Source organism: Brassica napus, chromosome C4, assembly GCF_020379485.1.
Source record: "Brassica napus cultivar Da-Ae chromosome C4, Da-Ae, whole genome shotgun sequence".
NCBI lineage: Eukaryota > Viridiplantae > Streptophyta > Magnoliopsida > Brassicales > Brassicaceae > Brassica > Brassica napus.
Genome location: NC_063447.1, coordinates 14237007 through 14308931, shown reverse-complemented (window position 1 = coordinate 14308931; position 71925 = coordinate 14237007). Strand labels below are relative to the sequence as shown.

The following is a 71925-nucleotide window of genomic DNA, read 5'->3' as shown; positions in this document are numbered from 1 at the left end:
AAGGGGGTGTTTCTATCAATTTATAAATCTAGAGACCCTTTTATGCCAAACAGCTTTTGCCAAACGACATGGTAATGCGAATACGAGACCAAACTATTAAAATCAAACGTATTGTATGTCATATGATTTATGTATATTAATTCATGAACATTTAGGGATCTGATATTAATGTTTTATTGGGTTATATTTAGGGTTGATTGGATTAAGTAAATTATTATATAATTTTTAAATGGTTAAGCATTAGAGATGTTTTGTAGAATATAACAGTATTGAAAAGGCATGGACATTTAGATATTCGGTTTGGGTTGGACCTGATTGGATACGGATCTATCGAGTAAATGAATTTTATATCCAATAGATATTAAGTAATTTCAGGTTTGAGTTTTGTGTAGGATACAACCAGTTCCAGTTCAGTTCCGAGTATCCGTTTAATATGTTAATCATATATATATTTACAATATGAAAAAATTATATGTAAATCAAAGTGGTCCAGTGGTAACGTAGTTGCGATAATGTCAATTTTATAACTATTTAATATTGTAATCTTATATATATATACAACTTTTAAGAGCTTATGAGTAAATTGAAGTGGTCCAATGTAACACACTCGCTTTTTTGCCTATTCAACCATGGTTCAAATAGTGGTGATGACATTTTTCTAATATTTTGGATTTTAAGCTATGTATTTTGGTTTAATAGCGGTTGAATCGGGTACCTGGTCGGATTTTCGATATGACCAGAAACCAAACCGATACACACGAGTACGAGCTATAAAATACGTCGGATAAAAATCATAACCAAAACTGAATCAAAACACACGAGTTTGATTCCGGCTTTTATACTTACTAGTAGTTTTTCCGCGCTACGCGCGGAATGTCGGTTAATTAATCATTTAATTATTTATATTGTAAGTTCTGGTATTAGATATGATTCCATTTCTACACACTCAACGTTTTATCAGTTGTGCTTCTCTAATTTTACTTGTTTTAGTTAAGTATTTTGTTAATATTTATTTTCATATTAAAGATTTATTTTTATATTATATGTGAATCATTATTCGGTAGTTACTCTTATTTATTTTTCATGACATCCGTCAATTGAATTTTTAAAAATATTTAAATTTAGTTTCGTTGAGTCATGTTAAATTTGGTAATAAGGTTTTTAAAATAGTTTAATATGGTTAAGCTCTATTTTTTCTTATTTTCACGGGTCAAATTTTTAATATACTTTATATGCTTTTTCAAATTGTTTTATATTGCGTCTCTCTTGTTTTCGTGCTATACTAATGATAGATTATTTTTAAAAAAGTAAAAAAAAAATTTCTAACTTTAGCAATCTCTTGCTTAATGTGCTACTACTTTCGATTTTCTAATTCCCAGATTTGTAATTTGAGTAAGGAGAAAGACTTGTGGTTGTTATGGCTTGCAAACGTATAAAACAAAACATTAAAGAAACAAAAAAATTAAAGACTCATTCCAATAATGCCCTTTTACAAAAAAAAGATTCATTCCAATATGTTAGGAAATTATTTGTGATTTTTTTATTGGTGGGTTATATAAATAACCAAATTTAAAGGTCTGTTTTTAGTTTTAGGTTGTTTTTCTATATGAATTTCAGGGGTACTTTTTTGGTGTCATACAAACAACTAACTTTTTCATCTTCTTTTTGTTTTCTCGTTTGATCTGAAAATCAAAAACCCTGTCAACAAATTGATGTTTTTATTTTGTTGTTTCCAGAGTTGATTAATTATTAAGATCTCATTCTTACAACAGAGAATGAGGATCCTATACAATCACTTAGAAACAGAGATGAGTTTTAAATCAAGGTGGTATTACTGTTATCCTAAACAAAGACTTCACCAAACCCACATATGATTGCATAACCCTCATTATCAACAAAGTGATAGTAAAGAAAAATAATGTTAATACATGAATGATAAACAAAGCTTTAGTGAGTCTGAAAGTTAAGCACTTAGCGAGTCATTTCTTTTTCTTACTACAGCAAGGCAATAGCTGACTCCTAATTTAAGCTGATGGAAAGTTTCTTGCCTAACAAAATTCCAAAAAGATGAGTAGAAAATTTTGAGTCTCATAACTATTAATTAGAAAAGTTACTACAAATCTTATACAATAAATGAGACTTTAGTTTCTCCTTATGAAGCCACATCATCTAGGAGGGGTGGGCATTTCACGACATGTGTCGCCACACCAAACATCCTTGCGATTTTGGACTGACGCTTCTCTTATTTCTCTAACATGATTTAGACTTTTTAAAAATTATAGAGATGGCCCAAACGTTCCCTTTAGTACCCGATGCTAGCCTAATTTAAAGAATGTGATATGGGCTTCTATTACAATAGATAAATTTGGCCCAGACATTGTAGAAGCACTCGCCTTTTATTAAAACGAAAAGTTATGATTATTCTATACCTCTGTTTTCGAGCTGTTCCTCAGCCTTTTATTTTTTAGATAATACATTTGTTTAAGTCTTTCTTTATCAATAAATATATTACAACCAAATGAAGGCAAAATCACACATAAAATATAACAGGTATAATGATCACAAAAATAATATCACTTTCTTTCAAGAAATTTTCATTTTCAAATTTATAAGCATCTTTAATTTACTAATACCATAAAATGAATTGTAAATTCATTTAAGAATACAAAAATGCAAAACAAATAAGCCTTCTTCTATTTATTGTTAAAATCTAACATTACAATTATATGAGAACGAAAATTTCACATCCAAACAAACAAAAACAACCCAACAAAATTATTGAGTCGTTACTGAACAATTCACCATAACTTATTGAAAACAATCATTTTTAGTAATCTAATAGCTCATTAAAATTGTATCATAAAAATTAAATAAAAAGTCAAATGTAACATCAATTAGACAAAACAGCTTCCACAAAATTAATAAATTAACTATGCACATAGTATATTAGCCTTCAACCCGTAACAAACATAATAATACAATTCATCCACCATATTCGAAAACCAGTAAAGGAAAAAAAAGAAAACAAAATGGGATCAGTGAATTCAGAAAACAATTATAACTCAGATGAAAGTATTGGTAGCTGTGAAGGAAACTCCTCACACACAGACCCAACCATCTATTTCAGGAACCTCGACCTCCAATATTTTGTAGAAGAGCCACTCACTATGCTAAATAGTTACAAAATTTTAAAGAATGAATTTTTGGCTACTGGCCATCCAAGGGATCACTACATCTAGGGGTTACTTCAATACTTCCAGCACCGCAAATCTATCGAAAGACTCAACCATCTTCGTCAATCTGCAGATGGAAACTTTGACAACGGTACATATATTTATGGTATATTAATGTTGTGCAGAGGCGATTTCGGTGAGGAAAAAAAGTACCTCGATAAGTTAACCTGGAAAACTAATCAAGTCAGAACTGTGCAATGTTTGACCATGATTAAGAATTCACTAAAAGAAATCAGAGTCATTTTGAAGACAAAATATTTAACAAATACAGCCATAATGGAACCCCTAACTGATTGCCACAATCATGACATGGACAGCGCATGCGAAGATTGTTATTTCTTTAAGAAGATGAATGAATTTGTTGACTACATTAGCACAAAAAAACAGTAAACAAACACATGAATTTACATGTTTCTTTTGAAACATTAACTTTACTTAACCTTTTACATTATTCTATATTTACTTTTGTGCAGCTTGGAACATTGACTTTAGTTAATCTTTTACATTGTACTACATTTACTTTTGTCCAGCTATCAACTATATATTATATCCTTATTATACTAATCTATGAAATCACTTACGGTACTCCTCTTTCGCCTAATCAGATAAAAAATAAAGTAACACAATACTGACAATAACCCCTGTCAAATGGATTAAATGGACCAATTTTAACTTATTAGAAAACAAAATATACAAAGAACAAAAGATCCAAACCCGGCGCGTAGCGCCGGTATACCCCTAGTGATAAATAAAATAGACAACATATCTGATTTGTTTCCCATGCGAACTACAACATATACAATATCTATCTTCGTATACTCCCATTTCTTTATGCTTAAACTACATTAGAAAACATACAACTCAGCTCTGAAAATGACAGTTATGAGAAAAACTATGGTAAAGTTAGAGCATTGGTTCACCTGATCGATACGCTATTCTGCGATCACATCATTACAGCCGGCGTCTTCTAGAATCGACACTGAAGATTTTTTCACCGGGATTAGAGTTTGAAAAAAGGTTTTTACAGACACAGAAACATATATCATTGACAAAGAACAAACCATCACATATGCTTGAACGTCATGGAAGGTACTATGAAAACTCAGGAGATGGATTTTCTTGCACCAACAGTAGTCGCTGATGGGCACTTTTCCAACTGGTTTGAGCTATTTGAAGAAAGTCATGAACAAACTACCAACTGGTTTGTACTGTCTCGAGTTAAGGATTCACTGATAAACTACCAACAGGAGAAATTGAGATAAAGCTTAGATACTTAAATGTGAAGGGTGGTGTCACATCTGTGAATGACGTCTAGGGTAATGTTTTTTGGTGCAAGACGCTTCTCCTGCAAAAGAAAACAAACAACTCTTCTTTCAGTTGCAACACAAAACTCATCTCACGTTTGTTACACGTCTTTATTTTCTTTAACACTTACAATTTCAGACAGCAGTTGTGACTCCGTGAACTAAATCAGTTCCAAACATTCACAAAGCTTGAAAATTCTTGCTTAGGAGGTCTAAGACCCCTTTCACTTTTTTCTTTCGCTTCCTCTTCCTCCTTAGATACCTCTCTGTTTCGCCGTCGAACGACTCCTGTCACTTTAGCTTCCTACTCCACTCATCGAAAAGAACCAGTAACTAATATAAAAAGATAACGATAACTACCCAAACTCAGTGAAATATCTTTTCAAAGCTAAAAAAAAACACACACACGATGTAAGAGCTTATCCACTGAAACTTTGGAAAATTTGAAGAATGGAGATAGTAACTTACATGAAAACGCCAGCAGAATAGAAGGGATTGATTGATCAACTTGAACATAGGAGCTTCAGACCGAAGCTTGTTGTTAGTTTCCTGATCGAAGAGAACCATGCTGTTCACCTTATGTCGAATCAAGAAATGAAAAGAGCAAAGTAAGCGAAAGAAAATCTGATTCAAGGGAAGATAAGATTTGATAGGAGATTACCTTCTTCTGTGTTCCACCTCCGGATTTGGCGAGGTTTAGAGGATGGTAGTGGGGCCTTTTATTTCTTTGGTGTCTGGACTCAGCAAGAGAAACCATTATCTTACAGAGCTTTCTTCGTATACTTTCTCTTCTGTTGGTGCAAGAAAATTCATGGATTATTAGTATGGGAACCTTGGACAGCAGGAATGAAGTAAAAATCATTCTCGGACTCGTCAACTCATCTTCAAGCTAGAAGGTGAAAATGGGTGAAATTAATACTGTTCTAGCTATAAGAATTGGTCAAAATGGGTGCACTCAACACCAATATAAATATTCACCGTAATCAACTTACATATTTCGCTGCAGGCGGCTGAGCAACTGATATGAGATATGGTTTTGGAGTTAGATTACGGTCTTAATGATTTCCTTTTAGCGTTAGATTAAGAGTTTGGTGTTTTTTTCCTTTTTAGTTAAGTTACTTTTCCTTTTTAATTTAGGTTATGATCTCTTGTAGCGTAACCTATATAATAGTTTCTTATGAATAATAAAGATTCAACTTCCAACAATTAACCTTAATCTCCAAGAGAGCTTAGGGTTAAAGGAAGCTTAGCTACTTCTTCTTAACGTTAAAAGACGGCACCGGTTACGAGATCGCAGTCGGCTCATATCAATTTGGTATCAGAGCCAAACGATTCCATGGAGGCCAAGGTCAACAATATACTAGCACAATTGGCGGCTCTAATGAAGGAGGTTCGATCGACGAAAGCGAAAGTTTACGAACATGATAAGCTGCTTGAGAAACTTGCGGTAGAACCAAGACGTGCACTTGCCACCAAGGGGAACACCGCAGACACAGACCATGAGCAGAGATCAGCCGTCAAATTCTCGTCTGAGGAATTAACAGACGACAAGGTGATGAGTGGGTTTAAAGGCAAAGGGGTCACTGTGCAAAACACAGGGGTTGGAACCAGCTCTGGGAAAAATCTGCAGGCAATTGGTGAAAATATAGTGAGAGACGAGCATCCATATGGGTTTTCCGGGGGTCCGTGGCCAAACCAAGCTGTAGGAAGAGAACGAGGGAATAGGAGAAAAGATGGAGGAGGAGACTGGAATGTCAGACCAATTGGAGTGGCACCACACGACTCTCATCCAAATTTTGGAGATTATCGAAATTCGGAAGGGTTGATGGAGGGAGGATATTACGAAGCTCGTGAGGACAGAAACAACAACTTCGAAAGAAGATGTGTGAAAGCAGCCAAAATAGAGTTTCCACCATTTGATGGGACAACCGATGCTATGGAGTGGTTACAAAAGTGTGATGACTTCTTTGCGGACCAAAGAATATTCAGTGATGATGCGAAAGTTAGACAAGCAACTTTTGTTTTAACCGGACAAGCGTACCACTGAAACCTCAACTTGCGAGGATTGGTAACACATAGGCTTGGATTGGAGGAGTTTAAAAGGATCTGCAAAAGTCGATTTGGAAAGGCAGATGCAGTAAACCCAGTGGGAGAATTGTCAAATCTTAGACACACGGGAACAGTGGATGAGTACTGCAGTCAGTTTGAAGAATGTCTAAGTCGACAAACAAGACTCTCGGGAGATCAACAACTATGGCAATTCTGTGCCGGGTTGACGGATAGCTTACGGAAAGAAGTAGAGTATCTACGTCCTGAGACAATTTTTGAAGCAATGGAGTATGCTCGAGACAATGAATACAAGATTGATGGTGATAAACGAGCTAGGACGTTTGGAGGACATATGGCTCCACCGTCTGGACATTTAGTCCAAAACACTTGGCCAAAAATGCTAGAGAAGAAAGAGCATGACAAAGAAGCTCATCAGCCCCGAAAAGAGGAAGCAAAACATGCTTTGCAAAAGCAGTATTGGAAGAAACTGACTTTAGCAGAAATGGCAGAACGTCGAGCAAAAGGACTTTGTTTCAATTGTGATGAACTCTATACGCGAGATCATGTTTGTAACCCAGTCCTTTTTTATATAATGCATGTCATGGACGGGGATGATCAAGAGGATGAACCATTCGAAGAAGAAGAATTCGTGGAATATGTGGGAGGAAAAAAGAGAAGCTGTTAGAGGCATACCTGGAGCTTGAGGACAAGCTCCTAGTCGAGGAGGAGAGTAATGATATGAGATATGGTTTTGGAGTTAGATTACGGTCTTAATGATTTCCTTTTAGCGTTAGATTAAGAGTTTGGTGTTTTTCCTTTTTAGTTAAGTTACTTTTCCTTTTTAATTTAGGTTATGATTTCTTGTAGCGTAACCTATATAATAGTTTCTTATGAATAATAAAGATTCAACTTCCAACAATTAACCTTAATTTCCAAGAGAGCTTAGGGTTAAAGGAAGCTTAGCTACTTCTTCTTAACGTTAAAAGACGGCACCGGTTACGAGATCGCAGTCGGCTCATATCAGCAACATGAGAATTGATTGTTTCAGCTTGGACATGCTCCACTTTATTCTTGATTCTAGGCTTGCAACATTCAGATTATTGCACTATTTAACATGAAAATCCAGGTGTTCTTCAAGCCAATAGTCACACTTTCAACTTATGTTTAGGTAAACATCTTTTTGTTAAGGGTAAGACAAAATAGCTAAATAAGTGGAAAAAGTAGATGGAAATCAGAAGATCTGAAAGAACGTACTCTTGTGAAGTGATAAGTCTGATGCGAGGCCGTCCTGGGACTCATGAATTAGAACATATGTATTCTTTGGTATTAAAATCGATTCATCCAAGTACTCTGGAAATTCGAAACAGAGAAAATATAAAGGCCATAAGTGTAAACATGTTGGCACGACACAATAAGCACACAAACCTGTTAGTCGATGAGGAGGAGCTCTAACCCAATAAAGCTCCCACCTTTCGCAATGTATCTAGCCTCCTAGAAAAGGTTCAACTGAAATTGTAGCTCGGATTTCGCTGGTCATGTTCTTGAAATAAACGGCGACGGGAGACTTTCCGGTGGATTTAGTTGCCATATGTTTTGGATTTCGGGTGGTTTTAGGTTTTAGACGAAGCGATTTATAGGAGGACCAAGTGAGGTGAAATGTTTTCAAGGAGGGATTAAAGAGCTCATTGGTAACAGCGATTGCAGAACTGAGACGTCGAAGTGGAATATTTAGGAGATCAAACGGAAGTTCCAGATTTTCTTTTCATTCTACAAATCTATGGTGACGTGGCATCACACATCTCTATCATTGATTGATTTTTTAATCCTATGTGGCATAGCTGAGAGTTCTAGTTAAATCCCTTTTAGTATTGTTAGATGTCTAGATTGGAACCACTTCTCTGAAAATATGAAATCTAATTTGAACCAAAATTAGTTCTACCAAACTCCGAGTTAACAGGTCCAGCCCGTCACGATATCACAGACGAGAATGAGTAAAACAAGTATTTGAATATTTCTCCAATGCTTAATATTTGTTACCTATAGACTATGGAGCAGACATGATATATGTATATCATCAGTAAGTATTTAATCTGAATTAAAAAAAAAACCGAATAACTCTCTCCTTTTCAGTAATTATCAGAATGATTTAGAAGAAAATGACATTTACAATTAGTTTTATAGCTTATTTTAACCGAAAATTATATTTTGACTCGCACGACTGTACGGATCTTTTTTATAAATGTTATAGATGTAAAATTTTAACCTATGTTACTCAATTTATTTTTGTATAAAAATATTATATACTTTATGAATTTTAACTTATTTTAATGAAGAGTAATAAATTATTTAAATGAAAAAATTTAAAATAAAATTTCTTAATTTACCTATTTACTAAAATTTTGCCATATTTAATTCATAAACCACTTCTCTTTTTATATAAAACAATATCATTGTAAAATTTATAAAAATAGTATAGAATTTTTATTTTTTTTTAGTTTAGAATAAATTTTAATTAATATTCATTTATAAATTATTATATTACTAATTACAAAATTAATTAATGTATTATTTTATAAAAAAAAATTAGTAAAATTTTGTTAGATTTTTTCTCAATAGATTCTGTTATAATTAAAAATAAATAAATTTATAGTTGTTTATTATTAATGTAAGCAATAAAATATGTCATATTAACTATTTTTTTAAATGGTTTTACTATGACTTGTTAATACTAGATAAAAATAAGACTCTAAATTAATAAATTAGATATAAAAAAACATTTACACGTTTGATTAGGGTTGGACACAAATACTTTTAAATTTTGGCTACTTTTGAATTCCTTATTCAAGCTTCTTCTTCGTGTTAAGGCTCGGGCGTTCGGGTCTTCAGGTCGGGTTTGGGCCGGTTCCTCTCGGGTCCAGGTCCTTCGGGTCTTAGACATTTGGATCCAATAGGTAATTGTAAATTTTTGGTTCGGATCGGTTCTTCTCGGGTCTGGGTCGGTTCGGGTCTATAATTAAAATACCTATAAAATACTCATAATTTTCGGATTCGTACTAGATCAGGTTCGGGTATTTAGGATATGAAAATGACATAAAATAACCAAACCCTATCATATTTAGTCGAAGTTTATCATATATATCTTAAATTTTACAAAATAACTTAAAATAAACTATTAATAATTAAAATAAAATATTTTAAAACTCTAAAGTTTATATTTAAAGTTTCATATTACTTGAAAATGCTATAAAAATAATAACATTTTTAACAAAAAAATTATTTTAACTAAATCATAAAATAAAATATAGAAAATAGAACACAAAATCATAGTTTTGGATATTTATGTTTTTAAGTCGGATATGAATCGGTTCTTATCGGGTCCGGGTCTATTTTTTGGGTCTGGATCTATTCGGATCGGTTCTTTTTGGTTCCGGTTCTTTCGGATAGAAATTTTTTGGACCCAATAGATACTTATAAATTTTCGGTTCGGTTTTGGATCGGATATTTTCGGATCGGTTCCGGTTGGATTTTTTGGTTCCGGGTAAAATGCCCAGGCGACCATGTCTTCATCATCATTACCAAGTCTCATCTTGGAGAATGGATGCTCTATCTCCCTAGTAACATACGATGAATTTCTATACCTATAAACTATACATGGAGCATGCATGATCATATGTTTTGCTCATCAATACTTCGTTTCTCTGAAACATTCGTCTTTCCAGTAATAATACTTGTTTGGGAGAATATAGCAGTTACATGTGTTGCCGTTTTAAGCTGAATATCCAAACTATATAACCTACATTCGGCTTAAAAAAAAGATAATATTGAGTCTTTGAAAAATGACTAAACATGGATTACAAACGTCAGAAAGTTAGATAAAGTTAGCCTAGTAACAAGAATTTATTGATGGGAAGAGCAGCCATGTGGTGTTGATCCACAACTTCAATCACTTTGTTCGCTACTGCACTTGCATATATTGTTGATCCTTCATTTATCTGCATTTTATTCATATCAATACCAAACTCAAATCCAACATATATATATTCATTGATCACTAACCTTGGTGTTGAGCAAGAAACAATAATGCTCACCAATCTGCCCTCCAGCGACATGATGAAGATCGAGATGAAGCTGGTCAAGCACTTTAGAGACAACCAACAAACAGTTAATCTTCTTTTTCTGAAACACTTTGATTGTTACTTCATCATCAACAATCCTAACATCAACTTCTGTTACTTTAGACTTCCTCTGCAGCCATGAACACCTTAGCGAGTTGTTGCTTGAGCACTGGTCTCTTACATCACTCTCTAGCTTCTTCACTATGTTTTCATCATCATTAGTATCTTCATTAATACAATCATCCGAGTTGTTGTTGTTGTTATTGTGTCTACCACCACATTTTTTCCTCTCAACCAAATACTTAAGCTCGCTTACTCTTCTTTGCAACTCCTTGATGTAATCGATTCCATCTTGAAGAATGGATGCTCTATCTGCCTAATAAAGGAATGAAATATAAATTGAGCAAAGAGACATTATATAAATTAAGCAAAGAGACATTTGGAGACAAAGGAATGAAATAAATATAACCAACCTTGGTCGGGCTAGGAATGAGCAATTTCAAGGCCTCGAACCGGTCGTTCAAGTGACATCTTCTCTCACGCTCTGTTGTAAAAGGTTTGTTCTTCTGCTTCCCTCTTCCTTTACGTCTAATTTTCTTGCTAAAATCAATGATTCCGCTATCTAATTGAGCATTGTTGTTCTCATCACCAGCACTTGACTGATCTCTTTGACTAGTATTGGTATCTAGGAAGAACCCTGAGTAGTCATAATTAGCAGAAGGGAATAATGGAGGCTGTGGAGGAAGGTTTAAGTGGAAGAGCGGGTCATATGTGAAGCAAGAACCGGACAGTATATCAGAAACGTTCGAGCTTGGTAATGGCATTGAGCGTCTAGGCAAATGCAAGAGGCTGAGAAGATCAGGAGTTGGAGTTGTTGTTGTGTTTGGAACTGAAGTGTTCATAAAGAGTCCAGAGTTGTCCCAATTCGACCAGTGAATCATTTCCTGGATCATATGGTTGTTGTCGTTGAGGTTCTGAATTTCTGAGCTTGGGAAAGAGACAACAGATGGGAAAACAGAGAACTCCTCCATTGTTGGGAGCCTAAGGTCGTCGTTGAAGCTGTTTGTTGTGTTCCCGGTTACCAAGATCGGTGGTTGAAACTGATTTCTTACCGGAAACCCTGTTTCTGCTGCCGTGGTGGACTCAGAGTAGCCGCCGTTGTTGTTAAGGATTGCGTCCACCATTGGAGTAGGATCAAAACATAAACTTTCCTCGTACATTCTCAACCAATTTTCTCTGTAACAAACCAAAGTTAACTTTCACTACTATAATCATCAAGACAGAAGCCATATAGTAGAAAGACATTTTGCATAACTTCCAAACCTAATCTCAAACTAGTTCTCTTCAGTCTCTGTCCCTTTCCTTTTTATGTTTTGTTTTCTGATGATCTTTGATTCTGATTGTAAAAAGTTTATTCTCTTATACATTTGCATTAGTATTCTCTCTCACATTTTACTTACTCTCAGACTTAGCCCATACATATTCGAAATGTATAAAAGAACGAAATGATCCCATTACCAGAGTTAGACGATGATGATCTTCAACTTCTTCTTCTCTTTTAAGAACCTTGAAATACCACAATTGTGTCATAAGCTTAAAATTCACACAGTTACACCTTCAAAGATCATTTCAGCACTTTGGATTTTGGAATTCAAATTTCAAGAAGAAGGAGGATTCTTTTATTTTCTGTTTTATGGGGTTAGGATGTGTTTGTGTCTATTGGGTCTTTCTTGTTTTTTTGGACGTGTTATTGGTATTTGTTTAGACAGCTCTCGAGACTCTCGACTATATATATACTTGAAGACGGAGGAAACATTTTTCTGCTATTTTTTTTTTGAGTTTTCCTTTTAATAAAGAGTAAAATTTGTCGAATGAGCAACAAATTAAAGTTCCATCCTTTATTTCCTGTCACAAATAAATGTCCAACCCTGTAAGTTCCTAAAATAAACCAAAAACATGTTAAGATTGGAGAAATGTTTTAAATTTTTTTTTATCGTCTTCAGTACAATATACAAATAAGAAAAATACTTTTTAAAATGTGTTTTAAATTTTTAAATTAGATATGGAGACTAAATAGGTAAAGATGAATTCAAAAACATTTGGTTATTGATGTTCCCAAATGTCAAACAAATAATGGACTGTGATCAAAAGTTGGTAATTGTACATTTTAAAAAAATTAACATTTGATGACAAAAAAAAAGAATTTAACATTTGCTGCTGTTAATATGATAAAATACAATAAACAGATAAATTAGTTGATATTATTAGTAGAGAGATCAGTTGGATCATGCAATCTCGCTTTTTCAGACACAACGGCAATGGGCCCCACCCGGAATCTCCTTTTTCCTTTTATATTTTAATTTCAGACTGTCAAGGGTAGCTACGTCATTTGATGATTCCACAGAATCTCCCAATCTCGCAATATCTCTTCAACAATTTGGTAACGTTAGGTGATAGGTCCTTTACAATTAGATCGCCTAACCGGATACATTATAGGATTGCGGTTCAACTTTAACCGGTTGTGTGGGAGTTCAAACCCACAATAAATATTCTGCAACTGATTGGATGAATTTTTTTCTTTCGAGTGATTGTATGAATTTTAAAAGAAAATATAAACAATGTTCTCTATGAGTAAAAATGTTACAAGAATGATCTTTCGATTCGGCTAAATAAAACGAGTTTGTAGACCGTACAATGCATGTGTGTTTAAGTAAGCAAATGTGCCTTGACCGACCTGCTTTTAATAGCCTCATTCAAGTTTAACTACTTCACGAATTTCGGAGGCACGTCCACCTAGTTCCTTAGGTCACAGTCCATGGTTTGACCTCTTTTTGAAATGGTCTTAACTGTTCTAGGAGTTAGCTACCTCGCCTTGGAGATATAGCCTCTAAAATACAAAAAAAACAGGGTCTTGAACGATTGGACCATGAATAAACGAGGCAGGTTTAAGAGCGAAAGCTCACAGGCTGGTTGTACGATAACAAAAAACATGTGAAAAGATCATTTGTGTGCTTGTACTTGCGTTAAGAGAAAATTTTACAAGATTCCATGATTTTTGATGGGTGGCATTTACCCGTGGTATTAAAAGCTGATGCGGTTTTACAGAGTCTCACAACTCGTACACAATCCACGATTCGACCCTAAACAACTACGGTCAGGTTCTAACAACACTAAGTTACAAAGAGGTTTTATAGATGAGCAATCTGAAACATCAACTGAGTTTAGTACACTTGTCCATAGAACATGAAACTGTGGTTACACAAATCCACCCACGAGACGAGAATACGAGAAATCCTGAATGATTATTTTCATTACATTACCATAAGTAATCGTCTTAATAGAGAACAAATAATCCTCAGTCGGCTCGTTCGCGTAGGACATCAAGATCAACCTCAGTAGGATCAGTAGCTTGAATCTCATAGTGAATCCCTTGAAGCTCCCTCCTAAACCTCTCTTTCGAAGTCGCGTAAACCATCTTCGCCCTGACTCTTGAAGTGTCTGGAGACCTAGACAAAAGTCCCAACAATCCTCCAACATTATTATTATTTTCAAAAGAGACCTCATCAAAGTCGAAAGATTCAAATTAAAGTTAAACTAACCAAGCGACGAAGAAGATTTTGCTTTTCTGGCAATTCTCAGCGGTGACGAAATCAAAGTCGTAAACGGCGTATCTGCAATCATTGTCGGGGAGAGAAGCTAAGAAGTCATCGTAGCTCTCCGCTGGGTTTCCTGTCTTCTCAACCACCACTTGGTTTTTGAGTTCGTCGATCTTGAAGACGACGTAGCGATGAGTCTTCTTCCTCTGGAGCTCGTGGTATGTGGTCTTGCTCTGGTCCGCAACACCCATTCCGGATGTTGCATTTGGCTGTTCGATATATAAGATAAACAATACAATTAAAAGATTCGATTTTTAATTATATAAATCAATTAGAAAACAAGTGTGATGATTATGATCTATCAACATAGGGTTTCAACATCAAAAATCGAATCTTTTTGAAATTTTGTCAGAAATGAAACTGAAGATCTAAAGAGTGCATGCGACAAGAAGAGAGAAAAGAGATGATGTTTTGTTATTGTTTTACCTTGCGAAGTCCTCTGAAAGACATGGATTGATTCTGCTTTCTTCAGACAAGAACCGGGTTTGAGAGAAGTATGACAAGATTATATATATATATATTAAAAAGGCTATAATTTAATTTATACGAGAAGAAAATCGGATGCGGATGCGTCGCTTTGGTGTGTCTTGGTGGACACTTTTGTTTACTAGTAATAAGTGGGCGGTGGCGTTAGAACAACGCGATGACTTCTTGACCCCATTTCATCTTTTTGGACGGATTCGAGGCACCAAAGGTCGTCTTCTTTGACCCGTAACTAGTCGCCGCGTATTTATCGAATTTTAGGCCTAGCCTTTTTAGGCCCATTATTATATAACATTAGAATCCAATGGGGGTTATGGAACCGACGTCGTCAAGCCCGCCTGATTTAAGATTCGAAGAGGACGTACTGTTTTCCGAGAGACCAGTCCAAGATGCGTGAAATGTGAGGGTAGGAACTAGGAAAGGCTCTGCATAAAGCTTTGAAGCCTTCTCAAGTGCAGAAACTAAAAGAAGTGTTTGTGGAAGAGAAGGTTCTACTGAGTCTTAGGCAAAACATGGACTGATATGGTATTAGAGCATGATGCGACCGGTGAAGATGCACTGCGAACAGGGGAGATCCTGAGATTATTGGAGCCATAAATAATTTCGTAAGGTTTTCTCTAATTTTTTTTAGAAATTTGGAGACCTTTTATTATGTAATTTTTTTTAAAAAAATTGAATGCTATATACCAATACTATGTCCAGGACCACCCCTGATTGCAAATGTAGTTAGTTGAAGCGTATGCCAAGTCAATTACAAAGATATATATTGACCCTAGTGATATAATTTTGCAAGACGCATATGACGAATGAACGATGTCTTCAGTCCATTTTTGTCTCAAGTCCAGGCTAACGTATGGATGTTATACCGATAGATTTCTTGATGGCACTGGAAGAAAATTCGCTGGGTGACTCTTAATTTCAGGTTCCTTAAAGTGTAGGACATTGTCCAAAAAGAAGAAGTCTTTGTCCAGATCATGAATCCACTACAATTTGGTGCTTGAAGACTATAGTCATATTGATAGGTGAAACCAAAGTATTAGTATTGTAGAGAAAAAATTGAAGGTACGGTTCTTGTCCTCGTTCGTACTTTCATTTTCTGCGGGGGTCTTTGTAGGTCTACATCAATTATCATATAATTCAATCAAAGTGGAATCTGATTTACTTTTATGAAGATATATTCTAAATAAAAAAGTTGATATCACTGTGGTTTAAAATTTTATTTTCCATGGTCAAAAAATGTGTACTGGCTTTTCTTTTTACTTTAGACCTCGACTCTTTAGTCTTCGTTTGTGATTTTTCTAAGTGAAATATCTCAAAGTATACGACTTTCATTGCCTGTTAATTAATCTGAATACCTTGAAGATAAACAAAATCATACAATATATAGACTAAATGAATTTTTATTTGTATTTTTCATTCTAAAATACATGGCTGACATGCTTCATTTCTTGACATGTCAGGAAACTTAGGAAGAAAGAGACCAAAGGTAGTATTTAATGTGGGATTGTACCCGCTATAATCGTTAAGTAACGATCCATTTGTACGTTGATTTAATTTTATCAAGTAATAAACCCACACTTGCATTAAAAAGATGTAACACCACATTTGGAGTAGTTTTTATGTGTTTGTAAATAAGAGAAGATTACCCGCATTGTATTATTAAGATTGTGAACAAAGAGCACGATCCTAGTAATAATAGATGTCGATGATCTTTTCTAGTTTTTCTAATGCTGTAATTTTGGTGTAAATACATCTAATTTGAAACACCATTGAAGTTTGCTTTTGACATAACCACACAAGCGTAGTAGTCGAATAGTACAACGGATTGAAAAAGTGTTAAGCACCGCGGGTTCGAAACCTTTTAAATTCAGTTCTTGTTTGTAGGTGAAACATGTCAGGATCCGTAACACTAAATTATCAATAACGTCAAAGTTCCAACAATTTCATTCATTTTGTAATCTCATGGTTATTACTTTTTAAGACATACGATAAGAACGATATGGTTCAATGTTTCAAAAGAACATCGGTAAACTATTTATTTTATGAATCACGAATTTCATATATGGATTAAAATTTCCATGAGAATAATATCTTTAAAAAAATGAAATATCAAGTTTTTTTAATGATCTGGAGGTACCCGAACACGAAGACCCGATTAATTTTTTGGAGTAGGCTAGGACTGTTTAATATGGTAAAACCGAACCGTACCGTACCGAACCAAAATAGACAATATGGTTTGGTTTTGGTATATACCATATAAACCGAATGGATATAATTTTATAAAAACCGTAGGATTTGGATATGGTTTGGTATATAACCGATTAAACCGAATAAACCGAACAAAACCGACTAAAAGTAGAAACATGTAAATATGTATCTATTTTATAACAATACATGAATATCTATTTTTTATATAAGTTAAATTTGTGTTAATAATTATTACCATAATGTTATAGTAATAAAAAACAATTTATAAAACAATTGAACTATAATTAAATAACAATACATCGCAATTCAGACATCTTATTTTTAAGTTTTTTTTTTATCTTTTTGCTTTATTTTAGTATTCACTAAATTAATACGAAGATTATAAATTTGATAGAAAATAATTAATGGAAAATTTTCATAATTTTTTTTCTTATCTATAAACAAACAGAATTTCGTGTTCAATCGAAAAAGCATGACTTTAATGAACACTAAATATGGAACAGTGGAAAAACTTTTCTTTCATGTTTTTGTTTTATTTCATATTTTTATTTTCAAAATTTCAGGCTCTGATTTTAATAATAGATTTGATTATTTTATTTGATGGTAGAAGCATTTTTACTTTTTTGTTCATTTATTTGAACATGTAATATATTTTTAATAAATGACTGTGTTGACAATATGACTCTAAAATTCATTTTATATAATTTCAAACTAAATAATTATGTTTTTTTGGTATAAAACCGAATAAACCGAAAACCGACGGTATATAAACCGAACCGAACCGAAGTAAATATGGATTTAGAATGGTAGTTATATTTTAATAACCGAAATACCGAAATCCGAAAACAACCGAACCTAAACCGAACCGATATCCGGATTGAACGCCCGTAGAATCGGCCCACCAACGATAGACAAGTAACAAGTTCGATTAATTTACGTGGAAGCTTGATATCCAAATTATCTGGCCACACAGATAAATAACTCTAAGTGATAAGTTTCAAACCTATGTTGGACATGGACTTTGTCCCCAACAAGGTTTATAAGATAATGGGCTCAGCCCATTTAAAAGGGGGTCACAAGGAAATTCTAGACCTCTCTTTTCTATAAATAAGGAGCCAACTTCTTTTGAGAGGGCTCTTGCACTCTATTTTTGGTCTCTCATCCATCTCTCTCTACTTCTAGAGAGAGAAACACATCTCCACATGTTTTCACCTAAATACTTGTGATCTTTTGCTGTAGAACTACGATTGGCTTGATCCTCTTTTGGGGTACGTAGGCAACCCTTCACCGGGTCCAGCTATAATCAATAAACACATTTTTTCTTATTCTCTCCGAGTCGTCTCCATCCGGTTCAAGCTCAGCATGAAGACTTCTCCTAACCCCACCGACCAGTCCTCGTCTCCACCGACGAGTCCTCGTCTCGTTCATTCACTAGTTTGTTGACAGTTCTCGGTTCAAACAATTGGCGCCCACCGTGGGGCATGGAGAAGTATCTTCGAGGAAGATTGAACTGGAGTCCGTTCTCTCATCACTTGACCGATGAGTCATCACTCGATCGACGAGTAGTCACTCGACTGACGATTCCTAACTCGACCGACAAGTCGTCACTCGACCGTTTTGTCGTCACTCGACCGACGAGTCGTCACTCGACCGACGAGTCCTCACTCGACCGACGAGTCGTCACTCGACCGGCGAGTCATCACTCGATCGACGAGTCGTCACTCGACCGATGAGTCGGCACTCGACAGTTTTGTCGTCACTCTACCGTTCTGTCGTCACTCGGCGCAGAGCGTTCTCTCGCAGTCGCTCGACTTGATCTGCGCAGTCGCTTGGCTCGATCTCTCGCGGTCACTCACTCGTTCTCTTTACTCGGCGCAGATCAATCTCTCGCAGTCGCTCAGATCTCTCTCTCCTCGTGGAGTTGACGTGTCGATTCAGCAACAAGGACTCGCTGAGGCGTATCCATATTTGACGTATCCATCATGGCTTCAAGATGAATCGTTTCGAAAAAAGTTGGCTCGCGCTCTCGCGGTCACTCGACTCGATCTCTCACGGTCACTCGGCGCAGATAGTTCTCGCGCAGTCACTTGGCTCGATCTCTCGCGGTCACTCACTCGCTCTCCTCACTCGACCGACGAGTCGTGACTCGACCGTTTTATCGTCATTCGACCGACGAGTCGTCACTCGACCATTTTGTCGTCACTCGACTGACGAGTCATCACTCGATCGACGAGTCGTCACTCGACCGATGAGTCATCACTCGACCGACGAGGCCTCACTCGACCGACGAGTCCTCACTCGACTGACGAGTCATCACTCGACCGTTTTATCGTCACTCGACCGTTCTGTCGTCACTCGACCGTTCTGTCGTCACTCGGCGCAGAGCGTTCTTTCGCAGCCGCTCCACTCGATCTGCGCAGTTATTTGGCTCAATCTCTCGCGGTCACTCGCTCGTTCTCTTTACTCTGCGCAGATCGATCTCTCGCAGTCGCTCAGATCTCCCTCTCCTCGTGGAGTTGACGTGTCGATTCAGCAACAAGGACTCGCTGAGGCGTATCCATATTTGACGTATCCATCATGGCTTTAAGATGAATCGTTTCGAAAACAGTTGGCTCGCGCTCTCGCGGTCACTTCACTCGATCTCTCACGGTCACTCGGCGCAGATACTTCTCGCGCAGTCACTTGGCTCGATCTCTCGTGGTCACTCACTCGCTCTCCTCACTCGACCGACGAGTTGTGACCCGACCGTTTTGTCGTCATTCGACCGACGAGTCGTCACTCGACCGTTTTGTCGTCACTCGACTGACGAGTCGTCACTCGATCGACGAGCCGTCACTCGACCGACGAGTCCTCACTCGACCGACGAGTCCTCACTCGACCGACGAGTCCTCACTCGACCGACGAGTTCTCACTCGAGCGACGAGTCATCACTCGACTGACGAGTCGTCACTCGACCGTTTTGTCGTCACTCGACCGTTCTGTCGTCACTCGGCGCAGAGCGTTCTCTCGCAGCCGCTCCACTCGATCTGCGCAGTTGCTTGGCTCAATCTCTCGCGGTCACTCACTCGTTCTCTTTACTCTGCGCAGATCGATCTCTCGCAGTCGCTCAGATCTCCCTCTCCTCGTGGAGTTGACGTGTCGATTCAGCAACAAGGACTCGCTGAGGCGTATCCATATTTGACGTATCCATCATGGCTTCACGATGAATCGTCTCGAAAACAGTTGGCTCGCGCTCTCGCGGTCACTCGACTCGATCTCTCACGGTCACTCGGCAAAGATCGTTCTCGCGCAGTCACTTGGCTCAATCTCTCGCGGTCACTCACTCGCTCTCCTCACTCGACCGACGAGTCGTCAATCGATCGTTTTGTCGTCACTCGACCAACGAGTCATCACTCGACCGACGAGTCGTCACTCGACCGACGAGTCGTCACTCGATCGACGAGTCGTCACTCGATCGACGAGTCCTCACTCGACCGACGAGTCATCACTCGATTGACGAGTCGTCACTCGACCGACGAGTCCTCACTCGACTGACGAGGCGTCACTCGACCGTTTCGTCGTCACTCTACCGTTCTATCGTCACTTGGAGAAGAGCGTTCTCTCGCAATCGGTCGACTCGATCTGCGCAGTCGCTTGGCTCGATCTCTCGCGGTCACTCGCTCGTTCTCTTTACTCGGCGCAGATTGATCTCTCGCAGTCACTAAGATCTCTCTCTCCTCGTGGAGTTGACGTGTCGATTCAGCAACAAGGACTCGCTGAGGCGTATCCATATTTGATGTATCCATCATGGCTTCAAGATGAATCGTTTCGAAAACAGTTGGCTCGCGCTCTCGCGGTCACTTCACTCGATCTCTCACGGTCACTCGGCGCAGATAGTTCTCGCGCAGTCACTTGGCTCGATCTCTCGCGGTCACTCACTCGCTCTCCTCACTCGACCGACGAGTCGTGACTCGACCGTTTTGTCGTCATTCGACCGACGAGTCGTCACTCGACCGTTTTGTCGTCACTCGACTGACGAGTCGTCACTCGATCGACGAGTCGTCACTCGACCGACGAGTCTTCACTCGACCGACGAGTCCTCACTCGACCGACGAGTCCTCACTCGACCGACGAGTCCTCACTCGACCGACGAGTCGTCACTCGATAGTTTTGTCGTCACTCGACCGTTCTGTCGTCACTCGGCGCAGAGCGTTCTCTCGCAGCCGCTCCACTCGATCTGCGCAGTTGCTTGGCTCAATATCTCGCGGTCACTCACTCGTTCTCTTTACTCTGCACAGATCGATCTCTCGCAGTCGCTTAGATCTCCCTCTCCTCGTGGAGTTGACGTGTCGATTCAGCAACAAGGACTCGCTGAGGCGTATCCATATTTGATGTATCCATCATGGCTTCACGATGAATCGTCTCGAAAACAGTTGGCTCGCGCTCTCGTGGTCACTCGACTCGATCTCTCACGGTCACTCGGCAAAGATCGTTCTCGCGCAGTCACTTGGCTCAATCTCTCGCGGTCACTCACTCGCTCTCCTCACTCGACCGACGAGTCGTCAATCGATCGTTTTGTCGTCACTCGACCGACGAGTCATCACTCGACCGACGAGTCGTCACTCGACCGACGAGTCGTCACTCGATCGACGAGTCGTCACTCGATCGACGAGTCCTCACTCGACCGACGAGTCATCACTCGATTGATGAGTCGTCACTCGACCGACGAGTCCTCACTCGACTGACGAGGCGTCACTCGACCGTTTCGTCGTCACTCTACCGTTCTGTCGTCACTAGGAGAAGAGCGTTCTCTCGCAATCGGTCGACTCGATCTGCGAGTCGCTTGGCTCGATCTCTCGCGGTCACTCGCTCGTTCTCTTTACTCGGCGCAGATTGATCTCTCGCAGTCACTAAGATCTCTCTCTCCTCGTGGAGTTGACATGTCGATTCAGCAACAAGGACTCGCTGAGGCGTATCCATATTTGATGTATCCATCATGGCTTCAAGATGAATCGTTTCGAAAACAGTTGGCTCGCGCTCTCGCGGTCACTCGACTCGATCTCTCACGGTCACTCGGCGCAGATAGTTCTCTCGCAGTCACTTGGCTTGATCTCTCGCGGTCACTCACTCGCTCTCCTCACTCGACCGATGAGTCGTTACACGACCGTTTTATCGTCATTCGACCGACGAGTCGTCACTCGACCGACGAGTCGTCACTCGACCGACGAGTCGTCACTCGACCGTTTTGTCGTCACTCTACCGTTCTGTCGTCACTCAGAGCAGAGCGTTCTCTCGTAATCGGTCGACTCGATCTGCGCAGTCGCTTGGCTCGATCTCTCGCGGTCACTCACTCGTTCTCTTTACTCGGCGCAGATCAATCTCTCGCAGTCGCTCAGATCTCCCTCTCCTCGTGGAGTTGACGTGTCGATTTAGCAACAAGGACTCGCTGAGGCGTATCCATATTTGACGTATCCATCATGGCTTCAAGATGAATCGTTTCGAAAACAGTTGGCTCGCGCTCTCGCGGTCACTCGACTCGATCGCTCACGGTCACTCGGCGCAGATAGTTCTCGCGCAGTCACTTGGCTCGATCTCTCGCGGTCACTCACTCGCTCTCCTCACTCGACCGACGAGTCGTGACTCGACCGTTTTGTCGTCATTCGACCGACGAGTCGTCATTCGACCGACGAGTCGTCACTCGACCGTTTTGTCGTCACTCGACTGACGAGTCGTCACTCGACTGACGAGTCGTCACTCGATCGACGAGTCGTCACTCGACCGACGAGTCGTCACTCGACCGACGAGTCCTCACTCGACCGACGAGTCCTCACTCGACCGACGAGTCCTCACTCGACCGACGAGTCCTCACTCGACCGACGAGTCGTCACTCGACCGTTTTGTCGTCACTCGACTGACGTATCCATCATGGCTTCACGATGAATCATCTCAAAAACAGCTAGCTCGCGCTCTCGCGGTCACTCGACTCGATCTCTCACGGTCACTCGGCGAGGATCGTTCTCGCGCAGTCACTTGGCTCGATTGACGAGTCGCCACTCGACCGCCGAGTCCTCACTCGACCGACGAGTCCTCACTCGACCGACGAGTGCTCACTAGACCGACGAGTCTTCACTCGACCGTTTTGTCGTCACTAGACCGACGAGTCGTCACTCGACTGAGGAGTCATCACTCGATCGACGAGTCGTCACTCGACCGACGAGTCATCAGTCGACCGACGAGTCGTCAGTCGATCGACGAGTCGTCACTCGACCGTTTTGTCGTCACTCGATCGACAAGTCGTCACTCGACCGACGAGTCATCACTCGACCAACGAGTCGTCACTCGACCGTTTTGTCGTCACGCGACCTTTCTATCGTCACTCGGCGCAGAGCGTTCTCTCGCCTCGATCTGCGCAGTCGCTTGGCTCGATCTCTCGCGGTCACTCGACTCGCTCCCTTTCGGTCACTCGACTCTCTCCCTTGCGGTCACTCGGCTCTCTCTCTCGCAGTCACTCGGCTCGGATCGCTCTCTTGCAGTCACTCAGATTGCTGGCAAGTCTCGAGCGTGACGTGATACCACGAAGACACGTCCACCCGTGACGATTTGATTGTGATGGTTTGCTCGTGGTGGTACGTTCATAGATGATGTCTACGGCGACTTGTCTTTGGCAGTTTGTCGATTGACACTTCATCCATGACAACTTGCTCCGGTGGTTCAAAACACTGTCCTCACAGATCGTTCGCGCAACCATCCCGGAGTAAGAAGTCTAATCGGAATCACAAGTATGTCGATGACAACTCGCCCAAGACGGTCCGTCTATGACACTTCATCTATGGCAACCTAACCATGACGGCCATTTCATGATAATCGTCTGCGATATGGGTAAAACACTGAGTCCATTTTCTTATAAACCCTCTTCGTAAAATTCATGGAGATCAACTCCATCTCTCTCAACGAACTGGGGGGCTTACTGTTGCACATGGACTTTGTCCCCAACAAGGCTTATAAGAAAATGAGCTCAGCCCATTTAAAAGGGGGGTCACTAGGAGACCCTAGACCTCTCCTTTCTATAAATAAGGAGCCAACCTCCTTTGAGAGGGCTCTTGGACTCTATTTTTGGTCTCTTATCCATCTCTCTCTACTTCTAGAGAGAGAAACACATCTCCACATGTTTTCACCTAAACACTTGTGATCTTTTGCTGTAGAACTACGATTGGCTTGATCCCCTTTCGGGGTACGTAGGCAACCCTTGACCGGGTCCAGCTATAATCAATAAACACATTTTTTCTTATTCTCTCCGAGTCGTCTCCATCCGGTTCAAGCTCAGCATGAAGACTTCTCCTAACCCCACCGACGAGTCCTCATCTCGTTCATTCACTAGTTTGTTGACAGTTCTCGGTTCAATCAGTTGGCGCCCACCGTGGGGCATGGAGAAGTATCTTCAAGGAAGATTGAACTGGAGTCCGTTCTCTCGTCACTTCACCGATGAGTCATCACTCGATCGACGAGTAGTCACTCGACCGACGAGTCCTAACTCGACCAACAAGTCGTCACTCGACCGTTTTGTCGTCACTCGATCGACGAGTCATCACTCGACCGACAAGTCCTCACTCGATCGACAAGTCCTCACTCGACCGACAAGTCCTCACTCGACCGACGAGTCATCACTCGATCGACGAGTTGTCACTCGACCGACGAGTCATCACTCGACCGTTTTGTCGTCACTCTACCGTTCTGTCGTCACTTGACGCAGAGCGTTCTCTCGCAGTCGCTCGACTCGATCTGCGCAGTCGCTTGGCTCGATCTCTCATGGTCACTCGCTCATTCTCTTTACTCGGCGCATATCAATATCTCGCAGTCGCAAAGATCTCTCTCTCCTCGTGGAGTTGACGTGTTGATTCAGCAACAAGGACTCGCTGAGGCATATCCATATTTGACGTATCCATCATGGCTTCAAGATGAATCGTTTCGAAAACAGTTGGCTCGCGCTCTCGCGGTCACTCCACTCGATCTCTCACGGTCACTCGGCGCTTATCGTTCTTGCGCAGTCACTTGGGTCGATCTCTCGCGGTCACTCACTTTCTCTCCTCACTCGACCGACGAGTCGTGACTTGACTGTTTTGTTGTCATTCGATCAACGAGTCGTCACTCGACTGTTTTGTCGTCACTCGACTATTTTGTCGTCACTCGACTGTTTTGTCGTCACTCGACTGTTTTGTCGTCACTCGACTGTTTTGTCGTCACTCGACCGACGATTCATCACTCGACCAACGAGTCGTCACTCGATCGACGAGTCATCACTCGACCGACGAGTCGTCACTCGACCGACGAGTCGTCACTCGACTGACAAGTCCTCACTCGACTGACGAGTCGTCACTCGACCATGTTATCGTCACTCGACCGTTCTGTCGTCACTCGGCGCAGAGCGTTCTCTCGCAGCCGCTCCACTCGATCTGCGCAGTTGTTTGGCTCAATCTCTCGCGGTCACTCGCTCGTTCTCTTTACTCTGCGCAGTTCGATCTCTCGCAGTAGCTCAGATCTCCCTCTCCTTGTGGAGTTGACGTGTCGATTCAGCAACAAGGACTCGCTGAGGCGTATCCATATTTGACGTATCCATCATGGCTTCACGATGAATCGTCTCGAAAACAGTTGGCTCGCGCTCTCGCGGTCACTCGACTCGATCTCTCACGGTCACTCGGCGATGATCGTTCTCGCGCAGTCACTTGGCTCGATCTCTCGCGGTCACACACTCGCTCTCCTCACTCGACCGACGAGTCGTCACTCGACCATTTTGTCTTCACTCGAGCGACGAGTCATCACTCGACCAACGAGTCGTCACTCGACCGACAAGTCGTCACTCGACCGACGAGTCGTCACTCGACCGACGAGTCCTCACTCGACAGTCGAGTCATCACTCGATTGACGAGTCATCACTCGACCGACGAGTCCTCACTCGACCGACGAGTCCTCACTCGACCGACGAGTCCTCACTCGACCGACGAGTCCTCACTCGACCGACGAGTCCTCACTCGACCGACGAGTCGTCACTCGACCGTTTTGTCATCACTCTACCGTTCTGTCGTCACTCGGCGCAGAGCGTTCTCTCGCAATCGGTCGACTCGATCTGCGTAGTCGCTTGGCTTGATCTCTCGCGGTCACTCGCTCGTTCTCTTTACTCGGCGCAGATTGATCTCTCGCGGTCGCTCAGATCTCTCTCTCCTCGTGGAGTTGACGTGTCGATTCAGCAAGAAGGACTCGCTGAGTCGTATCCATATTTGACGTATACATCATGGCTTCACGATGAATCGTCTCAAAAACAGTTGGCTCGCGCTCTCGCGGTCACTCGACTCGATCTCTCATGGTCACTCGGCGCAGATCGTTCTCGCGCAGTCACTTGGCTCGATCTCTCGCGGGCACTCACTCGTTCTCCTTACTCGGTGCAGAACGATCTCTCGCAGTCGCTCAGATCTCTCTCTCCTCGCGGAGTTGACGTGTCGTTCTGTCGTCACCCGATCGACGAGTCGTCACTCGACCGACGAGTCCTCACTCGACCGACGAGTCCTCACTCGACCGACGAGTCCTCACTCGACCGACGAGTCGTCACTCGACTGAGGAGTCATCACTCGATCGATGAGTCATCACTCGATCGATGAGTCGTCACTCGACCGACGAGTCATTAGTCGACCAACGAGTCGTCACTCGACCGTTTTGTCGTCACTCGATCGACGAGTCGTCACTCGACCGACGAGTCATCACTCGACCAACAAGTCGTCACTCGACCGTTTTGTTGTCACTCGACCTTTCTGTCATCACTCGGCGTAGAGCGTTCTCTCACCTCGATCTGTGCAGTCGCTTGGCTCGATCTCTCGCGGTCACTCGACTCGCTCCCTTTCGGTCACTCGACTCTCTCCCTTGCGGTCACTCGACTCTCTCCCTTGCGGTCACTCGACTTGTTCTTCGCGGTTACTCGACTCTCTCTCTCGCAGTCACTCGGCTCGGATCGCTCTCTCGCAGTCACTCAGATTGCTCGCAAGTCTCGAGCATGACGTGATACCACGAAGACACGTCCACCCGTGACGATTTGATTGTGATGGTTTGCTCGTGGCGGTACGTTCATAGATGATGTCTATGGCGACTTGTCTTTGGCAGTTTGTCTATTTACACTTCATCCATGACAACTTGCTCCGGTGGTTCAAAACACTGTCCTCACAGATCGTTCGCTCAACCATCTCGGAGTAAGAAGTCTAATCGGAATCAGAAGTATGTCGATGACAACTCGCCCGAGACGGTCCGTCTATGACACTTCATCTATGGCAACCTAACCATGACGGCCATTTCATGATAATCGTCTGCGACATGGGTAAAACACTGAGTCCGTTTTCTTATAAACCCTCTTCGTAAAATTCATTGAGATCAACTCCATCTCTCTCAACGAACTGGAGGGCTTACTGTTAGACATGGACTTTGTCCCCAACAAGGCTTATAAGATAATGAGCTCAGCCCATTTAAAAGGTGGGTCACTAGGAAATCCTAGACCTCTCCTTTCTATAAATAAGGAGCCAACCTCCTTTGAGAGGGCTCTTGGACTCTATTTTTGGTCTCTCATGTAGAGAGAGATACACCTCTCCACATGTTTTCACCTAAACACTTGTGATCCTTCGTTGTAGAACTACGATTGGCTTGATCCCCTTTCGGGGTACGTAGGCAACCCTTGACCGGGTCCAGCTATAATCAATAAACACCTTTTTTCTTATTCTCCCCGAATCGTCTTCATCCGGTTCAAGCTCAGCATGAAGACTTCTCCTAACCCCACCAACGAGTCCTCGTCTTGTTGGTTTACTAGTTTGTTGAGAGTTGTCGGTTCAAACACCTGAGATATTTAACATATTTTGCTACCCCGCCGTGCCACTAGATGACATGACATCGGTTTGGTCGAAATATAAGGTTCATATGACCAAGATGCAGATACCAAGTCATATTTAATATAAGAAAATAGAGAACATAAGAAACAAGAAGGAGTCATCACCAAATCGTACCAAATTATTTCAAAAGTTTATTTGTTTTTTTTTTTGCTAGCACGATCTCACTTCTGTAAGAAAAGAAGAACCCTTTTACGTACCTACTTCAGTGTCTATCATTTTCCTTTTATCTTGACAAAACAATTGTTTTGGCTCTACATATCTATTTTTTTACCCATCATAAATGTATTATTTATAGTTTTATAAACTTTTATAATATGCGCATAAAAAGAATATGACACCTGTAGTGTTTTTATTGACTTATGATAGGTCATCCAACAGGATAGATGGAAATTAAAAATTAATTTTGGGCCATGATCTGATTGGAATTAAGCACTAAGAGCCTTTTTGACATTTTATGCATATGTAATTTGAACATTTGCTTCCTCTTACATTAGTATTATCTATATAGTCTTTTTGCGTCGTAGTTTTTTTCTCTCACTGGAGTCGTGAAAGTAGCTTTTCCATGTGTGAACACAATATGCGTACAAATATATACCTGTTAAGATTTGTGAGAAGATTTGCGAGAATGTGTTGTATATTTTTTATTGCTTACACCACTATATATAGTGGTTCATACAAGGTGGAGTCAAAGGGAGAATTGGTTACAAAGATACTCTACATAACGACATGGTCAAACTCATAAAGACTAAGGTTGAATGTGTCTTCCATGTGGCTGGATGTAAATCCCCAATGGACTCTAGTCTTGAACTTGTATGGTCTAAGTTATGGACCATCCACTTCATGATTCATAACACTCCCCCTTGGATGCCATAACCATATAGGGTTTGTAACATGCTAATGTTGCCTCATTAAAACCTCTCCCGGAAAACCCAAAACCCAATGTGGTAAAAAAGGAAACCAGAGAAAGGAAAAAGAGTACAACACACATTACCCCACCCCCCCCCCCCCCTGATTTGGACATCACTGAAGGTCCTTGAGTCTACGCGTGCCAATCTTGTTGCGTGAACTTCCTAAATGTGCAAGAGGGCAATGATTTGGTGAAGAGGTCGGCTGAGTTTTCACTAGACCGGATCTGAAGGACGTTGATCTCTTCAGCTTTCTGTAACTCATGGGTAAAGAAGAACTTGGGTAGAATATGTTTGGTTCGGTCACCTTTGATATACCCGTCTTTGAGTTGAGCAATGCAAGCTGCATTATCTTCATATATGATGGTCGGACCCGTTGGGTCGCATATGGACGCATAATGTGGTCCTATACCTTTTGTTCAAAGATCAACTTCGATCTTATAGCTTATCTTTATGATAGCTTATTCATTCATACCACAGCTTGGTTGGTTCATGCTGAGAATTCGACCAACCATAAGTATTACCAAAATTTGGCTAATTTGTGGTGATGGTCTATAACCTTTTCTAAGGTTTAATTAATAACCATTTAACCTATCTTAGGCTGGTTAGTATAAAACACAAGGAATTTAAAATTCCTCTATGGACTTATTTGAATTGTTCTTATAGAACTCTTCACTTACTTACATGTAGTAATTTAATTCAGTCCATGAACAACTTTAGGAAAATGCTGTTCAAGAGAACTTCTTTTCTCATCTTTTGATTCTGAGCTCAATACCGTTTGGTAAACCTTTTGGTACCAATAATATTATCATCATCATCCAGTGAGTCATATATAGCATACTACATCTTTTGAATTTCTTCCAGACATCATATGTAGTGAAATATGTAGTAGTATCCACCACATTGGATTATATAGACCTTTCCCGGTCTGTCTCACGATTTATCATTCTTTCAGGATTTATTTATTCACTGGACATCATATGGCGTTTACATATTCATGGCCAATACAATACGCCTTTTATATATCACTTTAAACCCCACGTTTCTTTCATTATTTATTATGAGTACTCTTGTGTGGGTTTATGATTCTCGATACATATCTTTGTATTCATGTGCTACATACTTGCGCATTTTCTATGAATGTATGTGTCGACACACTTATATATATATATATATAGTTCCTTTTAGTTCCAGACATGGTATAAATCAATTTGAGATTTCATTATCTAGGACTTTAATAACCTTATAACTTGGCGTCCCAAGCTATATGGTATGGTACCTAGTTGTTCAGCTGGCCAGCCTTATATCTCAATGTCTGGAATGGTTTCCTTTAATAAAACTCGGATTTTATCTCATGCACCTTTCTTTCTTTCCGAGGTTCCTTAGAATTTATGGAACTTTATTTGGAACATTTATTTGGTCTATCTTATATAGACTTTGTAGCAACTTGGTTGTGTCTTTAAGACATCAAAACCGTGTGGTGCTAAGCTGGGATGACATAGTCATTCTTTCTCTCGGGTTAATGTGTCTGGCATTTTATTTTGCTATCATTGTAGCATATGGACGTCTATAAATTATTTTCTAGTCCGAGGATCTTTGCCAAGACATTGATGGTTGATACCAGATGGTAGATACCATTCTTTATCATTCTTTATACCAGCTTATTACTTTTCTCCTTTCATTGTTGGATATTCGGATTCATAAACCTTATGTAATCCTTGTTCCTTGGTTTATAATTAGATCACCCATTTTGGCTCAAGGTTTCTTTTAAACTTATGGAGAAAGTATATTCATAATATATATCCAACATATATTCTCAATCCTCTTTATGAGATTCTAAGATCACATGATCTTAGATGGCACATATATTTGTGGTGGATTCTTTCATAATATCTTAAGATGATATATGTCTGGACTCATGACCCGTATCAGTCTGAGGTGGGAATATCTATGATCACTTATATAGCCTGATATAATTACGATGGCCTGATGCAGATTCATTCTTTTATAACTCATGGTGTCCCCAAGCATATGGACTTTTAGAATTTGAACCTTATAGGTAATGGTCCTTATATGAATCTTGATTCTAAAATTATTTGAATCTCTAAAGATCTAATAATCTCTAAAAACTTATAAAACTTATTACTAATCTAAGATCTATATGAATCTTTTTTTGAATCTTGTTTCTAAGAACTATTTGAAATTATAAAAGATATTATGAAAAATCATAAAGCCCTTTTAGCTAGCAAGCCTTAAAATCGGTTCCCCTTTCTCCTATTTTGATCCGGCCTTAAATCCAGATTGACTAAAGGATTGAAACCCATAATCTTTGTTTGGCTGTATTACCCGCTGTATAGCCAGATGAATAAGCTGGCCATCAAAATCTTAATCCCATTCGATGTGGTTACCGATCCAAATCGGCCCTTATCCACATCAAAATCTCAAATCCCCTTGTTTGTTTTATAACCGGATATGTATCTTGATGGCTATTATACATATCAATTCCCTAAATCCTTTTTGCTTGATTTTTATCAATCCCCTAAACTCTAAACAATAATCGACTGAACCCCTAAATCCAAATCCGGCCATGATTTTTTTTCCGGCCATGATCTTTTCCGGCCACAATCTTTTCAGCCATAATCTTTCAGTCAAACCCAAAGATATCAAAACTTAAATCCTAATCAATGCATATCTTTGACCATTGATGTTTTATATTGTAACTGATCAAAATTTAGAACTTTTATGATTATTTTAAATGCATATCTTTGATTAGGTAGTATTTATCAAAATATTATAACATATAGTCTTGATTTAAATAGCTATGACATAGGCTAAAATAAATACTAAGTTGAAATCATTTGATCACATAGTTGTTTGTCAAAATTTATCTAAATCTAAACTGGCCTTGAAATCGGTTCATTATAGTTTGAACAAATGACATAAATTTATCTTGATCTAAGAACCAACCTTGAAAACTGATTTTGTGATGATTGAATTATATACTGATCATATATACATACCTGATAGCATCTATTAGATCAAACATGGATTAGTAAATTGTTAGATCATACACATATCATGAACTGATCATTTCCATGCATCTGCTTGTCATATAGTTTTATTAAAACTGAGCATGCATACATATAATAGATCATTCTAATCATGGGGCATTTAAAATAAAATCTAAATTGGTTCATATTGCTTGCATCTAATTAGATTAAATCGGTTATTTTTAAAGTTAAGCATGTTTGTTTAATTTGAAAACATAAACCAGCTTTGAAACCGATTGATTGAAAATCTAATTGAATTTTTTCTAGACATATCCTGAAAATTATAAAATTTTCTTGTCTTGGTTTACCCTGTAAAAGGGGGAAGGAATCGGTTTTTGCTTTATGATCTTTGAAAACCAAATATCCTCATGCATTAGGAATCACATATAGATTGTTTAAGTCCAATGCTTAGTTCTGAACATGCATTCAGCTATTTCTTGATCCATGCATTTGCTTGATTTTATCCATCTTGCTTGATCTCATTTAATAAAATGATGATTGATCCTTATACAAATTCTAAAGGGCCTTAATACCCTATATATATAATCAATCAAATTTAAATTATAATTAAAAGGATTACTAGATGCAATGATCAATTGATCATTCTCATACTAAGATTACTTAAGCATATAGATTATATGATTTGGGGGAAAGTCTTATTGAAATCATATACATTGATTTATTCTATTGCTTACATAGAATTCTGAGTGCTTGAATTACTCGTTAAATATTCAGATGTCGAGATATGAACCCTCAGATTACTCTGCCCTAAATCTCTCTGGAGATAATTACCTAGAATGGGTAAAGAATACTCTTGTTGCCCTGAGATCGAGAGGACTCGGACAATGCATCAATGAGTACAATGATATCATTGACAGTGAAAGGCATAGAGCTATAACGATTATTCGTTATCATGTTGAGGATCCTTGTGACCTTTGGTTACAGTTAAGGAAAAGGTTCAAACCGGTATCGTGGCAAAAGGCCAACCATGAATGGGAGATCCTCAGATTCCAGGATTTTGAATCCGTGGACAAATATAATTATGCTCTGATTGATATTGCTTATAGTCTTGAACTATGTGGTGAAAGGATAACACATTATTCTTTATTATATAAGACCTACTCCACATTCCATCCAAAGGATGTGCTGTTGCTACACACAGCTAAGAAGTTCACCACTTATAATGACTTTTTTTCATATCTTTTGGCTTCTGAACAAAGAAAGCAGAAAATCAAAGATACCATCAACAGATTTGACAAGCTTCAGAAAAGATACATTGAGCTAAAGAATAATGAGATGAGGCCTCCTATAGCTGATGAAGCTGAAGTTGAGCGCCATATGGCAACACATGCATTGTGAAGGCCATATTATATAATTGTCTTTTGACATTCTCATTTTCATGTTTCCTGGGTTTATGTTTCATGAATTGCTTTGATACTTTGCTTTATACACGACTTCATTAATAAAATGAATTACTTTGAGTTCATCATTATCTTATTCAAACTCTGTTGTTTGATAAGAAACTATATCTATGCCTTTATTGTGCCAAGATAAATATGATTGAGAATTAATACCCCAACTCACTTTTCCAAAAAGTTCAAAGAAGCCTTTGACAAATGGCACGACATGCTCTGCCATCCAGGCTCAGTTATAAAATACTCTTGAACTCAACTGGACATTCCTTGAAAGAAAGGAAAAGAAGCTCGACCAAGGCTTTGCCTAAATGACATTATATTCACCCTATAAGGTCCATTGAATTAAGAAGAAAAATGGTTTCCAACAATGGACATAAGGGAATAAGAGTACCTAAATTAAAATCGTCTAAGTGGTCGAGACTACATTCTCTATTGATCTAGTGATCAATATGATATTACGCAAATAGCCAGGGCAATCATGTTTGATTAACCCACGAAATTTATCACTTAGATGGCAGTACCATACTTAGCCATTCAGATTATGATGCAAATATTTAAAAGGGCACAAATGTTATCCCATAAGATCTCACGTGTGTACAGTATATCTATGCACAAGGGAATTTATTGTCCCAAGCACCACAAATTTGAGTATGTTCATGAGGGGGAGTGAGGACAAATCCCATGATACATGGAGACAAAAAATTCAATAAGGTTAAATATTTTTGACCAAAAGACTTACTAGACGACTTACTTGTGAGTCACCCAGAAGACTTCACTATTTTTAACGGAAACTAAAATATTTTTAGCGGGAAACTAAAATATATTTAGAGGGAGTTAGAAGACTTCCCAAACGACTACATGTTAGTCGTCTAGACCCTAAGCATAACCCCTAAACTAAATTAACTAACTAAACACTTCATAACATCAAATTAAACTTAAAAAATGTTTGCTATACACAGAAATAATCACATGTAAGTAAAAATTTAATTTTTCAAAAAACATTTAAGCTTTCCAAAATCTAACCCTAAAAATACATACAATACTACAACATATGTTGCCAAACCCTAGACCAAATAATATCATGATTCACTGCTTTCACTCATCTATGTTGAAAATAATTCAATTTTATTATATCTTAATTTATATCACTTAAAACTGTTTATAACTATATGATTTTAATTTTTCGCTTATCAAAATATTTTTTACAAAATTTATAAATTATTTTTAAGATCAACTATACCAGACGACTTCCGTGGACGTCGTTCAGAAGACTTAACAGAATCTCAGAAGACAAAACTTAGTGGGGCTATATTCGTAAAAATGAGTTCTGTTTTTTTGTATGGTCACAAGGGGTTGGCTGTAATTTCACAAGGCTTTTGGGTTACTTTTGCATTTGGTTCAAGTTTGGGTATACTTTTGCAATTAAAATCAAGTTTTGAGTCATATTTGGTTAATCACCCTAAATTATTTCATCTAATCTTTAAATATTAAAATTAAGAATATATTTATAAAATAGTGATAATAATATTTCTGAAGTTCAAAACATAACTTTTAAAATATTAAGTAAAATAATTAATGTACACAAATTTAATTTTTTTTTTATAAAACTAAAATTATCTGGTTTGTGGATATAAATATAATTTCTATCTAAATAGTTTTTGAGGATAATATTGCACTCTAAACTAAACCAGGTTAGTATGAATTGCACTAGCATCCAAAATACGCAAATTTCATATATATTTGTTTTAGTTTCATAATCATAACAATCCCAGTATAATACACTACATGTATTTATTATTTTTTTTTCCCTCAAACTAAAAACTAAAACATATTATAAGCACATTTTTTTCCTTTTTAGTCTAATCCACTATTACAATATGTAACATAAATCGAATACTATTTTGTATCTGTAAACCTACGTGTTTAATATATATGTCTAAACATTCTATACAATCAATACTAACAAACATATAATCTCTGAATAAGAATACCTTTCAATGATCCAAAAAAAAACAACGTTTGGATGTTTTAAAGATACATAAGCAGAACGAACCCGATGTCAGGCGGCGTCGGTAATGTTAGATGCGCTCGTGACTGAGCAAGGATGACAACGTATTATGTCACTCCACTATCTGTCTGCAACTCCAGCCTTTCCTCTGTTTTATCTCTTGACCATAACTAAAAGTTGTTTAAAAAAGATCTTAGAGTATTGTCAGGATATGTAGTGGATGTGATGGATCTCTCTATATACATATAAGCGCTTATTGATGTGCATTAAAGTGTCAGTCACATACTACTTGTATGTATAGAAATGCGAAGAGATATATTCATTTAAAAAAGTGATGTGTTTTGAATGAAGGTACATGTGGCGCGATGACAGTCTTTGACTTTTCAATCAATACTAACAAACATATAATCTCTGCATAAGAATAATTTTCAATGATCCAAAAAAAACAACGTTTGGATGTTTTAAAGATACATAAGCAGAACGAACCCGATGTCAGGCGGCGTCGGTAATGTTAGATGCGCTCGTGACTGAGCAAGGATGACAACGTCTTATGTTACTCCACTATCTGCCTGCAACTCCAGCCTTTCCTCTGTTTTATCTCTTGACCATAACTAAAAGTTGTTTTAAAAAGATCTTAAAGTATTGTTAAGATATGTAGTGGATGTGATAGATCTCTCTAGATACATATAAGCGCTTATTGATGTGCATTAAAGTGTCAGTTACATACTACTTGTATGTATAGAAATGCGAAGAGATATATTCATTTAACAAAGTGATGTGTTTTGAATGCAGGGACACGTGGCGCGACGATAGCCTTCGACTTTCTGACGTGGCATCCTATGTGGATGGCCTAGGAGTGAAGAAAACTCTTCTTTATATATATACTAGGGGGGTATCCGCGCTTCGCGCGGAATATTGTTTCTATTATTGCTAAGAACATGATTTTTTGGATAATGTAATTATGTTGTCGTTTTTATTTGTTAAGATCATTATTTGGTGTTTTTAGTGTGTTATGTAGTAATAGATGATATGTTAATATATTTTGTGTTTGTTTTTTCGAATAATGTGTTGTTGTGTGTATAGTACTTGTTAGTAGTGAAATGAGCATCTAATGTAAAAGATTATTGAATTTCAATAACTTTGTTGATTCTAAGATTAGCGGGTTCAGCGTCAAAATTGTATTATATTTTTTTCGTATTTTTGAAAATTATAACTTTTAAGATGTTTTTGCACTCTCCCTATATTTTGACCTTGGGCCATTCTCATCTATGTATTTTGTTACCTTTCTGGTGTGCGGTGCTTCTCACCATCATCGGAAAAAGACTTACCTCTTTCTCTTGTTCTTCCTTATCTTCTTATTATATGGTGTTTGTTGTAGATTGGGTTTATGAGTTTTCAGTTTTTCGGTTGATTCTCACGGCATTGTAGGTTGTTCAAGTCAATATTGATTGCTCCTCTTCTTCCTTAGATTTCAGCTGATGTTAGGAACTGCATCTTCTTGGTTGGGTCAGAGTTTAGTCGTTTTTGATGTTGTATTCCTCAATGTTGGCTTACTGTCAATAGTCTCTGCTCGTCTTTGTTTTCAAGATCTAATTTTTGGTGTTCTGACTTCTATGCTCTCTTTCATAGCTCGAGGACGGCTTCATAGTTTGCTGATTTCGTTTCGTCTCCCTTTCCCTCTCTATTCTTGCATCTCTTTGCAGCTTTCATCGCATGTCTGGTGGCTCTCTCTTTCACCATGTTTGCCACTCGAGGTTTGGATAATGTTTTCATTCGTGCATGTTATATGGGCTTGGAGTTATTTCTGGTCTCAAGTTTAGTCTCTGATTTCTTGGTGGTTTTCTTTCATTCTCCCTCCCTCAAGTTGTTTCTTTTCTTTCCATGTTTCCTTTGTATAGGTGTAAAGAGTTAGTCTCTTGGAGCTTTGGTACATTCTATCCAGAGCTTTGTAGTTTTTCACTTGCATGGCCGTATTGTATATTCTTGTTTAGTTTGTGAGGTATTTCTTATCTTTTAGTTACTGATTGTGATTCTGGTGCTTTAGGCATATATGTTCCTGCTTCTTGGTGGCTTTGGCCTTTCGATTATTATTCTCCTTCTGACCCGCTTTCTTGGTTATTTGCGTTGGTGCTCTAGTTTCTTATTCTTAGTTTGATTATCTTATGATATTAATAGTGAAATAAATATATAATTTGTAAATTAAATAATAAAAATTAGTAAAAATAATAAAATGGTGAAAATTTATGCTATTTTTAATTGTAACTAAATTAAATATTTAAAATATATTTTTATTATTTTATTTATTTCTTGAATTTTAGGGACTAATTAGTGTGAGAATGATTAGATAGTACATAATTAGAAATTGATGGAACAAATTGCAGTAATCTAAAAGAAAAAGGATTTAAAATACAAAACAAATATGAGGACACATGTCAACAAACCCCCATTCCACATATCATAAGAAGGAAAAAAACCAACTTTATATATATAGATATAGATACATGTTTAATATATATGCCTAAACATCTTATACAATCAATACTAACAAACATATAATCTTTGAATAAGAATACTTTTCAATGATCCAAAAAAACAACTTTTGGATGTTTTACAGATACATAAGCAGAACGAACCCGATGTCATGCGGCGTCGGTAATGTTAGATGCACTCGTGACTGAGCAAGGATGACAACGTCTTATGTTACTCCACTATTTGCCTGCAACTCCAGCATTTCCTCTGTTTTATCTCTTGACCATAACTAAAAGTTGTTTTAAAAAGATCTTAGAGTATTGTCAGGATATGTAGTGGCTGTGATGGATCTCTCTCTATACATATAAGCGCTTATTGATGTGCATTAAAGTGTCAGTTACATACTACTTGTATGTACAGAAATGCGAAGATATATTTTCATTTAACAAAGTGATGTGTTTTGAATGCAGAGACACGTGGCGCAACGACAGTCTTCGACTTTCTGATGTGGCATCCTATGTGGATGACCTAGGAGTGAAGAAAACTCTTCTTTATTTATATAGACTTTCTTACGTGGCATCCTATGTGGATGGCCTAGGAGTGAAGAAAACTCTTCTTTATATATATATAGATACGTGTTTAATATATAGGCCTAAACATCCTACACAATCAATACTAACTGACATATAATCTCTGAATAAGAATACTTTTCAATGATCTAAAAAAAAAATTTGGATGTTTTAAAGATACATAAGCAGAATGAACCCGATGTCAGGCAGCGTCGGTAATGTTAGATGCGCTCGTGACTGAGCAAGGATGACAACGTCTTATGTTACTCCACTATTTGCCTGCAACTCCAGTCTTTCCTCTGTTTTATCTCTTGACCATAACTAAAAGTTGTTTTAAAGATCTTAGAGTATTGTCAGGATATGTAGTGAATGTGATGGATCTCTCTATATACATATAAGCGCTTATTGATGTGCATTAAAGTATGTTACATACTACTTGTATGTATAGAAATGCGAAGAGATATATTCATTTAACAAAGTGATGTGTTTTGAATGAAGGGACACGTGGCGCGACGATAGCCTTCGACTTTGTGACGTGGCATTCTATGTGGATGACCTAGGAGTGAAGAAAACTTTTCTTTATATATATATATATATATATAGATACATGTTTAATATATATGTCTAAACATCATATAAAATCAATACTAACAAACATATAATCTTTGAATAAGAATACTTTTCAATAATCCAAAAAAAAAACTTTTGGATGTTTTAAGATACATAAGCAGAACGAACCCAGTGTTAGGCGGCGTCGGTAATGTTAGATGCGCTCGTGACTGAGCAAGGATGACAACGTCTTATGTTACTCCACTATCTGCCTGCAACTCTAGTCTTTCCTCTGTTTTATCTCTTGACAATGACTAAAAGTTGTTTTAAAAAGATCTTAGAGTATTGTCAGGATATGTAGTGGCTGTGATGGATATCTCTATATACTTATAAGCGCTTATTGATATGCATTAAAGTGTCAGTTACATACTACTTGTATGTATAGAAATGCAAAGAGATATATTCATTTAACAAAGTGATGTGTTTTGAATGCAGGGACATGTGGCGCGACAACAGCCTTCGACTTTCTGACGTAGCATCCTATGTGGATGGCCTAGGAGTGAAGAAAACTCTTCTTTATATAGATACTAGGGTCGGACCCGCCCTACGGGCGGGTAAGCAAATGAAATATATATATATATTTATATCTAGAACTCTAGTGAATTTTTAGTTTATTTTTAATTATAATTTTCACTATTTTTACCATAATTTTACTATTTATTTTATAAATTATATATTTGTTACTATATTTAAAAAAAGTATCTCTATTTAATTGTGTTCAAATATTTAATATTTGAATTTGATAGATTTTAAATATATTTTTTCTGAAATTTTATAATTTAAACAATTAGAAAATGAAAAGCTGATTTATTATTTTTTTCTTTAAAAAATAAGCAAATAGCATAAAATATGATATTAATTGTTGATTTTTAATATTTATAAGTAACATGTTAGGTTATTTATTTATGAATTATTATATTTGAGAAAAAAAAATTTATGTTGTTTTTGTTTATCCAAATATTTGAAAAAAATGAATTCTGCAATTGTTTTCCTTTTTTACCACCAAAATCTAGGCTAAAGTAAAAAAAAATAGACAAACATAACTATTTGATGTATTGTTAGCTATGAAGATTATTTATGGAGCATTTGATATATTTTTAATATATAGTTCAAATATTAAAAAATGTGAATTTTATTATAAATTTTAAAAATTTACACTTATGTATCATGTTTTCTTTTTTTCGTTTGTCGAGATAGCAACAAAAAAATTTCCAAACTTATATTAGAGCATCTCTAAAAATACGCTCTATTTTGAAGTTTGCAAAACTTCATATTTGAAGTTTTAAGTTAGTTTTCTCCAAAAACAAAACTTCAAACTTAACTTCAAAAGTGTTTATATTTTATACTATGATCCTTATGTTTATCATAATTAAATTTTATTCATAAAAGAGTATAAATAAATAGCACATATATAAAAGTATTAAAGCAATATTAATTAATAAAATTTGCACTAAAATATAAAAATTTAGAAACCTTTGCCCGCGAGAGAAGTCATCCGACGGAAGACTTCTAGAGAAATCATCCGACGGAAGACTTCTAAAGAAGTCTTCTCTCAAAAACTCAAATATAGTCAATTGCAAAAGTAACCCAGCAGACTTCTTGCGAGATTGAGAAGACTTCCGGAAGACTTAGAGAAGACTTCTTTGGAAGTATTCTCCAGGTAGACTTCCCTAAAAGTCTTCTACAAAAAGTCAAAATTCTGACTAACTTCGGTCAAATTCAAAAGTAACATGTTTATCCGAAAAGTCTTTTCTACGAATTTCGAAAAAATTTCAATTTCAAAAGTAAGCCAATATTTACAAAAGAAGACTTCCGAAGATGTCTTCTGTAGAGTATACTTCTTAAGAAGTCTTCCTTCGTAAATTTGCAATTGCAAAAATGACCTAAATAGAAGACTTCTTTTGAAGTCTACACAGAGTAGACTTCAAATTTGAAGTTTTGAATTGTGACACTCTATATTTGAAGTTTCACTACTCAAAACATCAAATTTGAAGTTTTAAAGTTCTTTTTTGGTAGGGGTGTTCAATCCGGATATCAGTTCGGTTTCGGTTCGGTTTTTTCGGTTTTTCGGTATTTCGATTAGTAAAATATAACTACCATTCTAAATCCATATTTACTTCGGTTCGGTTCGGTTTATATACCGTCGGTTTTCGGTTTATTCGGTTTTATACCAAAAAACATAATTCTTTATTTTAGGATCATATTATATGAATTTTAGAGTCTTGTTGTCAACACATTCATTTATTAAAAAATATTATAAGTTTAAATAAAAGAACAAAAATAAAAAATGTTTCTATCATCTAATAAAATAATCAAATATATAATTAAAATCAAAGCTCAAAATTTTGATAATAAAAATAAAAAAAAACAAAAAATAAAACAGAAGCATCACAAAAAATAAGTTATTATATTCTTTCATATTTAGCGTTCATCAAAGTCATGTTTCTTCTATTAAACATGAAACTCTATTCGTTTATAGATTAAAAAAATGTGAAGAATTTCCACTAATTGTTATCATCAAATTTATAATCTTTATTTCAATTTAGTCAATGCTAAATTAAAGCAAAAAGATCAAAAGAAGACTAAGAAAATAAGAAGCATGTTTGCGATGAATTGTTATTTAAGTATAGTTCAAGTGTTTTACAAATCAGGACTCTTTTATTACTGTAAAAAATTAGCAAAAAAATTAACTTATGATTTTCATACGTTTTTATAAAATATATACATATTTACATGTTTCTATTTTTTGATCGGTTTTATTCGGTTTTATCGGTTATATACCGAACCATATCCAAATCCTACAGTTTTTTAAAAATCATATCCATTCGGTTTGTATGGTATATACCAAATCCAAACCATACTATCCATTTCGGTTTTGTTCGGTTCGGTACGGTTCGGTTTTGCCAGATTGAACAGCTCTACTTTTTGGAGAACAAAAAATTTCATATTTGAAGTGATAGAATATCTTTTGAAGATATTTTTAGTACTTATTTTATTATTAATAATGATGAACAACTCAGGCTTATTGGTTACAAATAGAGCAATATGTTTTTTTTCTAATATCTCTACATTATATTCTTTTGTGTGAACATGTTTTAACTCTGAGGGAAGAACTAAACCACTTTGCATGATGTTAAAACCCTACTTTGAATGTAAGCAAAACTTTGGTTTTATTTGTTAGAAACAGAGCAATAAGTACTTGAATGACTTGGGAGGAAAATAACCTTACGTTAAAATTTAAACATAATTCATAAGATTGTCTAGAAAAACGTAGGTAAATAGTTTAAAAAGCTACTAATGTTTTTTAAATCATTGTGGGCTGCCTGCATATATTGAAAAAAGGACAACAACGATGCGGAAGCATAAAAGCTACTGATGTAGATATTGCATACTCCATCTTGGCGATGCGGGCTTCTTGGCCAACTTGGTAGATGCTGGGCCATATTTTTTTTGTTGATGAGACCACCTGAAGTTGCTTCACGTTCCTACCAGTCTTTTGTACTAAGCTGCAGAATCTCATACCAAAGAGGGATGAATATACATTAGGCATACTACTTAGAGCTTTAGCGATTTGTCTTCTGTTCCGCCAACTCAATCTCGTGACAGATATTTGGACTGTCATCTTCTCCTTAGAACGTGGCCGGCACTGCAATGATACGTTTCTCTGCCACAATAGCTAACGGTGGCTCCATTGAAGTAATGGTTCAGAGTTGTCGGGAGCCAAACCATGAGGATTTGGAACAATCTTATTCATATGACAGAACAAAATGCCATGTGAAACAGTGAAGTTGCAGGAGAGAGAGAGTAAGTGATAATACTTTGGAAGAGATGAGTGTATATACATGTCCGAGCAGAAATTATCGGAAGGACGGAGTTGTTTGATTCGGATGATGCGGAGAGAGCGGCCGTGAGGTACGGAGGAGGAGATGAGGAGAGCTGGTGGCTGGGATGAGACTTAACCACCTCACTGGCGCTTACTGTACTGAAAAATCTCTCCGACTTTCCGTCTGGTCGTTCTAACACCATGGTTCCCGTCGCCACCGCCTGACAGTACGTACCTTATTACACGGTGAACAAAGGTAGGAGATAAAGGAGTGAAAGTAAGCTAAACGAAAGCTACTGATAAAAAAAAAACAAACAGAGGCTTTTGGGAGAAAAAAATGATAATCAAAACATGAACAAAATGAAACAGAATCAACAAACCACAAGATAACAATCTCCCGAATCTCCAAAAAATGATAATCTCCCGAATCAAAAAATAATAATCTCCCGAATCAATAACCCTAGAATTAGCCATAACACGAACTTTTAGTATGAGATATAAAAGATACGAAGCGTTGATGAGATGAAGGAGAGGAATACTCACACATAATTATACTGAAATCACCGATTTTCAGATTGAAACAGAAGCGCATTAAAGACGACGTAGTGGATTGGCGAATCAATGAAACTAAACACAAACTCAACTCTTTACTCAAACCGTTTCAGAAGGTAAAGAGTAAGCGGAAACGACATCACCGTTGAAGGCTGCAGAGATCGACCTTTGTTCGTGCCCATAACGTGAACAAACCCCATTGCGCCCGTGAAGGGACACGCATCGCTTCCACAACGCTCGACTTATCTACTTGGGTGCTGGCGTGGACGCATGTGAGAGAAGAAAACCCTCTTTTATAGTAATGGATAGATAGATAGATTGTTTTTTTTTTTTGAGAAAATAGATAGATAGATTGTTCCATGCATGTAACTGGTCAATGGTTTGCAATTTCGACACTTACAAGGTCTAAAGTAAAAGAAAAACAAAACGCAATATATCACAAATTATTTTTCAAATATTTTAGATATCGTAATTTCGCATGCAGCTACATGATATGGTTAACTGGTTAACCTTAAACCATTGTGGATCCACTTGTTTAACTTTAAAACTCTTAAGCATACTAAAGCACAAGTCATCTCACCAATCAAATCTTGACACATGGAATATGTTTAAAACAAAATAAAAAATAAAAAACAAAAAATATTTTTATTCCAATTTTTCTAATTCCTAATAACCAAATTCCTAATTTTTCTCGACACCACGTTTAAAAAAAATCCTCAACACTACGATCAAAATAAAGATCATGATTTAAAACTATTTTATTTTCTACATAAATTATCATCTATTAATTTGTTCTTTATTTAATCTCTTTCTCTTCTACTCTCTCTCTTCTTCTTCTTCATGATCTTTTTATCAGGCATTCATATTTAAAAATTAAAATGATAAAAATTTATAACTACAGACTAAGACAGAAGAAGAAATATATAAACAGAGAAAGAATGACGCATGAAAAACAAGCCAAGGTAAAAGAGATGATATCAAAATTAATTTTTTATTCATCACTTCATATTTTTTTCGTTTTTGGGACTGAGGTTTTTGACTGATGCAAAATAATAATTCATACATGGTTTATGATTACTCTTAATTTAGATTCAGTTTCCTTCTATTATCAATCGAGAATATCTTTTTTTTTCATATTTCAGATTAGAAGTAACTTTGAGTGTTTAGTTGAAAAAAAAGTAAGTTTGAGTGTTTTCAAAACTTAAATTTTCAATGAAAGAATAAAAAAATCAAAGCTTAAAAATGTTTTTTAAAACAAAAATGGAGAAATATATTATTTTGTTAACTAAAGTTATTTGATTCTTATAGTGTATTGAGAAAATGAAGAATACAAATATGCGTTGAACTGGAGCGTATGGGCAACAAATAAAGGTTTTAAAATCCAAATAAGTTAAATTAAAAAAAAAGCCAAGCTCTTTAGTGCTCAAATCATCATTTGCATCGTGTTAAATTTCTTTTTTTTCATGAAATTTTTTTTAATCGACTTAAAACTTTTTTTTCATTAGATATTGTCAAAAAAAAAAGGTAAAACTTAAACAAAATATCCCAATAACATATTCACGATGAATCAAATCCCTTTGCCGAACGCGTTAATTAGGTGTCGTGATGATGATAATTCTAAGAAATAAAGTAATATTAACCCTTTTCACTATAAATTCCATACACATATTATTATACTTTAATAATTATATCATAAAATGATGTCGGTGCATATGCATGGGAGATATACTAGTTATTTATAAATTGTTAAATACTTCTTTGATTAAGCGAGTTGATCTAATAGACCTTGGAATCTATGGGATGGTCCGGGTCCGGTCCGGTCCGGTCCCTCGGAAAACATAAACATTTACACCACCATTCGGTTGGTCCTTTACACCATTGGATTGAAAGATGTAACAAAATTGAAATTACTAAAACGTGAGTATTAACGATTATCCACACGTAATAATCACACCAATAATGGTCTTTGAAATTTAAGTTTAAACCTCTGAACATTCTTTCCATAAACTAGCGAGCTATCAAATATATTGTCAAATTTCAAAGAAAAGTGTAACTTGTAAGCTTCTTATAACTTAGTCGTCAACCAAACCAGTAACTAATGTTGCTTGGCCTTAATCCGAACCCAAAAATCCAAAAGAGGTACGTACAAACCGTTACATCTATAGTTTGGTTCATAGATCATCAAATGATTCCTCTTCTGCTTATCAAGTTTCAGTGTTTATCTCTGTCCCTCAGTCCTCTGTATCCTCGTCTTTCATGTACTTCTCTTGCACGGCAGCAACTGTGAAGACTATCGTTAAAGAAGACAACTCTTTTTGTTGTAAAATATCAAACCAAACTCAGAGCACTTGATAGGAAGAAAAATGGTTAGAATATTTAAAGGTAACTAATAAGAAAAAGGATATCTGTTATATTCCCAATCAGTTTGACGAACTGAGATCTTGCTGTATTCAACCACACTTGCATCAATGCCGGCAAATATGTATCCATTGCTCTTATCAATGAGCTTCACCAGTTCCCCAACACTTTCTTTATCCTGAAAAACCAAAACGCTCAGCATCAAGAAAAGATGCTTCAAGAGAGAGAGAGAGAGTTGCAGAGGAGAGAGAGCAGACCTGAATATCCAAGGTTGTAAAACTAACAAGACCGTAATCTTCAACCACACTACACAGCTCACTCGTTAGTTTCCTGCAACAAGAAGAACATCCAAGTCATGAGATATTGATAGTGCATATTGACTAATCTTCAGCCAGTCTCTATACCAACCTGTACTTGACGGAGCGAGGATCTTGATTAAGATAATTCTGCAAGTATGACAAGTCTTGAACATCGGTATAGAAATCTAAACCGAAAGCTACATTGACACACAAAGAAAGGTAGTTAGTTACTGATTTTATAACTCAAAAAATGGATGTTATGAGGGAGAAAGACAAGATCATTAAATGGTTTTAATACCTAGCTTCCCGTAGTTTCCAATCAGATCGGTCTTAGACAAGACATTGATATGGGGGAGTTCCATATGAAGCATTGTGGATAAAGAGAGAAGCAAAGCGCTTACATAGTTCCCAGGGTCAGTACATAGAACGGAGTCAATTAGTTGCACAGCCGTTAGCTGCAAGAAAGAAAAAGAGAGTTAATCACATGTATGTATAGACTCTTTGGTAACACAACAATAAAGGGGAAAAGGAAACATACTCTAAGGTTCAAGGATTTGGTCAGCTTCGTGAGAACATTCTTGGTACTGTCATGATTGAAGAAGAGTTCCACTTGGCCAGGAAAATCAAACAGAAAATAATGGTCTGCAAAAAAAAAAAAAAACGTTTTCGAAAAGTTTTTCTTATTAGATAAAAGTATACTGGAAGAAAGAGATACTTGAGTTTAGTGTGTGGCAAACCCTTGGAGAGAGGCTTAAGTTTGGCTTCTAGCCAGTCAATGTTCTTCTCCAAGTATTCCATACAGTGTAGCAAACCTGTTTCGGGGTGCAAAAAATTTCGTTAAATTTGGGGACCATTATCAAGAAGAAGGGGAGCAATAATGATTACCTCCATTAGGACCAAGTGAACATTCAGACATAACAACTTCTAACTTAATCAGTTCTTCTATGTTCACAGCACACTCATACCTAAACATCAATGTCAAGAAACAACACTCGCACCATTTTTAACAAGTTTTTGGGGCATAGAAAAAGGATACGGTAATGCATCGTTTGCAGGATCCAGATTAACAACAGCAACCTTCCTGCCAAAACAAAACAAAACAAAACAAAAAGGAGAGAATAGTTTCAGAGAAGTACTCATGAATCTCTCTTACAAAACAAAGACAAGGCAATGAAACTGCACATGAGACTATGAGCTCAAAAGCTAGTTAATTCCAAGATCTATTATTTGACACTCCCATAAACTAAAGTTTGAAGCTTTGTGAGGTCTACAAAGAGCCAGAGACAGAGAAACAACCAATTTCTCTTATTTGACACTCACATAAACTAAAGTTTGGAACTTTGGGAAGTCTACAAAGCCTAGAGAGACAGAGAAACAACCAATATAAACAGAACCAACAGCTACAAAAGAGCAAACTTCTTTTTGGTCCGAAAGAGAAAGAAAGGGGTTTACCTGCCGATAAGAGAGAGGAACTGTGACATGCCATTGCAGTAAGTGGTCTTGCCTGATCCAGGTGGACCTATCACTATTTGTCCAAACACCATATTTAGGTCGCGGAACAGGTCACAAAAGAGTTTACAGAGTAATCTGAGATGGTTGATAGAAAGCAAAATCGTCTTTAGGGTAAACCCGAAATTTGTCAGATTTATCAAAACCCCAATTTTTTGACGACAGACGAAGTCCATTTAAACCGATTCCAACCTCTCGAAGTCTTGCTTTAACCGAACCGGTTAAGAAACCGGTTTACACAAACCGTTGTTTTGTTTCAGAGGTTCTTTGACTCTCTCTCTCTCTCTAGCCGCTTTTGCTAATCCGATTTCTTCCATCTTCTTCGGGACGAGCTTATCGTCTCCCTCCGCCAATGGCTTCTCTTCTCAATCTTTTCAAATCATGTAGACCCTTTACTCCAATTGGACTCCCTTCCCGCCTCAGAATCCAATTCCCCCTCAGACCCGGAAAGCTAACTCAACCCCGTCGCTCTTTCACTCCTCACTCATCATCAAAAAACAATGGAGATTCCACTCCCAGCGCGAAGGACCTTTGGCTGCACAACACGATGAGCAGGAAGAAAGAGCTGTTCAAGCCCAAGGTGGAAGGCCAAGTTGGGATGTACGTCTGCGGCGTCACTGCTTACGATCTCAGCCACATTGGTCACGCTCGCGTCTACGTCACCTTCGATGTTCTCTTCAGGTTAGAGAAAGAAAAGCTTCAAACTTTAATGGAAAGTTTTGATCTTTGATTTTTGATTTTGGGAATTAGGCAGGTACCTTAAGCATCTAGGATATCAAGTCTCTTATGTCCGAAACTTCACTGATGTTGATGATAAGGTGAGAGATAATGATAATCAAGAAACTCGTTCTTACAATACAACTTAAGCTCTCTGGTTACAAGTTTAGAGAGGAATGTTTCAGTGAGAACCTCTTAAAGCTTGAGTTTTCTAAGCTACTGAGTCATGAAAGTTTCATGTTTTTTTAGATAATTGCTAGAGCCAATGAGTTAGGGGAAGATCCAATCAGTTTGAGCAGACGTTTCTGCGAGGAATTTAACCGAGATATGGAACAGCTTCAGTGTTTAGATCCTTCTGTCCAGCCACGCGTCTCTGATCACATACCTCAGATCATAGACCTCATCAACCAGGTTCTTACTTCCTCTGGCTCCTTTTATCTTGTTAGTCATTTTTTTGCTTACATTCTTATGCAATGATCAGATTCTTGATAATGGCTACGCCTACGAAGTTGATGGAGACGTGTACTTCTCAGTCGACAAGTCCCCAACGTACGGAAAATTGTCTGGGAGAAAACTTGAAGATAACCGTGCAGGAGAGAGAGTGGCGGTTGACACAAGGAAGAGACATCCTGCTGATTTTGTTCTCTGGAAAGTAGGCGTTTTAGCTCTTCATTGACTTTCTTTGTTTAAGTTTTTAGAATGTTCTTTTTTTTAATGTTTTTTGGCAGACTGCAAAAGAAGGGGAAGTGTCTTGGGAGAGCCCCTGGGGAAGAGGAAGGCCTGGTTGGCACATTGAATGCAGTGCTATGAGTGCGGCTTATCTAGGCTATAGTTTTGACATACATGGTGGAGGGATGGATCTTGTGTTCCCTCACCATGAAAATGAAATTGCTCAGAGCTGTGCTGCTTGTGATAGCAGTGACATCAGCTATTGGATTCATAATGGTTTTGTTACTGTTGACTCTGAGAAGATGTCTAAATCTTTGGGGAACTTCTTCACTATCAGACAGGTTAAAAAAAACATTTAAAGTTTTGAACTTTTCCTTTCCAAATACAACATTAATGTCTAAACAATCCTTTGACACTTGCAGGTTATAGATCTTTATCATCCTTTAGCTCTGAGACTTTTTCTAATGGGAACTCATTATCGGTCTCCTATCAATTACTCTGACTTCCTCCTCGAGAGTGCTTCTGAACGTGTGTTTTATATTTATCAGGTAATCTCTAGTTACATACTTATTAAGTCTCAGATGCTTAATGTAGATAATGTGGCTATTTAAGTACAATTCTTTGAGGATGCTCACTTGTTTATTGACAGACATTACACGACTGTGAAAGCGTTTTAGGCGAGAAAGATTCAACGTTTGACAATGGTTCAGTTCCTTCAGACACTTTGACAAGCATCAGCACTTTCCGCAGTGAATTCATTGCCTCGATGTCTGATGATCTTCTTACACCTGTAACTCTGGCTGCAATGTCAGAACCATTGAAAACCATCAACGATCTCATTCACACCCGAAAGGTAAAGCATAACTTACTGCAAGAGTATGCTTAATGTTATAGCTTTAAAGCAGTGATGATTTTTGATTTTCAGGGGAAAAAACAACCAAGAAGAGAAGAATCACTTAAGGCTCTAGAGGCATCAGTCAGAGAAGTTCTTACTATTTTGGGGCTTATGCCAACAAGTTACTCTGAGGTACAGCTTCCCATTTTGCTCTTTGCTTTTATGTTCTGTATTGAAATGTTCTGTTCCTTCCTGTTATCAGGTTCTTGAGCAGCTAAAAGAGAAGGCACTAAAGCGAGCTGGATTGAATGAGGAAGATGTGTTGCAGAGAGTGAAGGAGAGGACAGACGCAAGGAAGAATAAAGAATACGAAAGGTCTGATGAAATTAGGAAAGAGTTGGCAAATGTTGGGATTGCTTTGATGGATAGTCCTGAGGGAACAGCTTGGAGACCAGCCATTCCTCTTGCCCTTCAAGAACCTTCAACTACAACTTGAGCGCTTTAAACTATATACTATAATCTCTGTTCTTTTGGTTTTAGTGGGTTGCGTTCTGTGTATTTTTTTGTATCATTTTTGTTGATTTCGTCTTAAGATTATAAAGAGTAACAGTGGATTCTTGTTTTACTATAATTTTTCTTTTGTTGGAATTCAGCGATGGATATGCTCAGTAATCAAAGAAAGTTAATTGTTTATTTTACTAAAATAAATAGATATATATTGGTTATAAATATACATTTGAATTTTGTATTTTTTTTATTTTTTTTGTCTGAGTAAAAAAAAAAAAAAAAATTAAAGACCAACCAATTGCGGGCCGCCACGTGTTAGTGGGGCCCGCAAACAGTCCAAAAACCCACCTAACATCGATCCTTATTTCGGCTTTCTTGTGACCGTTTTTTCCCCTTTTTTTGGCCCCCCAACCTAAAAACCACATTAAAAACCCCTTCCCCCTCCCCGATAATCCTGCTCTAAGTATTTTTCAAAATGCAATAGAGAAGAAGTAAAAGAGCAAAGGCGGTAAGAAAACCCGGCATCAATTTTGGCTTGGAGGAGGGACAGATTCGATGATTTGTTGCCGTGAGAGTCTTCTCCTCTTCCTCCTCTTCTTATTATTATATTGTCTGTTTTTCTGTTATCCACCTCTGGTTCTCTTCTTCTTTGTACGACATCGAGATACGAGCTATTCTTCTTTCCATGGATTCTCTTGTGGATCTACAACAGTTTCTGACACGTCGCTGGATAGCAGCGAGATGCTGCAAGGAATCGGGAAGGAGGGGGTTCATACGAGAGTAATTTCGATCTGGTAATATTGTCTTGTTTTCGGCTTAGCTTATCTGTTAATCGCTCTCTACTGCGGTTTAGATCATCCTTGTTCCGGGGTGGGTGGGTTAGTTATGTGGCTTGGGGGCGAGTGGAGGCGGTGGAGAGTCTCTCCTTCGTGTGGTGGTATTGAATCGCTGGGTTTCAAAGGTTCATATGTTCTCTGATGTTCCTCTCCATCTTGGCTCCTCTCCTCTGTTTTGCCTACTTTTCCACTCAACGGAGAGGTTATATTCTCTGAATCCTTGTTTGCCTTATAGATTGCTCGATTTAGTCTCTTCTCAGTATCGGTACGGCAGTGGCGTTAATGGCGAGTCCGTGAGCAGGACAGGTTTAGCATCCTTGTTGTGAAGAAGTTGGTTGGTGTCACCTCTCCATTTCCAGTCGTGAATGAGTCCTCGTTGCAGCTTTTTATAAGAGTTTGTCCCCTTCCTGGTTTGTTCGTTGATCTCCTAATTCCTTGGTGGCTTCTTCTTGGATGGTTGAAACAGTATAATGAGGTTGAGGTTGAGGTTTTGGTTCAATCGGATGAAGTTGCAGTTTTGTAGGCGGGTTGGTCCCGGGTTTTGGTTCTTAGACCAATGTTTCGGGGTTGGTGTGTGTGGGGTGCTATTCTGGTTCTGGCTTTTCATCGTGGACAGGAGGTTCATGTGATTTCGGTTCTGTTAAGTCTTTTTCGCCACTTGTCCGCTTGGCTGACTGTGGTCTTGTGCTAGGCCTCCAGTTATTTTACGCATTGACTATGCTATCCATGGTTGTTTAAGGATTGTAGGAAGGTCTTATAAGAATTTGTGGTTTTCTAAGTTTTGTTTAAGTCTGGTCTTTGGTGTCCTCATATGGGTTTTACGGTTTTAGTGTCTCTCCTATGGGTTTTTGTTTTCAGGGATATCAACGTATTCCCCGGTTCTTGTATTACAATGTGTACTTCATCCCGTGTTTAATATAATCAATTGACGAAAAAAATGTATTTTAATTCAGTTCGGTTATGTATTGAACTTGAAAACGAAAAGAAAATGGAAGTGGTGTATTGTTTGCCATTTTTTTTTTGTCTTTGGGTTCAAAATCTTGTTTTTGACTAAAAGAAGTAATATTCTATTTTATCTTTTGTAAGCAAGAGATTTGAACTTTGGAGTATGCATGTGGTGGAGTCTCACGAGGGTTTCACTAAATATAGGTTTGAGGTGAGTAATGATGAAACAAGAGAATCATGTGGAAACTCGGGGTCCCTCATTTCAATGTTGATTGTCTGCTCGATATATTTAAAAAATGAAATATTCGTATCAGTCTAAAAATGTTAATAATTATCATGGAACTTATGCAATGGTTGCTGCGACAGATGTGAGAAGATAGAGATTAACAGATGGATAAACAATAAAGAAAGATACAGAGATTTAACGTGGTTCACCCCTAACGGTTACATCTACGGGCAAAGAGAGATTTTATTGATGGTACAGGCAAAGAAAAATTTTATTGATGGAGGAATTACATAGATCTATCCACAAGAAAATCAGATCTAGTTTCTCTACAGTTGCTAACTAGGTTTAGAGGAGACACAAAATATATATAGTGTCCCAGAAAACCCTAGCACTAGTGGACCTCGAAAAACTAAGGTCCAACCGATTCAAGGCATTATTCAACATTGGTGATAATAATATTAAATGAGTGTGTTGATTCTTGAAAGCTCTATCTTTTTGTTCTAACCTTATATGCAAAGGTTATTATTCTATGTCTAAAGTCGAAAGGCCAAGTCATGGTAGTGCTCACTCCTAAGTCCTAATCCACAGCAAATCTACAAAATATATTCTCGTAGTTGAGTGGTACTGCTGGTGAAAAATCTCATAGATGAAATGAAATTAAAGTTATGTGTTTGTTATAAGTGATGGTTTTTCATGTCGATCAAACGAGAGCCGTTTAAGTGAGCTATGTAACTTAAACAAAGTTTTATTTTAATTGGCAAAGTGAACTAAAAATGCAAGTATGAAACCGCATGTAGCTCGAAGTAGAAATACGTGCAAAAACATGCATAGAGATCTGTGCAAACACATTGTTAAATTTTTATAGCTCGAAGTAGAAACCTTGTATAGAGGTAGAGTCTAAAGGCAACACTGACTCAATATGATTGTGTTTTTTGAAAAAGAAGAAAAACAATTATGATCAGTTTTCAACCGTTGAAAAGTAGGTTATTCATATATCACATAAATGTTTTAAATTAAAAAAAAAACTATTTATACTTGGTGTACTTTTGTATGAAATGTTGACCGTTGGTTTAAAACCATCATTATAAAAAGCAAGTTTAAAATATGAAAAGAAAAAGATGAAACTTTATTTGGCACAGTAATTATTGAATATTCTCTAAAATCTTTAGGTAAACTATGTGTTGATCACTATCTTATGAATTTATGATGTGTGTAATCTATTATTGTTGATTAGGGACTAACTAAATTAAAACTCTTATTGAATCTTTTATACTCTCTCCATTTCATTTTACTTGTCGTTCTAGACTTCGAGACACACATTAATAAAACATTTAAGTTTATCTATTTACCAGATTAAAAACATCATTACCAATACACCTAATCAGATTTCAACTAATAGAAAAATAGATTAGAATAAAAAATCAATAAATTTTGCATTGAAATCATAAAACGACACTAATTTTAAAACAAAAATTTTGCTCTAAGACGACATTTAATTCGAAAGAGAGAGAGTAACAGTTATTTTGGGATTTTCACATAGAAAAATATGACTGAAAGATACACAAGACATGATAAGTCAAGACATTTTCAGCTCTTGATTTATGAACCTAAAACTGTGGATTTTAAGACTTTAGGCGAACTGAAATGTACAATTACAGAATTGTTAAGTTCAAAAAAAAAATTACAGAAATGTTTTCTCACTTTTGAAATAGATTTTTTAAACTGAGAAAATTTATGAAATGGACAAGAATCAATAAAAGTTGAAGGCTGGGTCTTTGAGTGCTCTGCGAGGAACAACTTACAGAGACAAGACAAGTGAGAGACAGAACTTTGGCGCTATCTCTTATGAATAATGCAACATTACACAATCTGCCAAAATAATTTTTAAAATTTTATTTTGTGTTCCAAGTTTTTATTTATCTTAGTATTTCATTTATTCAAAGAAATTGAGGATCTTAGAACACCAAACATGTTACATTATATTGTTTTAGGTACTATAAAATGCTTTAACATCTGTTGTTTTGATCTTTAAATGTTTCAAAAACATTATTTCATCTGCCGGCCCCATTGTTGTGACGCTATCTAAACTATAGTTATTGACTAAATCAGGTAACAAGTGAGATTAAAAATAAATTATGTCCAATCAATACCTTTTTCATGTTGTCTTTCTCGCTTTTAACATTTTTTTCATTTTATGTATTAAATAATTTTATTTATTTTATGAAAAATCAGAAACCTATTACAAAAAACAGCAAAAAACTTCACTGAAATAAAAATATATATTTTATTCATATATCGTTCAAACAAACTATTTCACTATAACAAGTTAACAACTAGACTTACAAATCTCAAAATACGAGTTTTGGGACTTTGACTATGTAGGTCTTGATTGGAGACACATGCAACATAAAAAGTGCAATATGCCGATCATAGAATTAACAAAATCATTAAGCAAAAGAAAATATTTATCATTTCGTAGTTTGTATTGTCATTAGAATTGCATATATATATATATCTTAGTATTACTTCATGTTATTCAGAATTATGTTTTTTTTTTTTGGTAAACATGTTAAGATTGCATTACTATTTTAAAGTTTGTGACAGAAGTTACAGAGAATCACTAGTAGCAGAACACAAACACCAAAAGGAAACTATAACACAACAACAAATACAGTAAGGAAAACGCGAGATATGAGCTGAACCTAGAAGTAGAAGAGAGAACACACGGGAAGAGCTTGAAAGGGTTGCCAAGAGCGAGCAGCACGCAAGATCGAACTCCAAAGGAAGGCGCCAGTTAAAACATGAGTCACGAGCCGGTATAGTTGGCTTCCTCAGGCACTCGCCTCCAAAAAAATGGCCTTACCACAAAGGTCCTACCACCTGCAACTGCACAGATACCAACTAGAGCTTGGAATTCAGAGTAGACGACAATGGGGCTGTACCGAAACGGCGGAACCGACGAACCAGAGCCTGTCGAAGCACCGGTTACCAAGCACCGCAAAACAGCCACCTCTACTCCTCCTTCCTGAAACTCACAGGCACCTGAGAACTCTAAAAACCCCACAGACCCCCACTGGAACCACTAACACCCCAACTTCGAGCGCAAAACCACTCTTATTTGGATAGACCACTGGCTGATAACCCGCCACCACCACCAGACTATGTACGAAAAAAGGACGCTAACACCACAGGGCAAAGGATCCGCGGAACCACACCCTATCTGCAGAGGTGCTAGCAACACTCGCCCTCACCGGGACTGTAGTCCAAGGTCGACTACAACATACCTAAGCCAACAATAACCCGCACGAGCGACTGACCCTGAGAACCAGAGTCTGACCTTTATCCGCAAAGAGAAGCTCAAACAACCCGCTTCACCAAATCGCCACTTCTGATTTAGCCAAGAAGAAGAGCTCAGCCCTATCTCACGAGCTTGACAGAGACACCTTCTAGCCACAAGGAGCACTACACAAACCTGCAAGGAGAGCTGCCAGCAGAGAATCACCACCACGGTCTGAGAACTTGCCTGAGATTCAAAATCAACTCCTGATACAATAAACTCTCACTGGTAATGAGAAGAAGATAGATCTGAAGAGAAATCTCAAAAACGAGAACCCCCAAACCGAGAACGAGGGCACTTGTCATCAACAACCGCAAACTGACGCCAGAAGAAACGACTGAGTCCTGGAGCACCACCACCGGAGCAAAATCGACCACCATTGAAAGCAGATCTGGCCAGATCTAAGCGATGTCTCGAAGGAAACCCACGGAAGAGCCACCAAGCTCCACTCTCCCAGTCGCGCCTCACCACCGCTCCAGAATCTTCACCACCGGGCATCGACGCCGGAGAGGAGTGAGAGAGACCACAACGGAAAGTATATCGACGAAGCTAAGAAGAGGGAGAAAGAGACGAGACAGGGAAGGAGAAAGAAAGGATAGAGAAGGGAGAGAGACAGCCGGCGACGGAAGCAGCGAATCCGCCGGAGCCGCCACCGGCTGAAGACGGCGCAAGCTGAAGCTGATTAGGGTTAAAGGTTCACGGGGTTAGAGAGGGAAGAGAGAGAAGAGAGACTTCAAACTATCGTGTCCAAAAAGAATTATGTTATTTAGAAAATAAGATTATTTAATTTAATATATTCAACAATACAAGCAGGTCATTCAAAAAGAAATTAAACTTCTAATATCTGGGTGTGACCGTGTGAGTAAAGATCATACATGACTCATATCATATGTTACTTAGAACATCTCCAAGAGCAACCTTAAAATCTCAAATATAAGGTTTTATCTACTCCAAGAGCAACCTCAAAACCTCAAATTATAAGGTTTTGTACAGTAAAACCTTATATTTGAGGTTTCACTGTACAAAACCTTATATTTGGGGTTTCATATTTATTTGGTCCTTATACTTTTCTGTCTTTTAAAAATCTTCATAACTTTCTTGTTTATCATTTTAGTCCATACAATTTAATATTTTTTATATATTCTTATAAATTTAACTTTTACATATAAATTTCAATAAATATATAAATGATTAAATAAAAACAAAGCATAATATTTTAATAATATTAAACAAATATTCTACAAGACAATATTACATCAAACAAGTTAATACAAAAACTAAAAATGCATAAAATAAAATTACATAAGCAATATTACAATTATACTAATATTCCGGTAAACCTGATCCCAAACCTTCAATATCACTAAAAAGTTGTCCATAAAAAGTTGGTGCATTGGGAGACTGTTGTTGTCCTCGAGTTCTTTTCCTTATAATTCTTTCTTGTTCAGATCGAATAAACTCACGAGTAGTATGATCACTGATAGATTCTAGGTTTGTTAACAACATTTTATTCTCTTCATGCATTTCTTTAAGGGCTAGTTTTTTTGCTTGGTTTTGCATATGTAGCTGAGTTAATTCAAAATTCTTCTCCCTAGCTGATGCATTTTCTTTTAAAAAACCAATGACTTGTTCATTTGATGAAACCAAAGTGTCAACTGAAGAATTGTTACCTTCTGAGATTTTCTTTTGAGTTTTGCTTTCTTTGATCCAATGGGACGCTGTGATGAATTTGATCCACCATCATCACTACTTAAGTTGATTGAAAATGAAGACAATCCCGGAGATTGTGATGTTGGAGAACCAGCAACATTGCTTTCTTGAGTGTTTGGACTACCAAAATTAACATTGTCGGTAAACTTTGGGATATCCTTCATCAAAACCCACACATGGTCAAATATAATATGGGTTATTATCTAGCTAATGGGATTTATCCGAAGTGGTCAACTATTGTTCAAACTATAAGTGATCCTCAAGGTCCAAAGAAAAGATTGTTTGCAGCAAGACAAGAGGCATGTCGAAAAGATGTTGAACGCGCCTTTGGTGTTCTGCAATCCAAATTTGCCATCATAAAAGGACCATGTCGTTTTTGGAAGAAAGAAGTACTGCATGATATAATGACAGAATGCATTATAATGCATAACATGATAATTGAAGACGAACGGGACATCAACGCACCGATTAGAGATGCAAGAGCGGCGCCAGTGGTACAAGTTGAAATGGCAGTAAGCGAAAATGCCCGGTTTCAACAATTTTTAGCTCGTAATCTACAAATAAAAAATAAAGAAGCTCATCTCTCGCTTCGAAATGCATTAATTGATCATATATGGGAGCATTATGGGAATAATAATAATAATAATGAATAATGTATTTTTAAGTTTTTTATTTATATGTAATATGCTATTAAAATGTAATAGTTTATTAATAAATGTTGTTTAAAATATTTTTGTTGTATGATTTTAGATTATATAAAAGTTTTATGCTTTTATTTGAGGTTTGTATAATGCAAGGACTGTTATGTAAAAATTAGAAATTTTTAAGGTTTTTTTTTAAGTTTACTCTTGGAGAAGGTCACCCTTAAACCTCAAATATAAGGTTCAGTAAACCTCAAATATAAGGTTGCTCTTGGAGATGCTCTTAGAACCTCAATTAGCTACTAGATCTCGATCCGCGCAACCGCTCGGGTTTTTGTTTTCGTTTATTTTTATATAAACATTTTGTTTTCAATTCTAAATTAGTATATATTATAATATATACGTGTCTATCAATTTTTAAAACAAAATAAGTTTACAGTATATTTTTTCCATTGTAGATTGTTTCAAACATTCACATGTATTTGTATCTTCTTATATATATATATTTTCAGATTATTATTTTATTATTAAAATCGTAACTATATATATAAAGATTAGTAAAATATTATTTTATTGTCATATTCTAAGATATTGTAACATTTCACAAATTTAGAAAAAATTTTAAAAATTAAACTTTTTCCTTCATAAATTTATATTATCGAGTAAATAATTAAACATTTAGTTTTTGTTTAATGTTTAAAATAAACTATATAGCTTTTTTTTAGCAATGAAAATAAACTATATAGTTTAAAATTTGTTTTCATTGGTTTAAGTTAGTAAAGATTAATCATTGTTAGATAATATGATTTTTGTTATTTAAAAAAAAATCTTTATAATTTTAAAAGGGAGAAATTTCATGTTTACCATTTTCATGGTACCACTTTTCATCTTTACCACCACTAAAGAGACATTTTTAAAAATACATTCTTCACTAAGTGGCAAAATACTCTTATACATTTGTTTTCTATATATATAATAAATCATTATTTAAATAAACAAATATAATAATAATAATTTTTTATGTTTTCGAATTATAATTTTTCAAATTCGAACTTTTTTATAATTTTTTTTTTGAATTTATTTTTTAGAAATTTGGTTTTTATATTATTTTTTTTTCAAAATTTCTTTTTGAAAATCGAAAATTATGGTTGAAACTATTTTTTTAAAAAATTATATTTTTAATTATTTATTTATACATTTATTAGAATCATACATTTCATATATATTCTAAAAATTTTACCTCATCTTTCAACTCTAAACTCTAAGTCTAAATTAGTTAATCCTAGGGGTATAAGTGTCTTTTACTCTTCATTAAAAGTGAGGGTAAAAGTGATTAGTATAGACATGAAAAGTGGTACTATGAATGTGGTATTTGTGGCAATTTCCCTTTTAAAAGTTAACATCGACAAATATTTAAATAATTAACATATGAAGGTATAATATTACAACATTAAATTATATCTATTTAATTTATACTATCTATAAATCCAATGGATTTTCTATTGTTTAAATCTAATTATTGATAGCCCAATAAAAATTTATGGTAGGCTCAAAATTTAAATGATAAGATTAGAGATTAAATGTAACATGACTTTCTATAAATATGTCTATTAGGTCCATTTTTTAAAAAATCACACATGAATCAAGATAGTAATTTTATATCAAGTTATTCACATTCCTATATCTGGTGTACCTATTTAACATACGTTACCTTAAAAGTATAGAGGTCTTGCTATGATTTATGAATGCACCAGAGGTGGAAATGATTTTTCATAGTCATTATGTTAAAAGTCTGTAGTTCGAGTGACCGTTAAAACAAAATTACTATTACATACTATGATTTTCAGATTTAAAGAAATTACGAGTTTCGACTCTAAACTTCTTTACATTTTTCTAAAATAAATTTTTTTATTATAAAGGTAATTTTTCTTCGATGTATGATTCCATAAGAGAATTTCTTTATTTTAAAAGAAAATATCAAAAATATTATTTTTTGACTTTATATTTTGAGATGGAAATAACATTTTTTATATTTGTCCCTATAAATATAAGAATTATATTACGGACGTATACAATAGAATAAATCTAAATCTATAATAAAGATTTTCTATTTTAGAAGAAAACGTAGAAATATAAATGGAGGTGACTTAGAGATGATATAAGAAAACGTATCATTCACAAGTATAACCTATGATTAATTAAACATGAACAACGAAAATGAGTTTGGAGATGAAACAAAAACAAGAAACACATATTTACTCAAGAATGCCACGTATGCATGAGAATGTTTGTGACTGGGTACGAATTCCACAGTAAATCTTTGGGGAGATTTGATCAACAAAAAAAAAAACTTTGGGGAGATTTGGTTGTAGAGATAAGAGCAATTTAGGTGAAAAACATAGAAAGATCGCTAAATTAAGAGAATGTCAACGAAGGAAAAGATGAGCATACGTGGCGGGCAGTAACAAATCAAAAAGACGGCAATATTCTGAACGCTTGAAGACTTAACTTTCAGGTCTTATATTCCTAGGATCTTTTTTATGACAGAAGATATCTAGGTGGATTTTGCAAGATAATATAAAATTTTCGTTTAGATTATATGAATTTGCATCGGTAACCAAAATACAATATACGGCGCAGCTGTAACCCAAATCCAACAAAAGATTTGCCAGAGATTTTTTTTTTTATTCTCTTTCTTCATACTCTTACTTCCTCCTCTTACTTCTTCATCTGCTTATTTTTTTTATTCTTCTACTGAATTCCAAAAAACTGACCAAATGTGAGCGGTCTACACATGGTAAATCAATTTAATGTGTAATTGTCTGTTTTTTATCAGAATTCTACAGATTTAAAACGTTCAGAAGTCGAACCAGATGTTATAGAGATTTTGATTCATGGGGTCGTTCGCTTCATCACCACTCGCATGATTCTCCCTAAGTTCGAAGAGTGCTGAGCCATCACAATGATCATTTGTAGCCACACAATTAATTATTTTTGTTATTTAGATATGTAAATATAATATTCGTCGGTCAAAAGTTTTGTTGCCCCAACTACAATATATATTAGCCGTGTATGTGATTGCTATAACAAGACCATAAAATATTAGCCGGCCAATATTTTATTTGCACCAGGTACAATATATATTAACCGTATACTATTTATCATTAACAATACTTCTAACTAGGATAAGACTAAACTCAATACATTACTATATTCTAAACCCAAACCCTAAACTCTGTACCCTTATTACTATATCCTAAATCTTATACCTGTATTCTCAACTTTACCACCTCCGCCCTAATGTAAGTGTAAACAAGGTATGTAGAAAAATAAATTCGTATACAGTTTACTATCGATTTAACCGGCTAACATCTCTGTTCACCTAAAACGATAAAGTTTAAAATATCTACTTAGCCGGATACTTTCTGAGTGAACCGAGTGTTGTAACTATTGACCGGCCAATTCGATTGTTTCTATATTACGGATACATAGGTTAGCAAAAAATCCAATGCCCTGAATACTAAACCCTAAACCCAAAATACCAAACCCTAAACCCAATAGGAAGCCCGAAACCCAAACCATAGTCACTAAACCCGAAACCCAATAGTAACCCAAGAACCTAAACCCTAGTCACTAAACCCCAAACCCTAAACCCAAAATACTAAACCCTAAAACCAATAGGAACCCCTGAACCTAAACCCTAATGTCTAATCCGTAAACCCTAAACCCAAAAGACTAAACCCTAAATACAATAGGGATTAGACATTTGGTTTTGGGTTCCCGGGATCCTATTGGGTTTAGGGTTTAGTATTTTGGATTTAGGGTTTAGTATTTTAGATTTATTGTTTACGGTTTAGTTACTCGGATTGGGTTTCGGGGTTCCTATTGGGTTTAGAGTCTAGTATTTTGGGTTTATGGTTTAGGGTTCAGGACATTGGATTTATTGTTTGGGTTAAGCGTTTATTATTAAGGGTTTCAGGTGTAGCATTTTTTGGTGTGGTTATCTAAATCCTTATACCAACACACTTATTCCCAACCCTACCCCTATATCTCCACGTAAGTGTAAACAAATTATCTACAAAACTGATTTCTTATACAGTTATGTATCTTGTTAACCGGATAACTTGTTTGTTCACCCTAAGCGATAATGTATTGAAGTTCATCTTAGCCGGATATTGTTAGAATTACTCGTCGGTAGTAAATATTCACCGGTCATAGAGTTTGACTCCATATTACAGGCACATAACTTTATAAGAATCAAGATCATAACTATGACATATGAAATGAATATACGAGTAATGTTTAGGCAATGTTTTCATTGATCAGGACAAATTCTTAGACAATTAATATTATATATACTTCTTTATAAAATTAGTTATTTGAGATTAAAATCCTATTTTTAATGTCAAATTGTTATAGAGTCAATATAGTATTTACGCGGTTAACGAACAAGAAGATCTTATACGACACGTCAACCGTACAACATATATAACATATATATGAAGTGGAGAAACAGCGGTGAAGAACTTCATCGGAGACGCAGTGGCGGAGGGCTTCGCTGGAGACGCAGGGTGCAAGAGCTTGACCAGGGACACAGAGATCGAGAACTTCGCCGGAGACGCAGCGGCGGAGAGTTACACTGGAGACGCAGCGGCGAAGAGCTTCACCGGAGACGTAGCGGAGGAGAGCTTCACCAAAGAAGCAACAGCCGTCTGCGTTCCATCTTTCTCCCCTATACTGACCGTCACGGTGACTGGTTTCACTGAATAGTAGAACAAAATGGGAGAGAAATCTCAAATCTTAAATTTTTGTTTTTTTTTTAATTCTATCGTAATGCAGTGAAATGAAATGCAACCTGGCAAAAGATACAAAAGAGAATAACGTGAAAGAGTGATAGATCTTTGCGTATCCTAATAGAAAATTTGGTCTACGATTTTAGCGGATAATGAAATGTTTGTGCTGTAGGGGTAACAGAGTAAAAAAACACTTCGAACAGTGACAGTTTTATTCAATGAGTATATCGCTAAATACGTAAAAGTCTTTTGGTATAGCTCATAATTTCTTTGGAGATAAACTAATGAGAAAATTTCAAGAAACTTAAAATAGATAGTGCAGTCACTGTCAACCACTAAGTCAATAAAGACCACTTGTAGTTCACGGTTACTTTTAGACAACGACCACTGTTTTGCATTAAAAGAAGAAAAATCAATAAAACAATTCTAGTACCATCATACTCCACAAACTGATCTAAACTAAAACCTAAGACCTCTCTCTGTTTTAGAACTAGCTCAAGCCGAAAGATGGTGTAGAAGAAGACCAGTTCAATTGATGATAAATACTAAATAGATACTAAGACACATTTATGTGACTATATATTTTTGTAAAATTTATTTTATTTAAGGAAATAAATTAAAAAACCAAAACCCTACCTTCCTTGATCCTCCAACATACACTAGTAACAAAAGAACTCTTAGTTCTTCTTCGACCAGATGCTAAAACTAAACACATGAACCTAAACTAAAACCAGCATACACATAAGAAAGAGACCAATTCACATTTCATATTACATAAATACTCATTTAAAAAAAAAACAGATGTAGTCACTTCTCAAGCTTTGATATTTGGGTAGTACAACTAGTACCCGGCAACATTTGAGATTGCTGGTGGCTAGCTACGGCGGAGGAAGAAGAAGCCGACAACGTAGGAACAGGACGCTTTCGCTTCTTCTTCTCGTAGCTAACACCTCTAGCTTTGCTCTGCGTATCTCTAACTTCCCTTAGGTAAAGTCTAACGGCGCGTGCTCCAAATGGATTAGTCTCAGGTTTGCCTCCGTTCTCTTCAAAAGCAGCTCGAAGACGACCGATGAGAGCGTCAAGACTTCCCCAAGCTTGACGAAGAGGACAAGGACACGGTGCAGGAGGATTAGGATGGCCGTAGAAGTGACAAATGGTCGTGTGGACTTTTGTCTTACCGAACTGGTCCAAGTAACGGAGAAACTCCAGCACGTGAGCTCCGCTGCATCGGGAAAGCGAAAGCGGTGGGCGATGGTTCCTTAAGTACTGTCCGAACGTGTTCCAGTCTCTTCTCTTCTGGTTCTCGTAACGGCTTGAGTTCGCCGATGGAGAGGAGGAAAACGGTGGCTGTGGTGCGGTGGCTCTGGAGGAGGACGAAAGGTTTGCGTTGATGCTGAGGTTTGTGGTACCTAAGTAAGCCGAAGAGCCTTCCATCAGTTGTGGAATCATATCCATTTTTGAACAGATCGGTCGATACTGTATGCTTGCACGGATTTTTCTTGATACTTGATCTTTCTTTGGTCGATGCCGAGAAGCTAAAAGTTTTGTTTGTGCGGTTGGGAGATATAGGGTTACTTTTTAAAGATATATATCATGTGTATTAGTTCTATAGTTTTCAGACCTTTACATTTTTTATCCATTGTTTGTTTTGTCCCTATTTCATATACCGGGTTTGGTATTTCTATGTAGTATTCCAAATTCCGAAATGAATGTCGGAAGAACTAAATAGCTTTTTTGGGACATATACTAAACTGAACGTTCGTGAAAAGGTTTTCAGAATAATTAGTATATATGGATAATAAATAGATACAGAGTTACAGACTCTTTTATATGTATAATTTGTTCTTCTGATCTTGTATCAGACGTTTGGTCGGCTTCTTTGAGGTATAAATATAATTAAGTAACAAAAAGTAATAGTTGTTGTCCTATATATAAATTTAGGGCTTCGCAAAGTTATTTTGTGAGAAGTTTGACTCTGCCTTGTTCTGCTTATAAAACAATTGACTGTAGAAACCAATTGCTGCATGATTTACATTTAAATTCTCTGGATGAACTCTAATCGTTTTTTCCCCTATTTCAGTACCTATTTTAAAAGTTCGTGAAAAGTTGAAGCTATCTTACTATCTTGTGTACGATTCGACGCAAAATTAAAAGCTTATGCGCTGAGGAAAGGATCTTTAGAGAACCGGAATTGTAAAAACACTATTTAGTATTCTAAACACTCTTTGTTACTTTTTTCACTCTTTGTTACTTGGTAGAGTAGAGATAACTATTGTAAACTTTAGCCAAGATGATAATATATAATTTAAGTTTCCGTCGACAGAATATATAGTATGTATACTTGGCTTCATTATTGATGAAGACTTGTGAGCTTGGATGTCTCGTTATGATATTACTTTTCTCTCCTCTTTTCGGTTTTTTTCTCAATGAAATAATTTTCTATCGCTAGAAAAAATCAAAAAAGGAGTTGGCATTTAGGTGTGAACAAAGGCAACCAAAAGTTTGAAAAGGATAGAAATATATTTTAATGATCTGTTTCTACATCTACTGTAGAAATGATTGACAGTTCATTGTTATTTTACCAAAATAGCCCTAACTTCTCTTTTCGGCACATATGATAGAGCTTTCCATCGGACTATTGTAAACGAAAAAACAACTATCGTAAACAAAACACAATTATTCGAGAAAAATTAGATCATATAACCATAAAATAATATTGGCAAATTAACCTATGATATACTGCATATCATCGAAAATTAGATAAAAATACCTTTTTATATTACTCCATACTTTAAACTGCAAAATTTCTTAGAAATACATCGATGTTCATAGCCGCAAATAACTGAACCAATGTGAAACTTAAGGAAAAGAAAAGAAAACTGAAACATCAGATATGATGTACAGCGGCATATAAAAAGGCAATTAATTGGTACGAAATAGGAAAATTGATACATAATGCGATTTGCGAGGCGGTGTTGCGACGAAGATTAGCGGCAACATTGATGTTGGTGTTAATGAAACTAGAACTTGAGGTGAAACATGTACGTTCGATAATTTAATAAGTGAAAGTGAAAATGAGATTCAGAACCAGAGAAGATGATCAATGTTATTTATGTAGTATATTCTGTTATATATTGCTTCTTTGTAACAAATAGAATAGAAATCATATTTCATAGTAATAGTGACAGTTATATACAATTGATATGAAATGTTCGGTTTAGAGTTTGATCTTTAGATCTAGTTCAAACAATTTTTCTCTCATAGTTCTTTTATGTTTTTTTTTACCAACAACTAGTATGTAATAACTATTCTCGTACATAATAATTTTAGAAGATGATGCAGTGCGAGATACGCGAGAAGATCAAATCTAGGATCGACAACAAATCAGCCATTACACTAATTAAAAATCCGGTTTTCCATAAAAAGAGTAAACACATACACTACAAGAAAACATAAGTTTAACGACGGCGGTATTCCTCGTGATTTCATCGTAAAATAGGGTTTACGAGGAATTAGCGAGGAAACACGTTTCGTCGTTACTCGTTCGTCGTAACGCATATTTCCTCGCCAATTCGTCGTAACTTAGCGAGGAAAACGTTTCGTCGTAAAGACGAAGTACCATATTTCGTCGTAAAGACGAAGTACCATATTTCGTCGTAAAGACAACGTAAATATTCCACGTAAGAATGTCGCTATATTTCCTCGTAAATACCTCGAAAATAGTTCCTCGTAAACTACACGTATTTATCTTGAAAGTATTTCCTCGTAAAGTAAACATAATTACCTCGAAAATAATACCTCGTAAAGTACTCGTTCAATCTTCCTCGTCATTTTCTCGTACACTTCCACGCAAATAAGTCGTAAATTAGCTACGAATTCACTTCGTTTTATTATTTTACAAAATTTAAAAATATAATTAAAAAAATAATTAAAATTATTTAATTTATTAATAAAATTAAAATTTTAAAACAAAATCAATACGAAAATATTTTATATATAAATAAGTTTTGAATTTATAAATACAACAACCGGAAAAAAACTAAGAGTCGTTCATCGCCCGGTAGAATTCATCACTCCTCCTCTCTACATCCGCCTCGGCATGTGTGTCGGATGATGACTCGCCTGGAATGGGATTTTTTCGTCGCATGTTCCTCAACAAGGACTCCCATTCCGGATTTGTGGCCGCTATAACGTCCAAGAAGCCCTCGACTCTACCCACACGAGCTGTGAACGCAGATCGCGTCGAGTCCAACTCGTTACACAGCTGAGCGGACTCTCTACGCAGCTGAGTGACTTCATCTTCCCGTGTCTGACCATAAGACGATGTCGCTCTCGGAACATCGTTGACGGAACCAATCCCCAACGTACGTCCCTTTTTCTTAGGGACAACCTTAAAAACAAAAAATAAATATTGTCAGTAAAAATTTAAAGTTAAATTAAATGAATAATAAAAAAAATTAAAAATTTTATAAATTTACCTCCTCATAAATCTTATCCACTTCAAGTGTGGATAAGGTGACAGATAATCCGTCGGTGGCCAGCTGGGTCTGGCGGTCGTCAACCTGAGCAACCAAGTCGTTGAAGATTTGCTCGGACTTGCCATCTAGAAATTGGCCCGCCTTATTCTTGTGGGTCCTCTCGTAAAGTTGCATAGAGACGAGAGTTATCCCGTCTCTTTGGCCTAAAAAACATTTAAGAAAGTTAGAATATACATATATATATATTAAAAAATTAATTAAATAAAATATTTAATTACCATTTCCAAACGGACACCGGCGTGGGGTTTTTGGCCCGTAGAGTGAAGCATCGGCCCGTGGCCGTGCTCATCTACCGTGTTACGGGAGGCAGAGCAAGACTGAGTGATTCTAAGGGACTCAGGATCCCGCAAATAACGGATGAGGTCATCCCACACATCCGTGGTGAGCTCAACGGGTTTGCCACGCTCATATCCCTTCACGATCCAGTCACCCTTCCAGTTGGAGATCGTGTCCAACAAGCAAACTTTCGCCTTCGCGTAAAACGCTTTCCTCACCCTCTGATTGACCCCCATGGACCAATGATATTTTTGCTGTAAAAAAAATTAAATTAATAATTAGTTTAAAAAAAAATATAAATATATATATATATATAAATCATGAAAAAAATTAAAGTATATATAATTAATGAATAGTAACTTACAGCGAAAATTTTGAACCACGTCTGGATCGGCTTCTTTTTCCAGTTTGGATGTGCCATGGAGAAGTAACCTTTCATCATGTCGGTTACGTCTGATGCAAGACATCCGTCAACCCCAAACCTGAAAAAAACAAATTTAAAGTATAATTTATTTATTAATGTTATAAAAGAATTTTAAAAGAATAAAAAAAAATTAATGTAACATACGACAAAGTTCCGTCCGGTCGGTCGGGGTTTATGACTGGTAAACCTTCTCTGCTTGGCTGACTGAGAATGTCATCGATAGTGTACTGCGAGTAAGGAGCACTCGGAGGCACCATCAAATCGGGATGAATCTCGGCGGGCATCAGAGGAGGCATCGGAGGAGCCATCGGAGGAGGCATCGTCGGAGGAGCCATCGGAGGACAACATGAGGAATCGATGGTGCATTAGAAGAAGGCGACCGAGAGACTCTCTGAGAAGGCTGAGTCTCGGGGACAGTCTCCGGACCAGAAGAATCGGGAGCTGAAGAAGAACCGGGAGCTGAAGAAGACGACGGGTCTAAACGACTACCTGTAATGGGGAGTAAGTATGTTCTTTCGAATCGTCTGAAAAAAAAATAATTTTTAAAATTAACATCAACAGTAATTAACAAATTTATAAATTTAGCTAAATTTCCTACATTAACCACCTAATCAACACTAATTAACATAAAATCAGTAAAACTATCTAAATTTCCTACACTAACCACCTAATCTACCCTAAACTAATCAAATTAGAGAGGAAATAGAGAGAGAACGTACCATAGCTACGAAAGAGAGAGGAAGTGGAGAGGAAATGGGAGAGCGCAGTTCGCGTGGTCATATAAGAAATTAGTAATCGTCGTAATTTCCTCGTAAATTTACGAGGAACTAGCGAGACCCGTGTTTTTCCTTAAGAGGAATTAGCGAGGCCCACATTTTGTTTCCACGTAACGTCCTCATTGATTAACGAGGGATTAGCGAGGCCCGCATTTTCCTATTACGAGGTCTTTACGACAAATTGTGCTTACGTGGAATTAACGAGGAACTCGGGAGGCCCGTGTTGGGTTTCCTCGTAATGTCCTCGTTCATTTACGAGGAATTAGCGAGGCTCGCTTTTTTATTTACGAGGAAGGAGCCGAAGCTAATTGGTCGTAAAATCTTTCGAAATTTCCTATAAATGCACACCAGTTTGCTTCTCAAATCAAAGATAAACTCACTGATTTGCTTCTCAAATCAGAGATAATTACTCACCAGTTTGCTTCTCAAATTAGAAAGATTTGAAAAAAAAGAAGGGGAGAAAGATACGGGGACACATGTGGGAGGAGACAAGGCTAGACTTACGTAGGTCTCGCCTTGTTTCTTCCCTCCTATGATTCCGGTATCTTTCTTCTCTTTCTTTTTTTCTCTTCTTTTTTATTGGTCGTTCATTTACGAGGAAATAGAGAGACCGTGTTTTTATTTACGAGAAAATAGCGAGTCCCGCGTTTTCCGGTTACGAGGTCTTTACGACGAATTGTGTTTACGTGTCGTTATTTCCTCATTAACTTACGAGGAAATTACGAGGATTATGTTTAAATCCCTAAAATCCGAAACCCCAAACCCCATCTTCCTTATCTTCTACTTCATATATTCCAAACCTCAAACCCATCTTCCCTTTAACCTCAATCTATTCTTTCCATTCCAAACCCCAAATTCTAAAACCACAATTCCTTAACTTATAATCTCAATCTCTTATTTCTAATACAAACTCCCATTACCTTACACAAAGTCAAATTATATAAATAGTTTTTCATGATTAAATCCATCAAATCACATGCATTAAGTCTAAAAATCAATCTTATTAAAAACAAATACATCAATCAGATACATCGACATTCTCGTCATCACTAGAAACATCATCATTTCATTAAACATCATCATTCTCATTAAAAACAAAAATATATTTTTAAAATATGAGCAAATTAAAGTAGAGCATGTGTCGGATGTTGAGCAGAAGGCCAACATCTTTACCAAACTATTAGCATGAATTAAGTTTAAGAAAATGAGGAGCTTAATTGGAGTTCAAAAAATTATCTCTCTAATTCAAGTTAGAACTAAAGGGGTGAATGTTGGATGGTTCCAAGACTTGTGGAGAAAGTTAACATATTAATAAGTGTTTAATATGTTATGAGATAAATATAAAAAATAAATCTATAATAGAAAACAAAGTATACTATTTAGATTAAATTTGTATTTTCGTATTCCAAATGTATAAAAGAATTGTCTTTCATATAAATACAGGTTTTATAGAGATTTGTTTCTTAAAATCTAAGAAAAATATTGAGAGCTTCTAGAAGTTTCTTAAGCAATAAAAAAATTATTCTTATAAATTTTTATGTTGCTAGAGATTTGAAATATAGCTCTCCGATGTTGAGAAAAAAAAAAGCTCTCCGATGTCTGCTATTAAAATTGGACCAAATGTTTGACTATCATGTGCATCCTGTTCAACAAGAAAGACACTTGTATATTAGACTATGCTTTGGTCCTTCTTTAGATCATCCCAAGAATTTTAGAAAAGAAGAAGAAAGTGATTTTTACCTTAGCTTTGAGCTCCTGGTTTTCAGCTGTTACCCAGCATTGATCCTTGTCGAGACCAAAAGGCTCCTCTTTTTCATCACCCGTTACCATTTCGAATCCTTCTACAGCTGCTAATCTTCTTACCAGATCCTTATCTGAATTGTTTGTGTCCTCTTTTTCATCACCTGGTACCTATTTCATGTATTCTCTCTATCCTTTTTATATTATTTTCTGAGCACTTTTATTTATTAACCGTACTCTCATGTCTAATTAACACAATTACCATTACTTAAGCGTCACGAGAATCTTCTTCACGCCATTTTTTTAAAAAGACCTCCATTGACTAGATAAATTACATATAATGCGATCAACACTATTAAAACATAAGCACTTTTATCTACTTACAAATAATCTAGGTTGTACCATAACATTTATTTAACTTCTTATTTTTCTCCTACAAATAACTTAATTATTATTAAATATATATCATATCTTACCAATTATTTTAATATTTTCAAAATAAGATATCTAAAAAGATATTCTTAAGTATCTTTTTCTAATATTACATTTTAATGATATCTTTTAATACATTTTTATTTAACATGTAAATATACATTTATTTTTAATATTTACTTTTAAATAGTAAAATTTATAATTAATATTAATTATAATTATAAACGAATACTAATTAAATTTTTATTTGTAGAATAAGAAATAACATTTCTATAATATTTATATGTATAATTAAATTACTACACAAATTATTAAATATAAAGTAACTTAATACATTTATTAACTATTTTATACATTATAAATTTAAATAATAACATATATTCATGAATTTTAAAACAAAATATTAAAGTTAGATATATAAACTAATAAATAATTTCATATTTTAATATGCATATTTAAATTAGAATTTTAAAAACAATTCAATATATTTACAAACGGGTTGAATGACATATAATTTATTGTATGTAATAATAAAAGATAATTTTTCGCTTTAAAAACGGGTTGAATAACATATAGTTAATCATATAAATATATATATATATATATATATTTCATAAAATAAATATTAATAGATAGCTACTATTAATATTTAATGATATGATGGAACATGTTATTATTGATATTTTTTATGAATATAGCTTTATGGGTTATTCCAACAAACATGTACAATATTTATCAAATATAAAACTAATTGAACAAAATATAAAAAACATTTGAAGTTAGGCTTCGTTCAGGTATCCTTATTTGAACTTTTGTTTCTAATTTATATCACGTCATAGTTCTCATTCTGTAAAATTTGTAAATATTGATCGGATTCAGATATAACACATCGGTTTGGTTCTAATCTGTATCACGTCCTAAAACCCATAAAATAACTTTATACCTTTCGGATTCGGGTTATATTTGTTTGGTTTGGATATATCTGAAGTTAAATCCAAAATTTAAAAGTAA

The 71925-nt window shown here is 36.6% G+C and overlaps 5 protein-coding genes and 2 long non-coding RNA genes across 8 annotated transcripts; 1 reads left to right on the top strand and 6 right to left on the bottom strand.

Moving 5' to 3' along the window:
* Window positions 1-1226: 1226 nt before the first annotated feature.
* LOC125585354 lies at window positions 1227-5118 on the bottom strand. Its single transcript, XR_007322276.1, has 3 exons — window positions 5006-5118; window positions 4669-4870; window positions 1227-4578 (listed from the first exon to the last, which is right to left on the bottom strand). It is a non-coding gene; the product is annotated as an uncharacterized LOC125585354 (long non-coding RNA).
* Window positions 5119-9954: 4836 nt separating this feature from the next.
* Window positions 9955-13621, bottom strand: LOC111210777 (transcription factor bHLH91). Its single transcript, XM_048754277.1, has 4 exons — window positions 12220-13621; window positions 11175-11937; window positions 10643-11077; window positions 9955-10578 (listed from the first exon to the last, which is right to left on the bottom strand). Exons 2-4 carry the CDS (start codon window positions 11919-11921, stop codon window positions 10465-10467), a joined length of 1296 nt encoding a protein of 431 aa, XP_048610234.1. The 5' UTR covers window positions 11922-11937; window positions 12220-13621; the 3' UTR covers window positions 9955-10464.
* Window positions 13622-13872: 251 nt separating this feature from the next.
* On the bottom strand, window positions 13873-15052 carry LOC111210776 (actin-depolymerizing factor 6). Its single transcript, XM_022711373.2, has 3 exons — window positions 14784-15052; window positions 14301-14566; window positions 13873-14207 (listed from the first exon to the last, which is right to left on the bottom strand). The coding sequence occupies exons 1-3, from the start codon at window positions 14805-14807 to the stop codon at window positions 14057-14059; spliced, it is 441 nt and encodes a 146-aa protein (XP_022567094.1). The 5' UTR covers window positions 14808-15052; the 3' UTR covers window positions 13873-14056.
* A 27123-nt stretch (window positions 15053-42175) lies between these two features.
* LOC125585353 lies at window positions 42176-44627 on the bottom strand. The gene is made up of 2 exons (XR_007322275.1): window positions 43338-44627; window positions 42176-43254 (listed from the first exon to the last, which is right to left on the bottom strand). It is a non-coding gene; the product is annotated as an uncharacterized LOC125585353 (long non-coding RNA).
* A 735-nt stretch (window positions 44628-45362) lies between these two features.
* On the bottom strand, window positions 45363-47702 carry LOC106451382 (GPN-loop GTPase QQT1). The gene is made up of 10 exons (XM_013893309.3): window positions 47456-47702; window positions 47040-47084; window positions 46889-46968; window positions 46741-46815; window positions 46542-46645; window positions 46302-46458; window positions 46113-46200; window positions 45962-46034; window positions 45752-45882; window positions 45363-45629 (listed from the first exon to the last, which is right to left on the bottom strand). The coding sequence occupies exons 1-10, from the start codon at window positions 47686-47688 to the stop codon at window positions 45578-45580; spliced, it is 1038 nt and encodes a 345-aa protein (XP_013748763.2). The 5' UTR covers window positions 47689-47702; the 3' UTR covers window positions 45363-45577.
* A 34-nt stretch (window positions 47703-47736) lies between these two features.
* On the top strand, window positions 47737-50426 carry LOC125585352 (cysteine--tRNA ligase, chloroplastic/mitochondrial). Of its 2 annotated transcripts, none has more exons than XM_048754275.1 (9): window positions 47737-48193; window positions 48267-48330; window positions 48479-48640; window positions 48711-48881; window positions 48958-49239; window positions 49321-49446; window positions 49548-49751; window positions 49824-49925; window positions 49996-50426. In XM_048754275.1, exons 1-9 carry the CDS (start codon window positions 47865-47867, stop codon window positions 50227-50229), a joined length of 1674 nt encoding a protein of 557 aa, XP_048610232.1. In that variant the 5' UTR covers window positions 47737-47864; the 3' UTR covers window positions 50230-50426. The 2 variants fall into 2 exon arrangements, with proteins under 2 accessions (XP_048610232.1, XP_048610233.1); XM_048754276.1 differs by having other exon boundaries at window positions 47815-48193; window positions 48263-48330.
* Window positions 50427-63344: 12918 nt separating this feature from the next.
* On the bottom strand, window positions 63345-64841 carry LOC106454866 (protein LIGHT-DEPENDENT SHORT HYPOCOTYLS 3). The gene has a single exon (XM_022719324.2). It carries the CDS (start codon window positions 64181-64183, stop codon window positions 63536-63538), a length of 648 nt encoding a protein of 215 aa, XP_022575045.2. The 5' UTR covers window positions 64184-64841; the 3' UTR covers window positions 63345-63535.
* Window positions 64842-71925: the final 7084 nt, after the last annotated feature.

What these genes read in the sequence shown, in the direction of transcription:
- LOC111210777 (XM_048754277.1), bottom strand. Translation starts at nt 11,921, where the DNA reads ATGTACGAGGAAAGTTTATGTTTTGATCCTACTCCAATGGTGGACGCA. An exon ending in TCATTCCTAGCCCGACCAAG is followed by an intron (nt 11,078 to 11,174) that starts GTTGGTTATATT and finishes TTCCTTTATTAG; the next exon opens with GCAGATAGAGCATCCATTCT. An exon ending in GTTTCTTGCTCAACACCAAG is followed by an intron (nt 10,579 to 10,642) that starts GTTAGTGATCAA and finishes AATAAAATGCAG; the next exon opens with ATAAATGAAGGATCAACAAT.
- LOC106451382 (XM_013893309.3), bottom strand. Translation starts at nt 47,688, where the DNA reads ATGGACTTCGTCTGTCGTCAAAAAATTGGGGTTTTGATAAATCTGACA. An exon ending in TTCCTCTCTCTTATCGGCAG is followed by an intron (nt 47,085 to 47,455) that starts GTAAACCCCTTT and finishes TTGTTTTGGCAG; the next exon opens with GAAGGTTGCTGTTGTTAATC. An exon ending in CCAAATCCTTGAACCTTAGA is followed by an intron (nt 46,459 to 46,541) that starts GTATGTTTCCTT and finishes TCTTTCTTGCAG; the next exon opens with CTAACGGCTGTGCAACTAAT.
- LOC106454866 (XM_022719324.2), bottom strand. Translation starts at nt 64,183, where the DNA reads ATGGATATGATTCCACAACTGATGGAAGGCTCTTCGGCTTACTTAGGT.
- LOC125585352 (XM_048754275.1), top strand. Translation starts at nt 47,865, where the DNA reads ATGGCTTCTCTTCTCAATCTTTTCAAATCATGTAGACCCTTTACTCCA. An exon ending in CTGATTTTGTTCTCTGGAAA is followed by an intron (nt 48,882 to 48,957) that starts GTAGGCGTTTTA and finishes GTTTTTTGGCAG; the next exon opens with ACTGCAAAAGAAGGGGAAGT. An exon ending in ACTTCTTCACTATCAGACAG is followed by an intron (nt 49,240 to 49,320) that starts GTTAAAAAAAAC and finishes TGACACTTGCAG; the next exon opens with GTTATAGATCTTTATCATCC.
- LOC111210776 (XM_022711373.2), bottom strand. Translation starts at nt 14,807, where the DNA reads ATGTCTTTCAGAGGACTTCGCAAG. An exon ending in CTTTCAGAGGACTTCGCAAG is followed by an intron (nt 14,567 to 14,783) that starts GTAAAACAATAA and finishes TATATCGAACAG; the next exon opens with CCAAATGCAACATCCGGAAT. An exon ending in AAAATCTTCTTCGTCGCTTG is followed by an intron (nt 14,208 to 14,300) that starts GTTAGTTTAACT and finishes ACTTTTGTCTAG; the next exon opens with GTCTCCAGACACTTCAAGAG.